At 39.3% G+C, this 72,089-nt stretch overlaps 3 protein-coding genes and 2 pseudogenes across 4 annotated transcripts; 4 read left to right on the top strand and 1 right to left on the bottom strand.

The window, feature by feature from the left end:
* Positions 1-23,199: 23,199 nt before the first annotated feature.
* On the bottom strand, positions 23,200-38,556 carry LOC148742933 (uncharacterized; annotated as a pseudogene). The gene is made up of 10 exons (XR_015996759.1): positions 38,536-38,556; positions 38,259-38,350; positions 37,641-37,687; positions 36,821-36,912; positions 29,685-29,758; positions 28,954-29,027; positions 28,424-28,627; positions 27,519-27,661; positions 24,419-24,489; positions 23,200-24,001 (listed from the first exon to the last, which is right to left on the bottom strand). The product of XR_015996759.1 is annotated as an uncharacterized LOC148742933 (transcript).
* LOC148742935 (uncharacterized) lies at positions 30,672-32,067 on the top strand. Its single transcript, XM_088738488.1, has one exon. It carries the CDS (start codon positions 31,000-31,002, stop codon positions 32,065-32,067), a length of 1,068 nt encoding a protein of 355 aa, XP_088594614.1. The 5' UTR covers positions 30,672-30,999.
* Positions 33,761-36,246, top strand: LOC148742934 (uncharacterized; annotated as a pseudogene).
* Positions 38,557-40,134: 1,578 nt separating the features above from the next.
* Positions 40,135-45,441, top strand: LOC148742932 (uncharacterized). Its single transcript, XM_088749152.1, has one exon. It carries the CDS (start codon positions 40,357-40,359, stop codon positions 45,439-45,441), a length of 5,085 nt encoding a protein of 1,694 aa, XP_088605278.1. The 5' UTR covers positions 40,135-40,356.
* A 7,637-nt stretch (positions 45,442-53,078) lies between these two features.
* On the top strand, positions 53,079-61,240 carry LOC148742931 (ATP-dependent RNA helicase DHX15 homolog). Its single transcript, XM_088760910.1, has 6 exons — positions 53,079-53,271; positions 55,000-55,195; positions 56,174-56,358; positions 57,566-57,698; positions 58,799-59,044; positions 60,488-61,240. The coding sequence occupies exons 1-6, from the start codon at positions 53,192-53,194 to the stop codon at positions 60,803-60,805; spliced, it is 1,158 nt and encodes a 385-aa protein (XP_088617036.1). The 5' UTR covers positions 53,079-53,191; the 3' UTR covers positions 60,806-61,240.
* Positions 61,241-72,089: the final 10,849 nt, after the last annotated feature.

Here is a 72,089-nt window from a genome sequence, read left to right as displayed (position 1 = left end):
ATCAAAGTTAAATAGCGCTAACTCGCTTCCGAGTAACTTAGCGCGGCTGCTGGTAGCCAGCAATTTCTTAAGCACAAAAGAAAGATAAGCTGTTGTCGTGGACTTCGCCGAGTTAATTGTTGTTTTTATATGAAAATCTATAAGCAATGCCTATTCACTTTCTCCAATTTTGTCATAGTTTTGATCAATTGGTAACAGGACTTCTTGCTTCGCGGTTGTCCTATATTGCTAATCTCTTCTATGATTACAGACCGAATTGGACTTCACTTGGTTCTTCTACTATTGTGAATAAGGAGATTGTATGGTCATATCTGGGAAAACCTATCAGATATTGACGGCTGAGTGTGTTATGTACAGGTGAGTCTACTCGGAGCTGTCATTGAAAACTCCAGGTGGTAACTCCTTGATTTGGTTTCTATACAAGTAACGAAATTGGCAAAGCTGAAAGGGTAATCATAATTCTCAGAGTATGGTTTATGTCACTGTGTTCTTTTGAGCATCATTTTTCAATTTGGTCAGAAAAAATTTAATTAGGAATGGCTGGACCTGGAGTTCTTACGAGTAGAGCTCTTAAATTATATTTTCGAATGGCCGAGTTTCTGCAGTTCAGCAATTTCACTAAAAAGCTTACAAGAACGATAGATTACGCAATTATCTCTATTGGGAAGCACTGGATAAGTTATGGTAATTGACTTCCTGTAAAGGGGGGGGAAGAATGGCATAACATTTTCTGAATAAAACTTGAGTTCAGCTCGTTATTTACATGGATAGATATGATACTTGTAGAAGTACCATTCGCGAGTTCTATGGTTGCGTTTGGCAGGGATGTCCTAGGTGCTTTCCAGATCGCGGTCAAGTCTGTGAACATCCCGATCGCACCATAGGAGAACTTTGGGAACTTTCCCAAAGAACAAAGAGCAAAGAGACGTTTTGCCAATTGTGTCAACACCTGGCCGATAATTAATCAAGAGGCTAGCCGTTGACCATCGTGGGTGACAATGCGAGAACTCAAGGCCCGGTATGTGCGAGAATATAAGGAGCGGGAGAAAATCAAGTTAGTTTCTGAGCAGATTCAGAAGAACCCAGGTCGTAACACGGTGGCTTTATTGATGTTAAACTCCTTCTGGGGCAAGTTTGGGGAACGCCTCAACAAACCACAACCCAACAAATCACAACTCCAAACGAACTGTTTCAACCAGTGAACAACCCTCTCCTGAACATACTATGTGTTCGTATTTCATCTAAACTATAAGCGATAAAGAAGGAGAAGCAACAAGAGACGGAAACCTAAGAACATTGTGCAGATCACTTGGTAAATATGACAAGGCCTGAGAGTATCAGGAGGAGGCACTCTCAAGAGGATGTGGACATGAGCAATGTAGATACGTCAATGAATTAGTAAGATAAAGAAACAATGCTTTCATTTTATGTTTTCAGTTTTTTAAAAAAAATCGCGCGTAAGAGATTGAAGTTTTACAGCTCGAACGACGTTAGAGTGTGCTAAGGGACGTGATATTCACGTTGAAATTGGTACATTTTTGAGAACGTTTAATAATGAGGTTTATTAATTATGGGTTGATTGCTCATTTCACAACCTGAGTGGTTTCTTAGCTTGAATTCTTTTCTTTGTTATTTGCTCCATCAGGGTCGTCTTGCCCGCCAAGTTGCTGTCAGCTTTGACCATCTTGTCATCAGCAACGCACTTGTTTTATAAACCCTTAGCGTTGGCTCAGTCGATGTCATGTTGTTTGGCAAATCAGTCCAGCCTGTTAATATCAGGATCTCCTTAAGTCATCTCCTGGATGCCAATTCTTTTCTGAGGGAGCGTAAGGGTGGAATTCTACGCCCAGAATTCAAGAAATATTTTTTGATCTTTTCTACGAAGAGATAGCCGAAAATCGATGTTAAGAGTAAAAACGTCTCATGGCCCAAAGGAAACGTTCCTGAAGAGCATTCTACGTAAGAGCATAAATAAATGCTGGCAATTACAAATTCTCCAGTATTTCATTTATGCTTACTGACGTGCGCTCCGCTGCTGTAGGACATCTTCTGCCCTTATAAGACCTATCAGAGATGTTTCCTGTTCTGGCTTCAAAAAAAAAACTTCCGATCGTTGTCAAAATGTGACTTTTTTCATAAAAAAACTCGGGACTGTGCACTTTGATGGTTATTTATCATCTCACATTAAATAGCATTTGAATAATTTTGATGCTGTTATTCCAAAAGATACTCACATTATCTGCGTAAAAAATCCGATACCGAAAATAGAGGCTAAACCGAACTCCGCAGAAATATGTATTTAACAAACATGCGTTACATACACAGCAGGCTTCATTTCATTGTCAATGCCGCCGATCAAATGAAATTTACCTAATTGCAAATTATATGAGTCCCCTCCACTAGAAAGAAGAGCCATCTCAACTGTATCTCGCTTCCAACATGTGGCTTTGTAGCTCACTTGGTAGTAGGGCTGAATTAGTATGTGGGAGATACGGGTTCGAGTTTCGTTCAAGCCTGAAGCATGTCCTGGCTTTAGATAATGGACAAATATCAGGGCATTTCTTTCAATCCGAATGAAAGCTATTGTTCATGTAATTATGAGAAGTGACTGATAATTGCTGTGATAGCTCCTCTATCAGGTTGCTTAACTTTGTTGATGGAGGACATATTCTGTACTTAGGTTAACTGGACTACCTTTATTAGACCTTTAAACTTCATAAGTTGTACTGACATCTACTTAATTATTATTATTATTAATCTAACTATTATTAATCTAATCTACGCGTTTTAAAAGATATCAACATTAATCGGTTGTCAAGCAAATTTTCATGTTCATAAAGACCGTTCACGCCCGCAAATAGCATGTGGAGCTAGTCGTATATTTTTGTTTTGCCATTTTCTTCTGCCCAACGTAAATTCAAATTTTGCATTAATTTTCTGTTAAATTTTTGGGACACCCGATATATTTCGAGAGCCAGTCAATGTTTTTCGATGGTTTGCTAAGCACTCGAGAATCTAAAGTTTCTCTCGGCTATCATAGTCAACTTGTGTTGAAAATACTGAGAAGGCGCTCCTGGTTAATCATGAAATAGAGACTTAGTCAATAACAATTTCTATACGTGAACGATAACTACTGACGTGATTGTTCAAATCAACATATCTCTTATGATCCTTTTGAATAAAGTAAGAGGATTGAACACGTGATGTTGTAAACCAGTTTGGAACGAGGCAAACTTTAGAGGGTTGAAGGATGATTTTTCTCTCTTCAGGCTTATTTTCGGCAATTGCTGAAATTTCGCTCACCTGATGGTAATAAAGCTTTATTTGATTCAATGACACCGATCAAATAAAATTTACCTAATTACAAAATTTCATGACTCCCCTCCCCTAGAAAGAAAAACCCTCTCAACTGTATTTCGTTTTCAACTTGTGGCTCTGTAGCCCGGTTGGTAGTATCGCTGAATTAGTATGTGGGAGGCACGGGTTCGAGTCCCGTTCAAGCATTAAGTATATCCAAGCTTCAGATAATGGACAAATATCAGGGCATTTCTTTCAAGCCGAATAAAAGCTATTCTTCATTTGATTATGGTAAGTGGCTGATAATTGCTGTGATATCTCTTCTATCAGGCTCCTTAAATCTGTTGATGGAGGACATATCCTGGATTTAGGTTAAACATTTTACATATCGTATATTTTTTCGTGTCATTTTCTTCTGGCTAACGTCAATTTCAATATTGCAATAATTTTCCGTAAATTTTTGTGGACACTTGACATATTTCGAGAGCCAGTCAATGTTTTTGGATGGTTAGCTAAACACTCCAGAATCTAAAGTTTCTCTCGGCTCTCAGAGTCAACTTGTGTTGAAATACTGACAAAGTGCTCTCGGTTACTCATGAAATAGAGACTCAATATATAGCTTTTTCTATACGCGCACGATAACCACTAACGTGATTGTTCACATCAACATACTCTTGTGATGCTTTTGAATAAAGTATGACGATTCAACATGTGATATTGTAAACCAGTTTTTTCTAAAGCTTGATTTGTATTAGCTGGAATGGTTCAAGTCATGAAATGCTGTTGCGTCGTAATCGGTTTTATGCTAAGTAAATATTTAAGGGCTACGAGACTTATTGGGCTTGGGGGAGGGAGAGTTGAGGTTATTTATTTTTGAGCGGCAAAAAGTAAGAAACCCGTCACAAAACAAGAGAACAGAGTTAGTTCCTGGTGTGGAACCGACAAAAGAGTAGTGTAATAAGTCTAAGCATCATGAAAAAAATATATTTAAGTCCTTTAGAGTAACTGAGGTCTAGATGGAGCTTAAGTTCGGAGAACTATAATTCTGACACCGTCTTTTAGAATGGCCGAGTTTCCGAATGTAAGAAGCCCAATTCGATATTTTTTTTCACATTGCTTGCGTTAGGGGACAAAGGCCCATGAAAGATGTTCCTCGGACCTGTTTTAAAACCTACAGGGATTAATTATGACTGAAATCAGACTGTCATAAAAAGAAAGAACCGTAATTTGAATATAAAGTTAAATATGTCCTTTTGATCAAGAGGATATAAACAGTTTATTGGTTATAATCTCCTGGATTGATACTGGTACCCTTGAACTGGGTGAAATAAGGGCTGAAAGTAGTGTGATTGATATGAGAGTGGGATTTCTATTAAAATTTGTAAGCAGGCTCTGCATGGTAAATGTGCGTTACATGTGTTATATAAAGGTGAGTCAACTTCGAATTCTTAGTGAAGACTCCATGTAGTAGCTCCTTGATTTGGTTTTTACTTAAATACCTAAGAATTGGACATAACTAAATTTAAGATCTCTCCTAAATAGGTAATTAAGGATCTGGGAGTGTGTCTAGGTTATTGTGTCCTTTTGACCAATTCTTTTTAGTTGATTCGTAGTAATAAAAAAAAGATAACATTTAAAAGTGTTAGGAAGTCCCTTCATAAACACAAATATTGCAATGGCAAATCAGTAAATTTATAACATTTTTTAACACGCTAAAATGTTGAAAAAAGAAAACTTCGAAATAGAAAATAACCCCATAGGCTTGTTTTTGGATTTCTTAACAAATGGTGCGTTTGGAACGAGGCAAACTTTAGAGGGTTGAAGGATGAATTTTATCTTTTCAGGCTTATTTTCGGTAATTGGTAACATTTCGCTCACCTGATGGTAATAAAGCTTTCTTTGATTCAATGTCACCCATCAAATGAAATTTGCCTTATTACAAATTATATGAGTCCGTTCCACCAGAAAGAAAAACCCTCTCAACTGTACCTCGTTTTCAACGTGAGGCTCTGTTACCCGGTTAGTAGTAGCGCTGAATTAGTATGTGGGGGGCACGGGTTCAAGTCCCGTTCAAGCCTGAAGTATATCCAGGCTTCAGATACTAGACAAATATCAGGGCATTTCTTTCAAGCCGAATAAAACCTATTCTTCATTTAATTATGGCAAATGGCTGATAATTGCTGTGATATCTCTTCTATCAGGTTCCATAACTCTGTTGATGGAGGACATATCCTGGGTTTAGGTTAAACATTTTACATACCGTATATTTCTGTCGTGTCATTTTCTTCTGGCCAACGTAAATTTAACTATTGGGATAATTTTCCGTAAAACTTTTTGGACACCTGACATATTTCGAGAGCCAGTCAATGTTTTTGGATGGTTTGCTAAGCACTCGAGAATCTAAATTTTCTCACGGCTATCAGAGGCAACTTGCGTTGAAAATACTGAGAAGGTGCTCTCGGTTTGTCATGAAATAGACATTCAGTTAATAGCTTTCTCTATACGTGGATGATAACTGCTAACGTGATTGTTCACATCAACATATCTCTTGTGATGCTTTTGAATAAAGTATGACGATTCAACATGTGATATTGTAAACCAGTTTTTTCTGAAGCTTGATTTGTATTAGCTGGAATGGTTCAAGTTATAAAATGTTGTTGCGTCGTAATTCGTTTTTATGCCAAGTAAATATTAAAGGGCTATGAGACTATATAGGCTTTGGGGAGGGAAAGTTCAGGTTATTTATATTTGCACGGCAAAAAGTGAGAAACCAGAAACATGGGGAAAAGAGTTATCCCCTGGTGTGGAACCGACAACAGAGTAAAAACCAACAAAAAAAAAAACACATTTTAAGTCCTTTAGAGCAACAAAGGTGTAGATGGAGCTTGAGTTCGGAGAACTATAATTTTGACACCATATCATCTTTTCGAAAGGCTGGGATTTTGAATATAACAAGTCCAAGTCGATTATTTTTTACATTGTTTGCGTTAGGGGAAGCCCCTTGCGAAACCATGCAGGAACTAGGGGAAACAAGTTATCCCCTGGTGCGGAGCTGACAATAGAGTAGTGTAGTAAGTCTAAAAATCATTTCAAATTTTTTTTTAATTCCTTTAAAGCAACTAAAGTCTAGACGGAGCAGGAGTTCGGAGAACTATAACTCTGACACCATCTTTTCGAATGGCTGAGTTTCTGAAGGTAAGAAGGCTAATGTGATTATTTTAGACATTGCTTCCGTTAGGGGAAAAGCTTTGGAAAGGTGTTCCTCCGACCTGTTTTAAAACTTACTGGGATTATAATGATTAAAATCAGATGAAAAAAGAACCATCTCGTTCAAGCTTATGAAATTACCTAATTACAAGTTATATGACTCCCCTCCACTAGAAAGGTGAACCCTCTCAACTGTACCTCGCTTCCAAAGTGTGGCTCTGGTGCTCACTTGGTAGTAGCGCTTAATTAGTATCTGGGAGGCACGGGTTCGATTTCCGTTCAAGCCTGAAGTATATCCAGGCTTCAGATAATGGCCAAATAGCAGAGCGTTTATTTCAAGCTGACCAAAAGCTATTCAGGTTGCTAAAGTCTGGTAATGGTGGACTCGAGAATCTAACCTTTCTCTCGGCTATCAGAGTCAACTTTGCGTTGAAAATACTGAGAAGGTGCTCACGGTTTGTCATGAGATAGACATTCAGTCAATAGCTTTCTCTATACGCGGATGATAACTACTAACGTGATTGTTCACATCAACATATTTCTTATGATGCTTTTGAATAAATTAAGACGATTGAACATGTGATGTTGTAAACAAGTCTTTTCTAAACCTTTTGGATATATCCACAAAGTTGAAATGGTAAATTGGCCACCGTAATGATTACAAAAGCTGACGTTTCGAGCGTTAGCCCTTCGTCGGAGCGAATAGAGGAATTGTGGGTTGTGTGTGCTTTTAAAGGCAGAAAATGGAGCTACGTTATTGGTGGGTGCATGGCAACGAGAAAAACATGAATAAATTAGTGGAATGAAAAGCGTTCATTGATCCCTGTGGGATTGAGACTGCTGGTTTGAAAGATGAGCTTTTGTTCAAGATTTTTACGGCTTTCCGTGCCACCTAAGTGCAAGGAAAGACCGCAGATTGCCATATGTTGCTTAGAATGATTAGGTAAATTAAAATGTCTAGCGACTGGTTTAGATGTGTCCTTGTCATTCCTTTCCACGTCTCGAAGGTGTTCTCGGAGTCGGTGACTAGGTGACCGGAAGACTAGGTGACCGATTCCGAGAACACCTTCGAGACGTGGAAAGGAATGACAAGGACACATCTAAACCAGTCGCTAGACATTTTAATTTACCTAATCATTCTAAGCAACATATGGCAATCTGCGGTCTTTCCTTGCACTTAGGTGGCACGGAAAGCCGTAAAAATCTTGAACAAAAGCTCATCTTTCAAACCAGCAGTCTCAATCCCACAGGGATCAATGAACGCTTTTCATTCCACTAATTTATTCATGTTTTTCTCGTTGCCATGCACCCACCAATAACGTAGCTCCATTTTCTGCCTTTAAAAGCACACACAACCCACAATTCCTCTATTCGCTCCGACGAAGGGCTAACGCTCGAAACGTCAGCTTTTGTAATCATTACGGTGGCCAATTTACCATTTCAACTTTGTTGATATATCCAAATTATTTCGTTACTCCCACCGACGCAGCCCCAAACAGTTTCTTTCGAAACTATCAGCCTTTTTTCTAAACCTTGATTTGTATTAGCTGGAATGGTTCAAGTCATGAAATGTTGTTGCATCGTAATCGTTTTTAAGCCAATTAAATATTAAAGGGCTATGAGACTATATAGGCTTGGGGGAGGGAAAGTTCAGGTTATTTATTTTTGCACGGCAAAAAGTGAGAAACCAGAAACATGGGGAAAAGAGTTATTCCCTGGTGTGGAACCGACAATCAAGAAGTGTAATAAGTCTAAGCATCATGAAAAAAAAACACACTTTAAGTCCTTTAGAGCAACTGAGGTCGAGATGGAGCTTGAGTTCGGAGAACTATAATTCTGACATCATCTTTTAGAATGGCTCAGTTTCCGAATGTAAGAAGTACAATTCGATAATTTTTTACGTTGCTTGCATTAGGGGAAAAAGGCCCATGAAAGGTGTTCCTCTGACCTATCTTGAAACCTACAGGGATTAATAATGACTGAAATCAGATGGTGAAAGAAAAAAAAAAAAAAGAACCGTAATTTGAAGATAAAGTTAAATATGTCCTTGTAATAACTAGGATATGAACAGTTTATTGGTTTATTGGTTATAATCTCCTGGGTTCATATTGTTACCTTAAACTGGATGAAAATATGGGCTGAAAGTAATGCAATTGATAACTAAGAGAATGAGATTTCTTTCAAAATTTGGAGCCAGGCTTTGGTAAATGTGCGGGTTGAAGAATGAATTTCCTCTTTTCAGGCTTATTTTCGGCAATTGTTAAGATTTTTTAGCTGACCTGCTAGTAATAAAGCTTTATTTGATTGTCAATACCGCCGATGAAATGAAATTTACCTAATTACGGATTATATGAGTCCCTCTACGAGAAAGAAGAACCTCCTAAACTGTGCCTCGCTTCCAACGTGTGGCTCTTTATGTCAGTTGATAGTAGCGCTGGGGGGCACGAGTTCGAATCCCGTTTAAGCCTAAAGTATATCCAGGCTTCAGATAATGGACAAATATCAGAGCAATTCTGTCAAGCAGAATAAAATCTGTTCTTCATGTAATTATGATAATGGACTGATAATTACTATAATAGCTTCTCTATCAGGTTGCTTAAGTCTGTGTATGGAGCACATATCCCGGATTTAGGTTAAACATTCCGGACAACGTAAATTTGAATTTTTCCATAATTTTCCGTAAAATGTTTTGGACACCCAACATATTTCGAGAGCAAGTCAATGTTTTCGAGTGGTTTGCAAGGCACTCAAGAAGCTAGCGTTACTCTCGGCTATCGCCTTGCGCGACTCCTACGCTTCTCAGTTTTGTGCTTAGCAACCTCCCGCGTGCATCCAAAACTCAATAGTTTGCGCTATGGTTTTCGCCATTTGTTGAAGTTGATTTTTAATCTGCGGATTAAAAGAAAATATTTCATGGCGAATTCATAGATTAATGACGTGCAGAAAAATTAACCCGCTTTTTCGACGATAACCTGTTTTAAACGATTTATTGTCTGCACTTTTAAAAATATTTGAAGGATGATGAGCACAATATACCCATTTGACTTGACAATATGCCTGGATATTTGTTTTTTTAATAACATAAGTTGTTCTTTGAAGCTCGCAGTTTCCTTCGAGCATCGCTCTCTGTTGATTTTTTTTCCTTTTTTAAACACCCAAATATCGGAAAACAGAAAAACGCCAACAGAAAAACGCCAGTTTTTCTGTTGTGTGAGTTTCTGCAGGTGCATTGATTGCAGACAGAAGGTCCATATGCACTAGCCATATCGAACTGGAGCCTTTGTAGTCTAGCTGAGAGGAACTTTGGTAGTGGATAAAAAACAATGTCACAGCAGCTTGTTTTAGAATTAATGTTTCTACAAAATGTTTCCGTAGTTTAAAATTAGTAAAGTTCCTTATTTTTCTTAAGGTTCTCGGAGTCGCATAACAAGATTGAAGAATAGAACTGATATGAAATTCCCATTTAAGATTCGAGTCAATATGTACTCCCAGGAGTTTTGTAACATTTATGCGTTCCAGTGGTTTACCGAAGATTTCTAATCCCAACTCCAGATTTCCGAGAGAATGTACATGAGCCATCTGTGGAGTTGAGATAAGAATGGCCTTGGTTTTCTTACAATTCAGGGCCAGGTTTGGATCATTTGACCAGGCGCCGAGGCCTGCCAGGGTTGCATTCATGCTTTCCGCTTGAGATGTGATCTGAAGTGTAGAACAGCTAGAGTAAAATGTTATATCGTAGGCATATTGGAAACTTTTGATTGTAGGTGGAAGAATATCATGAAGATCCGCGACGTAGAGATTGAACAACATCGGTTCCAAGGATTGAGCCTAGGGGGATTCCAAATTCGGAGAGCACGGGTGACGATTTGCGATCATCAATTTGAACGTAATGTCTCCTGCCGCACAGATAATTAACCAGCCATTCGAGGACATACTTTGAAAAACCGAGGTGATGCAACTTGGTTATCACCGTTTTTAAAACAAACGGTATCAAATGCTAACCGCTGGAGTTCCAGCGGTTAGCACTAGATCAAACACTCTTACTGGAAAAGGGCTGGAGAACTTGAGCTGAAGCGATTGGAACTCTACTCCATTTGGAAAGGAAATAGCTTTTTACTCCTGTTCGTAGTCAAAATGTGAGATTTTTATAAACAACTCTGTCCTGTGCAATTTGTTGGTTATTTAACATCTCACATTCGACTTGCTCTCGTAAAATAACTGTTAACTAGCACTTGAATAATTTTGGTTCTGTTACTGAACACCCAAAGGGTATTCCCAGTATCTGCGTAAAAAACTCCATTAATGAAAATAGAGGCTTAAGTTCAAACTCCGCAGAAATATGCATTTTACACATGTGTTACATAAAGGTGAGTCAACTTGGAGTTCTTAGTGAAGACTCCAAATGGTAGCTCCTTGATTTGGTTTCCATTTAAGTACCTAGAAAATGGGCATATTTAAATTTAAGATCTCTTCTAAATAGATAACTATTAATCCAAGAGTGTGCCTATGTTATTGTCTTTTTTTTAGCTTTTTATTTTCAGTTGGTTCACAGTAATGGAAAAAGATAACATTTAAAAGTGTTATGAAGTGCCTTAATAAACACAAATATCATAATAGCAATTTAGTAGATTCGTAACATTTTTAACACAGTGAAATGTTAAAAAGGAAAACTTTGTTCGAAACAGAAAATAACCCCAAACTTTTTTTCAGATTTCTGGTAACACATTGCACGTTGGGAACGAGGCAAACTTTAGGGGGTTGAAGGATTAATTTTCTCTTTTCAGGCTTATTTTCGGAAGTTGCTAATATTTTAGCTCAGCTGCTAGTAATAAAGCTTTATTTGACTGTCAATGCCCCCGATCAAATGGAATTAACCCAATTATAAATTATTTAAAGGATAATTACCGAGGCATATGGCATTATGAGAAATATTAGAGCCAGCTAAGGCCTACGGCCTCAGCTGGCTGCAATATTTTTCATAATGCCATGTGCCGAAATAATTCTCTATTATAATTATTGATCCCCATGAAATCCTATTGTTCTGTGTCTGTGTTGGATCTTTGATTTTTGTCGCACCTTTATGCGTAATAATTGTGATGCTCATTGCTATTGTTCTTTGTTGTGATTAATATATCTTAGATTTCAATTGTGCCGAGGATTGTTATTGTAGCTCGTTGTTATAGTTGTTCAAAACAGTTCTAATGATGGAATTAATTCGTGCAAGGCGTGTAACACTGCTAATTTGCATACTTTATAAGCCAGATAATTCAGTCATTTTACTCAGTGCGAACGTGGGTTTAGAAAGAGGATGGATTCGTCGGAAGACGAAGGATTATTTGTTACACAGAGCACTACGGGGAAAATTATACTGCACGAGAGCTTAAAGTGGTAAGTCCGGAAAAATGTGATCAAGAGGGTTGTAATCAGTCAGTAGTTTTTAGCACTAATTCCGCTAGAATTGTTATTTCCCATAAATAAACTAATGAATATAATACTTCTTAATGCAATAGATTGTGCTCCATACTATCAGTCTCCTTGATTGTATTTATTTTCAGTGTTTTGAAAATTTTAGTTGATCAAAGTGGCACTTCGAAACAAAAAATTAAGTTGTAATAAACGAGAATTAAACGCAAACGGTAATGTTGACAATGTGGTAAGCTATCAGTTTTGGTGCGCTTTATACATTAAATTTCTTAAAACAAGCTGCAATATTTTTAATAATTGTAACCTACATACTGCAATATTTTTAATATTGCAGCCTGGACACTGCAATATTTTTAACATTGCAGCTTCCTTATTTAGCGTGTTCAATTATATTACCCCTGATAATTTCCCTGCTAACAAAAAGGACGGCCTCCGTTTTCTTCATACAGTTGTTTTGTCATCTTGAAGACTACAATCGTTGATTTAATGCAGAGAGAGAACAATAGAATTTCATGGGGATCAGTAATTATATGAGTCCCCTCCACGAGAAAGAAGAACCCTCTCAGCTGTACCTCGCTTTAAACGTGTGGCTCTGTAGCTCACTGGGTAGAAGGGCTGAATTAGTATGTGGGAGGCATGGGTTCGAGTCCCGTTCAAGCCTGAGTTCATCCAGGCTTAACTACGAAAGGCGGGCTATAAAAAGAGCCTTAGCTGCCACTGGACCATTTGTCAATCAACCGTCGTGTGATGTAGAACTCTTAGAGTCAAGTCAGCTTGAGGTACAGCTACTCCAAAGCAGTGAACATCGGGCGCATTCCCCAAAATCGTTTTATGCCTTCATCACAATACAAGAATTTTTGAGATTTGTATTTCCTTTCTGTCTTTATTTGTGGCGGTAAATTTGAGATCGAAGTAGGTGGTTCGCACGTTACCTCATGCCACCATGCTGGTGGATTTAAACAATAGATATCTCATTATTTCCCTATGTTCGTCTACCAGCATTTAAATTTGACCCGCACACGTTAACGGTGAGTGACAAATGAGTCTAGGTCTTCCCAGCCTTCGTGTTGAAGATAATGAACAAATATCAGAGCGTTTCTTTCAAGCCGAAAAAAAATTATTCCTCATGTAATAATGATAAATGACTGATAATTGCTGTAATAGCTCCTCTATCAGGTTGCTTAAGTCTGTTGATGGAGGACATATCCTGGATTTAGGTTAAACATTTTATCCGTATCGTATACTTTTATTGTGTCATATTTTCTTTTGGCAAACGTAGATTTAAATTTCGCAATAACTTTCCGAAAAATGTTTGGGATCCCGACATATTCCGAGAGCCAGTCAATGTTTTTGAGTGGTTTGCAAGGCACTCAAGAAGCTAGCGTTACTCTCGGCTATCGCCTTGCGCGACTCCTACGCTTCTCAGTTTTGTGCTTAGCAACCTCCCACGTGCATCCAAAACTCAATAGTGTGCGCTATGGTGTTCACCATTTGTTAAATTTGATTTTCAATCTGGAGATCAAAAGAAAATATTTCAATAGGAATTCATAGATTAATGCCGTACAGAAAAATTAATCCGCTTTTTCGACGATGAACTGTTTTTAAATGATTTATTATCCGCACTTCTAAAAATATTTGAAGGATGATGAACACAATATTCCCATTTGACCTAACAATATGCCTGGATATTTGTTTTTCTTTTATTAACATAAGTTGTTCCTTGAAGTTCGTAGTTTCCCTCGAGCCACGCTCTCTTATGGTTTTTTTTTTTTAACAGACAAATATCGGGGCATTCTTCAGGTCAGACGGAAGCTATTGTACATATAATTATGATAAATGAACGATAATCGCTGTGTTTTGGAAGACTTCAGATGGTAGCTCCTGTATATGGTTGTCTCAAGACTGTAGATAGAGGGCATATCCTGGATTTAGGTGAAGCATTTTATCATTCATGTCTTTTTTTGTCTCATTTTCTATCTGGCCAAAGAAAATGTCCATTTTTGCGACAATTTTCCGTAAAAACGTTTTGGACACTCGATACATTTCCAGAGCCAGTCAATGTTTAGCAATTTGTGTGATGTTTACAGGACCATGACTATTTCGATTTTTTGCCATTAGTTGTGATCAGTTGTATCAGGCTACTAGTTCCAAGCCGTCTTTATAAGCAAAACACTGGCTAATGGTATTGTATAACGCTTTTGTCCGCGCGGGGGTTTTACACTCGCTCTACAGTTTCAAGTCATCAGATTTTGCGACGGTTCCATTGGATTTTGTGTGCCACGTAGATATTTAAGAGTCAAAGAGGGAAGGAAGGAGGAGGAATTTAGAAGTTATCCATTGTATTATACAAATACACTGAAATTTCCGCTTGAATGGCTGCGTTTTGAACCCTGCAACGTCCGTTTAAAGGCGTCTCTCTGAACAATAGAGTGAAATATAAACGGATAAGTGTATTACTCACAGTACAGTTAACTCGGTGTTGTTAGCGAAGACTCCAGGTGGTAGCTCTTTTATTTGGTTGTCATCCAAGTCACTACAAAGAGGACATATTCTTGATCTAAAGTTCTTACTGGGTTATTAAAACTAGACTTTTTAAACCCTGATAAAACTAAGAGACCACATCATACTTTCATTATCTAACTAGAAGGTAATTAATGCAAACTTACTTCCGGGTAACTTAGTAAGGCTTCCGGTAACCAGCAATATTTCAGGTACATAAGAACGATTAGTTTTTAAGCTTTAATTCTCAACTTTAAGGAACGCCATGGCATATTTCATGAGCTCTTGGGCACTTAAAGTTTGGAACCAAGATTTTGTAAATACGCGAGCTGAGATATTTTATACGTGTGATTAGGTTTGTAAGAGTCGATTAAATATGTCTTGGAATAAGCAATGCATGTTTTTTACTTACAGTCGAATCAACTTGATGTTGTAGCTGAAGACTCCAGGTGGTAGCTGGGCTATCTGATTCCTATATAAGTACCTATTCAAAGAATATACCAAAAGTTGTAGGTTTTACCTAAGTTTGTGAACCAATCAAAGTCAACTTGTGTTGAAAATACTTAGAAGGTGTTCTAGGTTAGTCATGCAATAGAGACTCAATCAATAGCGTGTTCTATGCGGGGATGAGATAATTACTAATGTGATTGTTCACATCAACATATTTGCTGTGATCCTTGCAGCTTGCTTGTGTTCTGTCAGTCATCCACTGCAAGTTTTATGAGTCTTGCTGATAATGAAGTAAGACGATTGAACAGGTAATACCTGTCCTTGAACATAAGTTGATTCTTGAAGCTCAAAGTTTTCCTCGTGCCTCGCTCTCTGTTCATTTTCGCAACAGGTAATGGACAAATATCGGAGAATTCCTTCCGGCCGAATGGAAGCTATTGCTGATATCATTATGATTAATGGCTAATGATCGCTGTCTGTTGAAACACTTCAGGTGTGAGCTCCTCTATCAGGTTATCTTAAGTCTGTAGATTGAAAGTTAAAAAGCTCCCCCTCTCCATTAAGCCCCCCCTCCCCCTCCCCCAAACCAAGCATGGTCCATGCCAAAGTCTGTTACCTAGATTGCAAGCGTTTCACCAAGAGGAGGAAGGGTTCGATCCTTTCGAGTACACTATTGTTTCAGAAGAAGAGATGGCTCAAGAAAACGTCGCACACCTTATTTTGGATGAGGATGATGAGGATGAAATCCTTCACATTGACATTGAATCTTGACCATAAAGTTCCTAACTTTTCGATTTCACTTTCTGCTGTTTTGGTTAGGTTATCAAATTACGAAATACCGTAGAATTATAGTATCATGAATTTCAAGGCTCTTTATATAAAATATTTAAATGTAAGAGATAAAAAATGTAAATATAAGAGGAGTTTTCCAGAGATTCTCGTTTGTAAGTTGTGTACGACAAATCTATGCAAGTAACCATTCTCATAAAAATTGCCGAAGAACATGAGACCGGAAGCACATTTTTATAGAATAAGAATTTTATATCTTCTTACTTTTAGGCTCCTACAAGTGAATTAAATACTTTTGACAGTGACTAATTGTACAACACGTAAGTCTACTCTGTCTCATACCACGGTATTTTTGCTACAGATGATGCGTTTCGCTAAATTAAGTAAGCCCCCCCTCTCTTTTAAGCCCCTCATCTCTATTATTAAGGCCGCTCGTAACGGTTTTCATCTTTTTGATGGTTTGTAACTTTGAAAGAATACAACAGAAAGACTTACCAAGGCCAGTTGAACACTTTAACGGGGTTTAATTACATAATCATTGGTTATCCAAAAATAAGTATCATTTCGTCACTAGCAGTTTCCATGGCAACGCTTTCATAGGCTTATTCAGACGCATTTTTTAGCTTGTGGCTTAAATAATTCGAAAACTAACCCGGTGACCCCCTGATATTTTTCAGTGATTGCTTTTGGCACTTGAAAAGGAAAATGCACAGAGATTTTTAAAAAATTCTACGGAGCGGAATTTCAGAAAATCTACAAAAAGGGCAATTTGCACACATCACAAATTTCCTTCCCTAGAATTTTCTAGTTTTTTTTCTGATGATTCCTTTCGACGTTATTATCATGTTGGAACAATAAAAAGAAGGGGTCACCGGACCTGTTTTCATGCAATAGCTTTCGTGAGTTTAGCAATTTCCACGCGCGCTCTCGCGCATTTATAAATCTGGATTCTGTAAGATCGACATTTGCTCATGATTTGTTTTAGCTACCGCTGACAATTGCGTGTACTCGCGCGAGCACCTACGATCTGATGTTTACAGACGTTTACTGCTAAGAAAATCGTTAAGCAGCCGTCAAAGACAGCCTCCCGAGCTCATCTTAAAAATCCTACACATGACTTCTGGCTATATCATATTATTTTCCTTGAAGTTTCAAAGTCTTCATCCACTTGAGGTAGATTATCCTTCACTTGAGTTCTTCTTCTTTTGCCGTCGCAAGATCTCATATCGGTTGAATATTTCTTTTAAATGTGAATTGAAGCAACCTTTACTTCTTCGAAAATCGTCTGTGTTATCTTAGTTTCTATCTCCTGCATTCACAGTGGCCGCTCAACACAGCAAATACAAGCTCTTAGGTAAACTTGTCAAAAAAGTAGAAAAAATTCCACGCGCCACCATCTTTGTTTTGAATTTTCATCTTTTGATCTCGCGCTTCTTTCGCACGTTTCTATCACGCGAGTCACGCAAGAGTGACCTGTTCCCCGCGCGAGGAAACTGGTACGAGCCACCTTAAGTCCCCCCCTCAAAAGTGATTGAAAAAAATAAGCCCCCCCCCCCCAGGGGCTTAATAGAGAATTTGCGGTAGTTAGGGAAAATTTTAGATTTTGCGATAAAATGTTTTGACACCAGACACTACGAGAGCTATTCAATGTTTAGCAATTAATGTGATGGTTTACAGCACCCTTACTACTTTCATTCGTGGTTGTGAGCAGTAGTGCCAGTCCTACTAGTTCCAACCCGTCATCCTAAAGCAAGACAACGGCCAAATACTATTCTAATAATAATGATAATAATAAAAGTCTTTATTAAGCACTCTAAACAGCATACGTGTTTAGTTACAATAATATGAACTCATCAAGTATAAAACTAATTAACTAACTAAATTACTAACTGACTAACTAAAAAGAGAACAAAGATCTATTAACAAAAGTTCTCTTGAAACGTTCAGTTCTGACAAGCGGGAGAATATAATTATGGCGCCTCTTACGTAGCGTAACCATTTGTCGCTCTGGTGGCAAAAGGTCATCTAAAGCTGTTGTAAAATCGCTGTCGGTGATCTTGGCCCACAACTTCTTATCTTTTAGAGTAATAATATTTTCAATCGAAAAAAGCTCTTTACATTAACCAAGCTTAAAAGCTCTCTTGAACAGCCTGTCTATGCGACTCAGATACTTATGATAATACGCGCAGCCCCATACTTTTACAGCATATGTAAATATCGGTAGATTAAAACTGATAAAAGAAGATGAAGATGATCCAGCGGCAGTCCATAGAATTTACAAACACGTAAGATGTACAGACGACTACTGACTTTCGATATAATATTATCAAAATGTAAATCCCAGTTACACGGATCAGATTGAAGGGTTACACCCAACAACTTCAGACATGGCTTACGCTCTTTAGAAACCAGAGGAGCAGGTAAAGCCTATGTGGATTTGCCTCTAAGAAGCATCTCCCGCGTTTTCTTGAAGTTTAGTTGCATACGGTTAGCAGATGTCCATGCGACGATCGATCGGACCTCCTGAGCTGCTGAATTGCCGTTGTTAGCCCGCGGTTTTACTGGAATACTTAATGTTAAATCATCAGCATATTTCATAAGCAAATTCTGATTTGGTAGAATGGCCTTGATATCGTTGACCATAATAGAAAATAGTATAGGGCCTAAAACTGTCCCCTGAGGACACCCCTATTGATATTTAGATAATCCGAAACAATGGCATCAACAACAACTCTTTGTTTTGTGTTCTGTAAAAAACCAATAATCCAATTGGTCACGTATGATTTATGTCGAGTGTTTTCAACTTAGAGCAGAGGATATCATGAGGGACCGACTCAAAAGCTTTGCTGAAATCAAAAGAGAAAATTCTAACGCAATCAAAACCCGACTCAAGCCATTTCAGCCAAGCATTTTGACACTTAATAAAGGCCATAGTCGTATTGTGGCCTTTGCGGTATGCAAACTGGTCGAAGCTAATGAAGTTATTCATATATTGAGATAATTCTTGCCTGTAGACAAGATGTTCAAAAACCCTCATTATTACATTACTCAGCGAAATAGGCCGCAACTGTGTGCAAGGAGGGGAGGAGAGGGGAGGGAGAGAGGGCAAAGCAAACAGTTATTGAGAGAAAGCCTGCAAGGACGATCAACTTTCGTTTCTTCCCTCTATTATTTTATCACAATATCCCGCACAGGGTATCTGACGCATAAAAATTAAACAAATACGAAAACAAAAGAACTAGGCAACGATAGAAAATGAAATTGTCAGAGCGAAGGCCACCAACATCCGGTGGTAGCCTTTTTTTTTAATTTTCAGATGATTTAATGAGACGAGGTTACTCCCATCTGTTCATTACTACCAATCAATTAACCATCGCACCTTGTTCCATTACTTTAGCTCATAGTTGACTACACCAACAACGCGTGAGAAACTAGATAATTCGTAACTCACTGCGCGTCAATATCAACATTCAGGTATGCATAACTAGGATAGGATAGGATAACTTTATTTATGCACGGTTTTTCCATCAGTTGATTAAGTGAATTCTATACCAGAAACCTATCTATCTAACTAAAAAAATTATTTTGATAATAACAATTCAAATAAAAGAAATAAGTAAAAAATTCTGCTTTTTATGGAGACCGCGTCTAAAATTTACTTAAAGTTAAGATCTTACTTTAAGATCTTACTTTAAACTGTGGCGATTTAATTTAGATTTGAAATCAGTCAGCGAAGACGCTTGTCTTAGGTCTACAGGTACGTTATTCCACCATTGAGCTCCGCTGTACAAAAAACTTCTCTTGAGATAGTCGGTTCGAGGTTGTGGAAGAACTAATTTGTTTTCGGTATTCCTTAAACGATAAGCACTTACACTGTCACGATATACGAATTTTGATCTCAGATAATCAGCTGTCATACCATGTAATGTTTTATACATTAGGATAGATTTCTGTTCCAATCTTTGGTGGTAGAGTCTTCGCCACCCTAGCGCCCGGAACAAATCGTCCAAATTACTATCATAGCTCGCTGACATTAGGATGCGAGCTGCCCGATTTTGCAGCCTTTGCAGTTTTTCAGAAAGGCCTTTGTTACAGTTTCCCCACACTACGTTACAATAATCAAAGTGTGGTTAAATAAGGCTATTATTAACTTTAATTAAAACATTAAATGGAGTGAGATGCCGAATTCGTTTAATCGCAAGAATGGCACAAGCTATCTTCTTAGAGATGTTTTTAATATGACACTCCAAATTTATATTTTGATCGACATAAATTCCAAGGGATTTAACGGAGGTTACTCGTTCGATTGCGTTTTCGTTTATAATAAGAGAAAGCCTTTCCGTAAATTGTGATAACTTCTGCCTTGATGCAATAAGCATGAACTCAGTTTTTGTCATATTCAAGTTTTTGTCATATTCAAGTTTTTGTCATATTCAACTATCATCCACTTAAAATAAGGTCAATTCTGAGTTGTTATCGAAGACTCCGCGTGGTAGCTCCTCTATCTGGTTGTATCTTAAGTCCCTGAATGGAGGATGTATTATTGAGTAAGGTCGAGTGTTTCACATCTTGTCCTGTTGTTGTATATTTCCTCTCTGTCCCTCCCCCCCCCTCCTTCATTGCCCCCTCGAAAAACGAAGAGTTAAAATGCTTACACTTGATATTGATATTTATTATATAGATACTGATTAAATACCAAGATTTCTCCTTTGACTAAAAAATCATTTCTTCACCGCACGCATTGAAGATACTATTTTTATCTTTCACGTGTGAGGATATTGGTGTGGCCATGGTTACCAACATAATTACCCAATTGCTGTTTGGAAAATGAATAAACAAAGTTGTCTTTTATGTGGAAATCTCATCATTATCTATATAATAAACAGAACTTTAAATGGCCGCTTGGGGATACGAATTTTAGATAAAAAAAAACGAAAAACAAATACGAACGCAAATGAACTAGGTAAAGGTAGAAAATGAAATTTTTAGAGCCAAGGCCACCAACGTCCGGTGGTAGCCTTTTTTCTACAAATGTTCAGATGATTTAATGAGACGAGGTTACTCCCATCTGTTCATTACTACCAATCAATTAACCATCGCATCTTGTTCCATTGCCTTAGCTCATAGCTGACTACACCCTCAACGCGTGAGAAATTCGTAACTCACTGCGCGTCAATATCAACATACAGGTATGCATAACTATCATCTACTTAGAATAAGTAGAGTGGGAGGGGGAAGGGGGGGGGGAAGAGAGCAAAGCAAACTGTTATAGAGAGAAAGCCTGTAAGGACGATCACCTTTCGTTTTTTCCCTCTCTTATTTTATCACAATATCCGCGCAGGGTATCTGACGCAAGAAAATAAAACAACCACGAAAACAAAAGAAATAGGTAAAGATAGAAAATGAAATTGTTAGAGCCAATGCCACCAAAGTCCGGTGGTAGCCTCTTTTTTTTACAAATGTTCAGATGATTTAACGAGGCCAGGTTACTCCCATCTGTTTATCACTACCAATCAATTAACCATCGCACATTGTTCCATTGCCTTAGCTCATAGCTGACTACACCCACAACAATTGAGAAATTAGGTAATTCGTAACTCACTGCGCGTCAATATCAACATACATGTATGCATAACTATCATGTACTTACAATATGGTCAATTCTGGGTTGTTATCGAAGACTCCAGGTGGTAGCTCCTCTATCTGGTTGTAACTCAAGTCCCTGAAAGGAGGATGTATCATTGAGTGAGGTCGAGTGTTTCACATATTGTCCTGTTGTTATATATTTCCTCTCTGTCCGCCTCCCCCCCCCCTCTCCTTCATCACCTCCTTGTAAAACGAAGAGTTGAAATGCTTACAATTTCGCTGTAGAAAAGGGCAAGTCTCTCACACGAGTTTTTGAGGACAGGCCTGAGTAACTACGAATTTCTCTATCAGCCCTTCAAACGAAAAAAGTGGAGAGGTAGTAATAAATAATTTTCATGTTTGAATTCCAAGGACGCAAAATATGTTTCTTTTTTCCTGTGGAATTGAAATATCATCCTTCACTCGGTTTTTTAGATATCATAATTCACTGTCATTTGATCTTATCTTTCTTCGTACATTTCAAATATCAAAAAGAAATAAATACCTGAAATATATTTTCGCTCCTCCGTCACTTTGATTCAGATCGAGTGCCTTAAAACAGCAATGACGTCATACACAAAAAGCAGGCTGCATACGGCTTTTCCAGATCATTATCTTAAAAATACATTCTTATGAGTGAGTTTTCCATTCATTTGAAGTCACTATGGACGACATCCTCAAACATCTGTCATAACGTCAGCAATTGTGCCTCTAGCTAGTTTTGCATTTCTATCATATAAAAGGTTTCGTCAATTTTACATGGCGTGAGTCACCAGCTTATTACACTTTGACAACGAAAAAAAAACCATTAACATTTTATCCAAGAGAGGCTTCTTAAGGGTTTTTACAGTAATTTAGAAAACATATCAATAGAGACGATACAGTAAAACCAGCAAACTTAGGAAAATTGAATTGATCATTTTGAGGTATGATGTCGCCATGGAGATAGATTTTAAGTCTTTTATTCTAAATTATACTCAAGAAGTTAGCCGAGTTTATGAACTAGACCCAGTTTTCTTGCCTTACGTCCAAACATATTCAACACAGATTTTGAAATCCCATGTATGATTTGGGACCAATTTGCAATCCGCTTCCATTAACATTATTAGGCAAGATGCGACACAGTGATCACGAAAGAGAAAATGACAACACAGTTTACATCTCATTGCTAACAACTACAATAACAAAAACATGGTTTACACTTAAAAGTCTTTGAAATCACACTTGGACAACAGATGTTATGCCTCGATCAATTCAAAACTTCAACATCGCCTCTTGTGGGCCAAAATATGTACTAATGCCCGACCCAACTGCCGGATATCATAGTCATTTTTTTTTCGGGAGGGGGGGAGGGAGATAAAAGGTAAGATCAGCGACAGCAACCCAATCCTCCCTTGTTTTTGTACTCCCCTACTACTGTCGCACAGTTTAATATCACGTTTCCTTTTACCAACTGAACACCTTCAACTGGCCATATTTTTTACGTGAGGCTTTCTAACATAAATGAACACAGTACGCATCTTCTGATTGGTCAGTTCAGTTTCCAAGCGGATGCTTTATTAAAGGGGCCCGCATTTGATCGGTGACAACTACTTATGTCATAAGAGCAATGAAAAACTTTTTACCGGGCTCTAAAACACGATCAAATAACTGGGAATGCGAGAAGAGACGAAGGCGAGTGATTTTCAAACTTCTTTTTTAAAGTTTTTTAATTAGGTTCTTACAGCTTCTTTTGAAAGCCTCTCTTTTTCAAAACTTTCTTTTCCGTTAAAACCAGCTGATCACATATTTGAGAACACAGATATCTCAGCGCTAAAACGTTTACCACTCATTTATGTAGTTAGAAAACACTTCTCGAAACTGACTTTGAATTCAGGGCTGTACAGGACAACATCGAATTGAACTTAACAAATAATTTACACTATCTTTGAGGCTTTTCCTGGTAAAGAGAGTTATCACATTAAAAAAAAAAGTGTGCTAAACTAGTAGGTTAAATTTGAGTAAAGCCGTACTTTCGGCCTCCTCCGCAGCCATGGACAACTCTAAATCACCAAGAGATTCTTCATCCAACCACTCAGAAACTTCCCCTTTTGATAAAATTTTTCCCTTGCATTATGATCGCAATAATCCTCAAGTAATACCCCACCACACATATACTTTTCACTCATCCTGGCTTCTGTTTCATCCTGCCAAATCGCATAATTTGGTGAGAGGTCAATTCTAGCCGTTTTATTTATTTTGGTTTTGTTGCTTCTCTCGTCTGATAACTTCCATATTTCGTTCGTGTAATTCTCATTATCGTGACAAGATTGTCACGAATGCTTCTTGTGATCCCTAAGGCTTCTTGTATGTGAAACTGCACCCTCGCTATCACAACTGTGATGTGGAATCTGAAGCTCAAGCAGTAATGCATCGTCCAAGTCATTACCGAAGTCACAATCAACCAACTTTAGGTTGCGTAACACAACCACTATTGTCAAATTGCGTTACATCTTGTTTATTTCTTGGGACACAATCTTCGTTCGTGTTGTTCTCGTTTGTATTCAGCATTTTTTCCATTTCATCATTCTTAGAATCATTTAGCCTCTGCTCGCATTCAGATAACAACTTACAAAGCTCTTGGTCATCAAAATCATTACTTGAAAACTCGTCAAACTGAAAAATGAAAATAAACGGTTTTGAAAGATTTTTAAATGAATTAACAAAAGAGCTATGGGATTAATCAGTGTAAACTACACTTCATGAATCGTATTCAAATTTTTTACACAGGAGAGTGATTATTCAATTACCTCACAACTGGACAACCGATTGATTTCCTGTGGTATAGGCTTTTCTGAAAGTAACCACACGATAAATGGTTTGCAAATTGCTTTTTTTGAACATACGACAATAGGCTATGACTAGTTTATATGGTAAAAAGTCTTTTATCCCCTCAATGCTTCCACAAATAACGTAACCGAAAAAGCTTTCCCGATGTTTGAGTAATTAATGGATGAATGTGAAATTTAGTTAGGCCCTTCTCGCCGTTAGGAATAGACTCCAGACTTCTTCCGAGTTATTTTTTAAGGCTCCATCTTTATTTCCATACTTTTGCAAAGTCTGGAAAATTTTTCGCAAAAATACACACCTTTCTTCTAATTTTAAGAGTGAGCGTCTCTTGACTATCTTTTTGAAGGACTGTAAAAAGCTAGAATGATGCTGGTAAAGATTTGAATATAGATAGATAGATAGATAGATTAGATAGATTAGATAGATTAGATAGGTAGGTAGATAGAAACTGAAGGTTACATCTCCAGTTCCTGGAAAAAACCCTGCGATACTTTGCATTTCAATTGGAATCTGCGCGAGAACTCTCCATGGATCGTTCTTCCGCATTCTCGATTTTTAAGTCTGCTCCCCGACAAATCCTAAAAAATGATGTGTTTTCGGCAGCCAGAACATACCAGGGGAACGATAGTCAATCCCTCTACAGTCGGGGTCGTGGCATTTCTGGTAGTAAACACCAACTCTCAAGTCTGCCACAATCCTAGTATAAAAAATTTAACTGCGTGTTGGTGTATTTTCCATAAACATTGTTTCACCTTTCTTTTAATTCATGGACGAAATTTTGTTTATTAACCTCATTTTCTTTCAAGGGAGTTTGGATAGAACAACATAAGTACCATGCAGTAGAATCGTCGTGATCCAAACCAGAACTAAACACATGGTAAGGCAAAGAAAATACATGCACTTTATATGATAAGCTGAATAACACGTGCTTTCTGATTGGTTCTTTCTTATGATCCATTAGAGGAGAGACGCATAGATCACTTAACCATTTACATTATTTGCTCTCTAACAATATAAAACAAATATATTTCGTGTTGCAGAAGGTCTGTACAGTTATAGATCACAGAAGAAGTTTAAATGTGGAAAGACTATGTTCTTACCACATTTTGACGTTACCTGTAATCTATTACTAAACAGACGCACGGAAACAGAATCTGCCTGTTAATCATTACTGAAAGAGTGGCTTAATGGCTTAGTGAAAGTGAAAGTGAAAGTGAATGATTCGATACCTTAATAGCAGCATAGGCTGAATTGCTAAGGTCTACAGTGTTACTAAGGTTGAGATCGGACGTCAGCATTATCAGGCGCCTCTGGCAGCCGCTTTAGTCCATGTAACGACCTCACCTTTTCCCACCCATCCCACCCCAGGGGAGGACATCCATCACACAGTAATCTCGTGCGTGGGAAATTAACGTCTTCTACCCCTAACCCTGCAGGAGACGGGACCTCCATTTATTCGTCCCTATCCGAGAAGACTAGAATATCTAACCATTTCTTGATGTTGAGAAAGGAAGCATACACTTCTCAGTTAATTTTAAGACCCTGAGTGTTGGTCCGGCCGGTATTGAACTCTCGACCTCCCGCACAGCAGTCCGGCGCTCTCCCAATTGAGCTAACCAGGCGGCGGTCACGTTATTACTGTTGTGCGCTCTTCCGATGTTTTCACACCAACGGTTATTAATAACATCATAAGTGATTAACTTTCCTGTTGAATAAAAAGAAATTTGTTTGCTTAGACCTTATCTCTAGAAATTCTCTGCACTCATCACAGCCTGATTCACTGAATTTCAAGGAACATCTGATCTCCTGTTCCTTACATTCCTTGTCCAAAGGCACGCCTCAGACTGAACTGAATGTATGCACAACATAAATATTGATATAATGTTCCTATATGTTCTAATGCTTTAGAGATCAGTGATCCAGTAGCATCATCCCATATCAAGCTAAAAATAAACAGTACCAGTCAATACTTAAAGACAAAAAGAAAAATAATGAAAGAGAGGAACTGTCTCAGAGACTTAGAGGCTTTTTTGAAGGCTCGGTTTAGCCAAAATGTAGTTTCGAGATTGTTGTTCAACCAATCGCGCATGTTTGCCTCTAATCGTCTTTGTAATAACCTACTTTTTTGCTTGGCTCACAAACAAGTGATCTGTGACTCACTTGGAAGAGCATTCAATGGAAAAAGTAGAACTGATTGCGACTTCAATTCCTAAAAATGACTCTTTTATTGACAAACGTATAATCCATATTAACGAAGATTTAGTAATACATAGGAAGGTAAAAACGAGCGATATAATATACGGACGTTAAGGCGACTTCATGACGCCATTATCAAGTACGCTTGATAATGGCGTCATGAAGTCGCCGAAACGTCGGAATATTATATCGCTCGTTTTTACCTGTAAACGTATCATCATTAATATACATAATTATTTTTTATATGTAAAAACTTCAGTCTAAGACGGTACCTTGTGGAAAATAAACCCATCTCCTGATTTGACCCTGTACTCCACCCTTGGTGAGAACACTTGAGATAAAGTTGTCAATTTCAGGATAAGGGGAGTGTTCGTATCCATGCTGAGAAAGCGAACCTAGCAACAAGGAGAAGAGTTTAAGTAAAGACAAGCTTCCTTCTTGTGATCAACTTTCTTTAACATCACTGAAAAAAGAGACCACAGAACAGGTATAGAATCTGCTCCAACTAACACATCGGTCAACAATGGGCTAACAGTCCGTCAACTTTCAGCTAACTGTTGTTTGATTGTCGGCTAACTTTCTGATCACTTTCGGCTAAATGTCCTTTGATCGTCACCTAACTGTCAGTCCAAATGGGCTAAATGACCAGCAAGAAAGTCCTTGTCAAACGCTTCAGTGCTAGGGTTTCTTTGCCTGCAGCAAAATAAGGACTTAAGCAACGCGAGATGGCGATCGGTCTGCAAGGGGGTTAAGCACCAATACTGAGAGCCAGAACCCTGGCAAATCTCTCCCTGACTTGTATAAAATCTTCCCACGGCCAGAAAAAGTTACACCGCGTGAAGACTCAAATTTGTCATCACACTTGTCAAACAAGTTCTGTGCTCACCTGACATTGGATACTAGTGAATCAAGAAATAGCAAGTACTCAGAATCTTTGGAGAAACTTCCTTTCACATTTTTGAAGCTAGGCTGTTACATGACAAACAAGACACGAAAAAATAAAGTGGTCAAACTCTCTCCATCTGACATGTGTTAATAATAACGGCACAACAGAAAATTCCTTAATTACATACCTTATAGGTGTTCTGACTGGAGAGAACCAGATGAGAATCTTTTCCTATCTTTGTTGACTTGAAAATTCGAAAGTTTCTATTTCTTGTATAAACCCGTGAGAGTTAAAACTAGTGAGGTCAGCAAGTGACAATTTTCTCGTCTGCAACATTTATATGACTTGTATTGGCTTCTGATTTTACTTTCTTATTATTAAACACACCTTGGTCACAGAAAATCCCCAATTCACCTTTTCCATCCTTCACAATAAGTTCTCTTAGTTCTTGCAGGTTAACTACAATGGCAAATGAAAGTGCTACGATTACTTTGTGAATTTAGCTTCACAAAAAAATTGATTTCTTTTGTGCATGTGCTCCAGACGAGAACAGCGACTCTCTTCACTTTGGGATAGAAGAGGTCATCAGGAAACTCAGCCAAGTGATGAAGGTTACCTGCCAACACATCAGTCAAATATCTATGCCAACATTGTAATGACCAGGTGACATACTTTAAGGCTGTCAGAGCCAAGTTATCTCATGGCACTAATTACAAAAAACCTCAAAAGCCAATAAGTCACTGTATTTTACAAAATTTAATGAATAATTTTTTTGTTTGGTAAACCTCAAAATAAGATAGTAAATGTAAAGGAAACCCTCACCTAACTAATCTTTGTGTTTGAAAAAGTCTCTTGAAAGTGTTTTCTTTTCCTTACTTTTGTTTCCTTTTAAAAATTTCTGGAAATGCTTCAAATTCCATTTGCTTATTTTGGGAGACACTGGTTGTTTCTTATATTTTCCTTTGAAATTTGGGCAGAAAATTGGTGAACAAGCAGCCAAATATTAATCCCAGTGCACACACTTGCCATTTGACAGCAGTGCTTTACCTTCCAAGGACTAGCTACAGAAACCTGGAAAAGCTCTGGTAACGAGGGGCCATAATGATCACAATGCAAATTCTCTGTTTCAGTGTGATGAGTTTAAACCATACATTATACCGAAAATCAATAATATAATAAAACTGACTTTGCAAACACTACACAATCAGTCCAAAACTGCACCTGAGGTAAAGGTTTCATGTTGTGTGTCTTCTTGTATTTTTGCATTAATTTCAGATGTGTGGACAAAGCCATTTCCAGTCAAGACCTCACTCTTTGGCCATGTTGGTTGATAAGAGTCAGAACCCACATCTTTGTTTGCAGAAAACTCAGAACCAACTCTGAGCTTCCTTTCCAGTAGTGTGCAAATGTGTTGGACAAAGTTTCCTGAAAATCAGAGTTCTTGATCAAAATCAAAAATTGTCTCAATAGAGTAATACAGTATTAAACACAACAACTTCATGTCTAGATTAAACATAGCTTAAAGGCCACAAAGACTAAGCAGGAGAATTAGGCAGTCAGAGCAAATCCATTTTCTGAAGGCTAATGAAGACCTTAAAATTGTTCCACTACAAAACAAAACAACAGCAAGAAATGCTTAATCCTGCAAATCAATGGCTTCACAAAATTATCTGCAGAATTGCAGACTCTGAGTTACTTAAAGTAGCATAATAGAGTAAATATTTTCTGTGCCACAAACAACAGCATTTTACTAGCATGAATGTTATCTTTAAATACAGCACCAGGTAAGTGGAAGATCAGATGTCTCGAAAACTTAGAGGAAGTACTGAAAACAAATCAACAACAATTTACTTGTTAATGACTCAGGGGATTACAGAGTAATTATATAGATCAACGGATCAAAATTATTATTTAGAAATGAAGTTCTATTGCGATTTTGGCAATGTGAATAAATTATAGGTAAAGAGATACCATGTTAAGGTCAGGGTTTGGTTGAGTCATTGTGACCTAAATTTCCTCTGACAATGTTACTTTATCATCTTAGCTCAACAACAGCAGTGGCCAAAGTCAAAGAGGAAAATGAGAGAAGCTATTGAAACAACAAAAGGAAGCCAAAACCTTAAAACAAAGAGGAAAAAACTGTTGATACATGAACAACATGGTTTTTCATTCAGTATGACGCACTGAATGAAAGAGGAGCATTTCTCTTTGAAACATCTGAAAAGACCAAACCAGGCTCTGGAATAAAGTATCTCTGTATTTTTAAAGTGATAATTATCATTGAAATTGTTGGAATCCCAAGTATGTTAGACCTCAGGAATACTTTCACTTGCACTGAAGAGAGCAACTAAGTTGATCAATTACCATTTTTTAATCACCAGTATATCATAGAAAATAGTAATAGTACTTCACAAGGATAATAAAACTTCTTATCTGAATCATGCATTTGCATGGAAAGAACCATTCATTACTAGACACTAACCTTGAATCCAAATCTATAATATATTTCCTGTTACAATCAACACCATAAATGTTTTTCAGGTGGTGACAAACATACTGAAGAAGAAAAAAATATTCATATTCATTCCATAATATGTCCTCCTTTTAATGCTCCCTAAGAATGAAAAGATCAGGCTAGGGTTTAATGCTCCCCAGGAATGACAGATCAGGCTAGAGTTTAATACTCCCCAGGAATGACAGATCAGGCTAGGGTTTAATGCTCCCCAGGACAGACAGATCATGCTAGGGTTTAATGCTCCCCAGAAATGACAGATCAGGCTAGGGTTTAATGCTCCCCAAGAATGACAGATCAGGCTAGTGTTTAATACTCCCCAGGAATGACAGATCAGGCTAGGGTTTAATGCTCCCCAGGACAGACAGATCATGCTAGGGTTTAATGCTCCCCAGAAATGACAGATCAGGCTAGGGTTTAATGCTCCCCAGGAATGACAGATCAGGCTAGGGTTTAATACTCCCCAGGACAGATAGATCAGGCTAGGGTTTAATGCTCCCCAGGAATGAAAGATTAGGGTAGGGTTTAATGCTCCCCAGGAATGAAAGATCAGGGTAGAGTTTAATGCTCCCCAGGAATGACAGATCAGGCTAGGGTTTAATGCTCCCCAGGAATGACAGATCAGGCTAGGGTTTAATGCTCCCCAGGAATGACAGATCAGGCTAGGGTTTAATGCTCCCCAGGAATGACAGATCAGACTAGGGTTTAATGCTCCCCAGGACAGAAAGATCAGGCTAGGGTTTAATGCTCCACAGGAATGACAGATCAGGCTAGGGTTTAATGCTCCCCAGGAATTACAGATCAAGCTATGGTTTAATGCTCCCCAGGAATGACAGATCAGGCTTGGGGGTTTTCACTGAGCAAACAACTCATAGAATTCTCCAGTACAGCTTTTTACAATACAGACAACAGTCCAGTATTTGTTCTGTTATCTAATTTGCTCTATATGGGGCTAAATGAAATTTAGGCAAGGTTAAAATCTAGGCACGATGGTCAGCGGAGGACATGCTGCGGGGCGCCCCCTTTGCAATTGCAGGGTCACAAGGTTTTCAGTACGTTGTGAGATCGTCGCGGATCCTAACGTGAGCCGCCTCTTGTGCTGAAATATTTTACCGTATTCTCCGCTTTCGCCCCGTTTGGAATAATGGAAGGGCGTCAGACTAGAAATAGTCTGTCCGCTGCCTGATTTAGCGTCAACGAAGGCCATCCAACATCGACTGTTGCCTCCACGGTAGTTCCGTCTTCATCAGCATCTAACACGCCACCTCTCGTAAACTCGCCAAGCATGCCGTCGGATATGCTTGAAATGGTTAGGCTGGTGGCTTCTCAAGCAGCTTTAGCGGCAGTAAATTCATTACAGGGCTGGTCATTACCATCCAGCACCACGTCAACTACGACGAACGGGAATTCGCTCGCTACGGGAATTCCACCCTCGTCAGTGTTGAATCCATCGGTGGCCAACCACGTGGAAAGTTTCCTGGCAGCAGGTTCTAGCTTGGGATTCTCTGAAACGACTTCGCCCATCTTGGCTACAGGTACGTCTGTTTCTTATTCTGTACCGGAATTTTTGAGCACGTTCTCTATGCTTACGACGAATTCTACTCCGGTTAGAATGGCGACGCCAATGACGGTCAGTAGTTTCCCCTCGCTTTCATCGAGTTTGTTCGATCAGCACTTCGTTGTTTGCCCGGGGTTTTCTCCGATCCCTCCAAAGATCGTCAATCAAATTCTGGCGGGCAAATTTACCGACCTGAGCGAGCTGCTCACGCCAAAGCTCCTCCAGGCGCAAACCGAGCCACAGTTGTTGTTTGACGGCAGAGTAGTTCTAGCGTCGAGCGGCAAAAAGCCTCGCCATCGGATCGAAGACGTCGTAAGTTGGGTCGAAGCGTTTACAATTTTCATGCTGGTCATTGCATCGTCATTGCCGCATCGGTGGCGTGACCTAACGGCATATAAGCTCTTAATCCTACGCACGTACCGCCAATTTGGTGACCAAGTTTGGCTCAACTATGACCTAGCGTTTAGGCAGCATGCCGCCGCGACAAAACTGACTGACTGGTCAGCGATGAACGTGCAGTTCTTTAATTTCCATGCGGCAGGGACAACTAACCACTCTTACCCTGGCCGTGTGATCGCCCAGGGGGAAGCAACTGGATCACATTCCTCTGACATCATTTGCAGATCCTGGAATCGTGGCCAGTGTTCATCTCCTTATAAGTCCTGCAAATTCGCTTATAAGTGTAGCTCCTACAATGGAGATCATCGCACTACAGACTGCCAGAGCTCAGCCTCCAGACGAAGGTCACGCTCCCCAAGCTATTCTAGGGATAATGAGAGAAGCAAGAAACGCTAAGCACTGGCCTTGAAGGGCCCAATCGCCCATAGACATTGTTCTTGTTGTTAGTTCTAATTTGTAGCATTAGTTGATATTGTTCTTTAGACTACCTCCTGTCACCAGGCTCTGTTACTCAAGAATAAGGCGAATAAATAGCATATATTTTTGGCTATCCTGCGACTAGCCCTACTTAATTTTTGTTCTTTCACCCACAGTCAGCCTCCCCCTGGTCTCTGCAGTGTCTCCTCTGAAACCAGATCGGTTTGAACATGAGCTCAGGGGTCATCCAGATAGAGGGCAAGTCCGGTATGTCCTCGAAGGACTGCGTACTGGCTTCAGACTCGGCTTTACTCCCTCGGGCAATCTTAAATCGGCAAAACGAAATAAGCCTACAGCATGTAAACACGGAGGAGTAATCGATTCCTACCTAGCTGACGAGGTCAGATTAGGGAGAGTAGCGGGCCCATTCCTATACCCCCCGTTACCCAAGTTGCATATCAGCAGCTTCAGCGTGATTCCAAAAAAGGGTCAAACAGGCAAATGGCGCCTTATAGTAGACTTATCCTCCCCCAAGGGGTTCAGTGTTAATGATGGCATAGACCCAGAAGAATTCTCGATGCACTACATACGGCTGGATGAAATTATCAGGATGGTAGCCGCACACGGGATAGGGGCCCTGATGGCAGAGTTTGATGTGGAATCAGCCCATCGTAACGTCCCTGTGCATCCAGAGGACCGTTACCTGCTTGGACTTAAGTGGAGAGGCCAGTACTACGTTGACTTAGCACTCCCCTTTGGGTTGCGGTCCGCTCCCTATATTTTTAACTCACTTGCGAATATGGTTCAATGGATCCTTGTACACAACTATAAAATCTCAGACCTGGTTCATTACCTCGATGATTTCATATTAGTGGCCACCCCTGGCTCCCAGGTGTGTCATCATAACTTAGCTACAGCCCTCACAGTCTGCCAACAATTAGGCCTTCCGTTGCATCCTAAGAAGTGTGTGGGCCCATCAACTGCTCTTACTATTCTCGGCATTCACCTAGATTCGGTTCAACAATCAGCAGAACTTCCGCAGGATAAGTTGGCAGCGCTTAGGAAGTTAATCGCAGCATGGACTGCGAAGCGCTGGTGCACCAAGAAAGAGCTGGAATCCCTGATAGGTCATCTTCACAATGCAGCCAAAGTCGTCTGGCCAGGTCGGGCCTTCATTTGGAGGATGATCGATCTTCTGAACTGCTTCCGCAGGCAGGATCACCCTATTCGGTTGAGCCAGGAATTTAGACTTGACCTCAAGTGGTGGCACCAGTTCCTGTCACATTGGCACGGTGTTGGTTTCTGGCTATTCCCGGGGTTGTCCCCTCCCCCAGACTTGGAAATTATGACTGACGCATCAGGGGCTATAGGATTCGGGGCCATCTGGGGCTCAGCGTGGTTTAACGGTTCGTGGCTACATCAGCAAGTTGATAAGTCCATTGCCTATAAAGAGCTATTTCCCATTGCAATTGCCGCCACAGTCTGGGGCCATAGGTGGCCAAGGCTGCACATAAGGTTTCGATCCGACAATGAGGCAGTAGTCGCCATCCTCAATTGGAGAACGTGAAAGGTGCCAGCCATCATGCACCTAGTGCGCCATCTTTTGCACTCAGCCGCAAAGTTCCAGTTTTCCTTCTCAGCACTGCATATCCCCGGACTCTGTAATTCAGTGGCTGACGCCCTTTCCCGTTTTCATTGGCAGGACTTCAGACGCCTGGCCCCAACGGCACTGGCAGCCCCCACCTCAATCCCCCCAGAAGTGATATGCGACTTGACGTCAGCTCTCTAGAATCCAAGTGCATGCATTTCTTCCAAGAAGGCCTAGCTCCATCCACACGACGTTCCTACGCTTCTGGTCAAAAAAGGTTCATAGAGCTCTGCCAGCAACTGGGTAAGCTCTAACCCTCTGGGTCTCCCTGCCCAGTTGACGAGTGGACCTTGTGTCTGTCTGTGTCCCACCTGGCCGGATCCATTCAGTACTCTTCAATCACCGTTTTTTTGTCTGCTGTGCATGCCATTCAGATTGAGCAGGGCTTCAATGACCCTTTGTTAAATTGCCTGCGCCTACAGCGAGTTCTTCGGGGGATCAAGCGATCTCAGGGCGTAGTCAAACGTGAACGTCTGCCAATCACAGACCAGCTCATGATGGTGATTTTCAAATCGTTGGACCTACACAATTTTGACCATTGCATGTTCTGGGCGGCCTGTTCCTTGGCATACTTCGGTTTCCTAAGAGCTTCGGAATTCACAGTTCCCTCCTCATCCAAGTTTTCCCCCTCGGTGCACCTACAGGTGAAGGATTTGGCCGTAGACGCATCCTTAGACCCAACATGCTTACAAGTCTTCATTAAAGCCTCAGAAACAGACCCTTTCAGAATTGGGGCAACCCGTCACATTGGCAAGGGATCTCCGCCCTTGTGCGCGTTACAGGCAGTGTTATCGTACTTGTCACGTAGGGGAAACGCACCTGGCCCTCTGTTTAGGCTCCAATCGGGAGAACCATTGTCTCGACCCAAACTTGATGGTGTATATTCGACCCAAACTTGATGGTGTATATTCTTCGTGGAGAACCGTTAAAACTGGTGTACCACAGGGGTCCCTGTTGGGTCCACTCTTATTTAATTTGTATGTCAATGATCTTAATTATTTTATTACTAATACGTCCTTGAGGCTATACGCTGACGACACTACTCATTACGCCTCTGATGTCTCACCAACAGTATTGCAGTATATAATTAACTCTGATCTGAGCGTTCTATCGAGATGGTTCTCAATGAATTTTTTACAGATTAATGCCGCCAAAACGCAAGCTATCGCTATTGGCCCGTCTTCATACCAGTATGATTTCCATCTTAATGATTCTAATGTCCATACAAAGGACACACTCAAAATCCTTGGGGTGGTCCTAGATAGCAAATTAACATTTAAAGCGAACATAAAGCAACAGCTGAATAAGGGATGCGCAAAGGCTTCGGCTTTGCGGAGAATACGTAAGTTCATTTCAAAGGACGTGTTAGTTCGTTTATATAAGGCCTATGTTCTCCCTCATCTTGAGTACTGCAGTCCCCTTTTACTGGGAGTAGGTAACGCGGAGACTACTAAAATAGAGACAACTAATTACTTTATATTAAGAACTATATTAGGCTTCTCGAAGTCTGTCATACGACTTCCTCCTCAAGTTGGCCGACATGAAGTCTTTGGAGAATCGTAGGTAATTCCAATCGCTAGTTATGTTATATAAGTGCTTATACGATAAGGGGGCTCCTTATATAAGTGATTTTTTTCATTTTAGAAATGTACCGTATAGTTTACGCGGGCTTAGTACAAGGCTAGATTTACTTCCTTTTAATCTTGAGTTTTTACATCTGTCTTTTTCATTTTTAGCTAGTAAACTTTGGAATGCGCTACCCCCTAGACTCAGAGAATCTCAAGATATTGTTTCATTCAAGCGTTCTCTTAAAGCCCACATGGCTTAGTGGTAGTGATTGTAAATATCGTTATTGTTAATATTGTTAATATTGTAACTTTTAATTGATAGCTCTTGTCCATGATCTTCGATCCTGTTTTTAGTTATTTAATAGATCTACTTATTATTTGTATTCTTACAGAAATTATGTTTTATTTCTAATTGTACATACACGTACACGTTTTAACGAGAACTTCTGTACTCCTAGGTGTCACGTGTTTAAATAAAGGATTTGATTGATTTGATTGATTTGATTGATTGACCCCTACTCAACAAGTGGTTCAGCACCATTATGGAGACGGCGGGCATCCCCGGGAAGTTTTCGAGCCACAGCTTCAGGATTGGGGCAGCCACGGTTGCAGCTCGCAATGGGATTCCAGACCATCTGATTCAGACACTTGGTAGATGGTCGAGTAATGCATATCAGACGTACATACGACACCGGCAGATGTCTTGGCTAGCTTGTCACAGCAGTTGTCGTGACTACCGGTATGTGCCATATCAGTGTATAAGCAAAGGTAGGGAGAATGGTGCTTGGTGGGGCCTTGGGTTGTAGGTACCATGGCTCAAGACCGGTCCCTCTTGTTTCAAGCACCATTGTGGGGGTGGACCGAGGTTGTGTCGCCATGGTAACCTCCCTGCTGTGGGTAGTCAGCGCGACTGCCACAGTGCTACGGCACCTTCCTCCAAGCTCATCAATGCCGATGAGTTTAAATGAGGCTAAATGAAATTTAGGCAAGGATAAAATTAAGGCACGATGGTCAGCAGAGGACATGCTGCGGGAAGCCCCCTTTGCAATTGCAGGGTCACGAGGTTTTCAGTACGTTGTGAGATCGTCGCGGATCCTAACGTGAGCCGCCTCTTCTGCTGACTTGTCAGTGTGACGGGTGCCAGGGGGGTGGACCGAGGTTGTGTCGCCATGGTAACCTCCCTGCTGTGCGTAGTCAGCGCGACTGCCACAGTGCTACGGCACCTTCCTCCAAGCTCATCAGTGCCGATGAGTTTAAAGCAGAAAAAATCAAGCCAGCAGAAAAAATAGATATCAACTTATTTACTGGCGTAGATCAGTCCATACAAGAAAAACTGTACCATAAGTCTTGAGTATGAGCTGAGGCCTGTAGCCTTGGGTGGTGCTCTAGACCTCCAACACAGTTTTTCCCTTTATTATGCAGACCTCCTCCCACACACATTTACTCAGCAATGGAAAATATTCTCTCGTTTGTCTGCACTTATTCTCTTGTCTTTAATGAAATGTCTTTTATTCACCTTGATGAAAATGTCTACCATACTGGCTCCATCCTTTTGTGGATTAAATTTGGTTTTGAATTCCAGGTCAAAATACAGTCGACAAGCAGCCCCTATGATTATTCAAAGGTCGATGATATTGCGACAGAATCTTAAGTGTAAGACATCAAACCAACTCCACAATATAGTTGCTACCAGACTTCCTCATTTTAAAGACAACAATCATTCACTCCATCAGGGCCAGGTTGTTCAAAACTGGGCTAAGATAACCCAGGGTTAGAGTGAATCAAATCAGATTTAAGATCTGAAAGCTTTTAAAAAAAACTTCAGTACAACTCTTTTTGTCTACAATTTGATGACTGAACATCCTTCAAAGAATAGAGAAAATTATTTGTTGTGAGAAAGGCTTTTGAACCAAGGAACAAAGAATTTTGATTAAAATTTAACCCTGGGTTAGTGCTAATCAGCCTTTGAACAACTTGGCCCAGACCTCTATTTTATTACAACTAAAATGGCCACCTCCTTCATCTCAACACTATTTTACCAATCTAGAATAATTTGCCGTCTCAGTTTTCAACAGTTTCACTCCCAATTAACTCCTTAACTCCCAACTGAGTGACCATAACAGAATACCTCTCTAAACATCAATTCAATATCAAGCAGACAACTGATGAGAATAGTCAATCCACACCAAATTCTCCAAACTAACATCACAAGAATTGTAGAGATTACAGTTAGGAGGCTTACTAATAAGATCTTGGGAGTGAAAGCACAAAGTCTATGAATGACTATTTTAAAAATATGTATTAAACAATTAAATTATACACAGATTTAAGAGTACCTTCTGGTATAACTTCATAATAATTTCTGTCCTCTGGTGAACATATCCTACCAAGTTCAAAAAAGAAATATCAGGAATGACAAGGAAAGAATAAGGTATTTGTTTGTCTGTTCATTTGTGTGTTTGTTTTTTTGCACTTGCATCAACTTTCTTCATTTCGAGCTATTTGGTCATTTTGAATTTAGGATCTGTGTAAAGGTCAGTTGAACTCTTCTTTGGTCAGCTTCACCTACCCTTCCCACCAAGCTTTTGCACTGCCAGAAGTTTTAAATATACCATGCCTTGTAGGGGAGAGATCCAGGGCAGGGATGCAGGAGATGTGCACCCCATCCCTCTGAGATGACCTGCAGTTTTCTTACACCTGTATAAGAAAACTCAGCAGTTTGTTTGTGTTGGAGAAAAACACGAGACAGGATTGAAAAATGTATGTCTGATGCCTTGAGAATGGTAGTTTAGCATGGCTGTTTCAAGCAGTAGCCCTACTTTTTGTCAGTCCAGACATCAGCTGGATCATTTGTTAATGGTCCCACTGTGTCTTGAGAAAAACCCTGGATCCACCCATTTGTGCATTTTTTGAAGATTGCTAAGAACTGCAGTAAAATAAATGTGATACCTGACCTTGTGTATTTGTGCCAAAAATATGGCAAAGTTGCAACAATATAGCCACGTTTTCCGTCACAGTCTTTCTCTTTGGCAAACACATGAATATCCTATCCACTAAAAAAATTAAATTTCACTATAAAATGTGCTATTAGGTACAGTATCTCATTACTTCCTATCCTTGAACTAGTTTTGCTTTATGGTGAGAATGAACCCAAAAGTACAGTGACTGTAAAAAGAGAAAAACAAATCCAAAAAACTGCTATTCGTAATTAAAAGGTAAAAACCCAGTTACTTCACTTGCATTGCAAGACATTCTTCCAGAAACAAATAAGAATTTAGGTGAAGTAACTCTGCTGAATAAATTATGGAATGGTTGAGGCACAGAAAGAAATTAATGTTCTAAGATGAGAGGTAAACTGTAAACCTTCACTAATGATTGTCTGCCTTGGTGTGTGTTAGGAACAGCTACGTCAAATTTGTCAAAGGAGAATTCTTATTCTAAAATCTTGAGAAGCTGATGTTTTGTTAACCATTGAGATTCCATAAACTGCAGGTATGTTTTTCTTTGAGGATTAAAATTGCCTTTCTGAGTGATACTAGGCCTAGACCTGCCAATCACAGTGAATTAAATAGTTGAAGGAAGCTTTAAGAAAATGATAATTTTGAAGTGACAAAAAAAATAAAGATATATTACGTTTGCTAAAAAGTATGTCTCAACTCCCAGAAATGAGAAGTGTAGCCACGAGAGTTATTATTATTATTATTATTTTTTTTCTTATCAGTTCTGTCGTTCGTCTTTGTTAATTGTAATTAGTGTAAATAGTTCTCGTCTCGATAGTTCAGTTCTGTATTTATTAGTTTGTATTTTTTCGTGCTGTCAAAATGTAAATTAAGTTTGTCAGCGTTGTTTCATGCAATCGCCTTTGAGTATTGTGTAGCCTTGTTTAGTCTATTGTTTTAGCCTTTTTATCTGCTATATAACATCGTAGTTGTGATTTTCATTCAGTCGTTGTTATTCCGGAGTGCCGTACAGATCTTGTAAGTAGTTACGCTTTCGTTTGTATTTTCCTGTAGTTTCTCGTATTCCTTTCGTTGTATTTTAGTTTCGTTGGGTTTAAGTTCGCATTGTTAATTCTGTATTTTTTCTGTGTGTTATGTACAAGTGAATCGTCGAGATTAAAAGGTACGTATTTCAAACTGTAACGGAGTGTCAGTTACATGCATTCAAAGATCTGAAGTGGATGACATGTTGTCCGGAATTGAAGGTCGGAGAAGACGCCGAGCTCACTCAGAAGAAGCCCTCGAAAGCGTGCGAAAGAAGAATTCGAGGTCAGGGTGTTTATCCAGAGTAACGATGTTGTACCGTGCTACGGAAGTTCTGCTGAGTGATCCAAAAAATGTCGATGAAGTTAAACAGAAGTTACTGGAGATTGATGAAGCTTTTTCTCGCTTCGAACAGGTGCACTACGAATACATCTCAACTTTGGATGGAGATATGGAAGTGTGGGGAAGCGAAGCACGTTATTTCAAGGAACATTTCCGTCGAAAAATGGATTTTGTTTCGGGAATAGAGCGATGGATCCAGGAGGTGGGATTAAACGCTGGAGCACGCGAGGAAAATGAGATGCCAGTTGAAGACTGTGTAAGTACCGCTAATTCTTCGCAAAGTTCGCATTCATCTAGACTATCTATCAGACAGCTTAAAGCGAATCAGGCAATAGCGCAACTGAAGTTGTACCAGCTGAAGAAAAGGCAAGAATTACTACGTCAGGAAGAAGAAACGAAGCTAGAGTTAGAGCTTTTGGATGTGCAGTTTGAAATTAGGAAAACTGAACTTCAAATAAAGTTACTTCAGGATGACGAGCTAGTCGATTTAGCCAAGTTGCCGAACGTTTTTGAAAATCTGAAGCCGTCTAGGGAAGGAGTTGATGTAGGAGCTGCACATGCGCCTGATCAGGAATATTCTAATTCTCGTGTTGAACGCAACGTTGGTTCTCAAGACCTTCCGTTGCGGCTGAAATCTAATGCGCAGGAGTATAAGAGTTGGTCAGCCGGACCTACTGCCGCCTTTGCACATCCAGAGGCGATAGGTTCTGTTTTGCGTGGAGGAGTTATGGATAGTGTGGCTTTAGCTATGAAGCAAGGATTTGCGTTGCCTAAAAAGAAATTGACAGTGTTTGATGGTGATCCTCTCGAATACTGGAACTTTATCAAATCATTTGAAACCAGTATCGTGAACAATGCAGCCAGTGAAAGCGAGAAACTCATGTACCTTCTTCAGTACACTTCTGGAGCAGCAAACGATACCATCAAATGTTGCTTAGTAATGGATCCATCCCTTGGATATCAAAGAGCAAGAGAACTGCTTCAAGAACGTTTTGGTCACCCCTTCACAATTGCCTCAAAGTACGTAACCAGGTTAACAGAAGGACCCCCTCTGAAACCAGGGGATCGCGCGGGATTGCTTGCCTTTGCAGACAAATTGAAGGACTGTGAAAATACGTTAGAATCCATTGGATATCTAGATGAAATAAACAGTGCAGACAACCTAAGAAGAATTGTTCAGAGATTACCATATCATCTCCGCACCAAGTTTGTTGAAGTTGCAGACCAAATCCAGCAAACGGGCCAAAGAACGAACATCAGTCACATCGCTGAATTTGTTAAAGTCAAAGCCAGAGTAGCAAATAACCCCGTGTTCGGTTGTGTGGTGGACATCGCGCGCGACAGATCGGAAAATGAAAGGCGAAAACCTAAGTCGAGGAGTGCTACATTAACTGGAGAACGCGTCAGCACATTTAACACTCAAGAGACCAAATCCGGTGGCAGACAGAGTCTACCCCCTTTTTGCAAGCCAGCTTCTTTCATGAAGTGTCCATCGTGCAATGGTGATCATTCGTTAGCGAGGTGCAGGTGTTTCAAGGACAAGAGCTTCGAAGAGCGCCTGGAGATAATGAAGAAAGCTCAGCTCTGTTTCAATTGCTTTAAATATGGCCACATAGGAGTTGGATGTTTAGCAAAGGGTGCTTGTGAAGTCCCAGGATGTAAGAGGAGACATCACACCTTACTTCATCCACCATCTCCACCACCAGCAGTGCAAGGTAGCGACAGAGTGGCTGATAAAGGAACTCAAGCTGAAGGCGGTGCCCCGTTTCAAAGTGGACAGACTAATAGTACCTCAGCTGGAGAAGGAAAGGTGTGCCTGAGAGTAGTTCCTGTAAAGGTGCGAAGTCATGATGACGCCAACAAGACCATAGAAACCTATGCCCTTCTAGACGGTGGATCAGACATCTCCTTGTGTGACAAGAAGTTAGCCATGGATCTTGGAGTGCATGGACGCCAGAAAACGTTTTATTTGACAACTCAAGAGAAAGAGGATAGCCCAAGAGTTGGTCACGAATTAAGCCTAGTTGTTGAGCCACTTGATGGAAGTGACAGAGTTGACGTTGTTAGACTTTGGACAGTTGATAAATTGAATGCTTCAGGCCGCAGTATTCCATCAGAACAAGATCTAAAGCAGTGGCCTCACCTTAGAGACATCAAGCTCCCAAGTACTAGTGAGAAGGAAGTTCGATTGATTATAGGCACCAACGTCCCTGATGCCTTTTGGGTGTTGGAGGAGAGACGTGGTAACAAGGGAGAGCCATACGCCATACGCACGCCACTTGGCTGGACACTCATGGGCCCTGTGCATAAGAACGTTGGCGGAGAATGCCATCTTAACGTTAATTTTGTTGGATCAGCGGAGACTGTGGGAGAAAAGAATGATTGTCTTATGCACCAGCTAGAAAGGTTCTGGGAAGTGGAGAATTATGGAGTTGTTCCCCAATCCAAGCTTGGCATGTCAGTGGAAGACAAGAGAGCCCTTGAAGTTATGGAACAATCTGTGAAACTTGAGCGTGGTCATTACCAAATTGCGCTTCCTTGGAGAAACTATCCACCAGTCTTGCCCTATAATCGCTGCATGGCAGAAAAGAGGCTTCTGGCGCTAAAAGGCAGGTTCATGCAAGATGGTGAGCTTCTGAAAAATTACAAGACCACCATGGAACAGTATCTTACCAAAGGTCACGCTTCACGAGTGCCACTTAATGAAATTCATGTAAAGAACAAGCCGATTTGGTATCTACCCCACCACCCAGTGCTGAACAAACCTGGAAAGACTCGAGTGGTTTTTGATTGCGCTGCAAAACATAAAGGAACGTCTCTAAACGATCAGCTCCTTACTGGACCAGATTTGACAAATTCTATCGTTGGTGTGCTAATGAGATTTCGGGAAGAACAAGTCGCGTTGTCTGCTGATATTGAATGTATGTTCCATCAGGTCAGAGTAGTGCCAGGTGACCGAGATGCATTCAGATTCCTCTGGTGGCCAGATGGAGATCTGACCCAAGAGCCAGTTGATCATCGTATGGAGGTCCATTTGTTTGGCGCGACCTCGTCTCCAAGTTGTTCTAGCTTCGCGCTAAGAAAGACAGCAGAAGACAACAAAGGTGAATTCTCAGAAGAGATAGTTAAGACTGTCAGAAGGAATTTCTATGTTGATGACTGCCTAAAATCGGTAAAGTCAGCTGAAAATGCTATCGAAGTGGTGTATCAGCTCCGAGAAATGCTATCCAAAGGCGGACTTCGACTCACAAAGTGGTCGTGCAACAGTTTGGAAGTTCTGAGTACAGTCCCTCAATCTGAGAGAGATCAACCGGTACTAGACCTTGACCTAGACAAAGAGAAGCTACCGATGCAACGCACGTTGGGGCTCCACTGGGACATGGAGAGCGAAAAGTTCCTATTTAAGGTTGCTCTTAAAGACAGACCGAACACCCGTCGCGGTATACTTTCCCTGTCAAGTTCCGTTTATGATCCACTTGGTTTCGTTGCGCCAATCATCCTCCCGGCTAAGAAATTGTTACAAGAGCTCTGTAAGCAGAAACTTGGATGGGATGATCCAATCAGCACTAATGATGGTGAAAGGTGGGAGAAGTGGAAGGCTCAGTTGGTCGGTCTCTCTCGGATAACAGTAGACAGATGCGTTAAGCCAACCTGCTTTGGAGAATTAAAGATGGCTGAGTTACACAACTTTGCTGACGCGTCGCAAATCGCATATGGAGCAGTCTCCTATCTCAGATTGGAGGATGTCGAGGAAAGAATCCATTGTGCGTTTCTCATGGGGAAGTCTCGCCTTGCTCACTTGAGACCTATGACTGTGCCAAGGTTGGAACTGTCAGCTGCAGTCTTAGCCATTCAGTTAGATCAGACCGTTAGAGAAGAGCTGGATATTCCGATCAGCCAATCGACATTTTGGTCGGACTCCACCTGCGTGTTGCAGTACATCAGAAATCAGTCAAAGCGTTTCCATACGTTTGTTGCAAATCGGCTGTCAGTTATACATGAAAATTCAGCACCTCATCAGTGGAGATATGTTAGCTCCGAAGACAACCCATCAGACGAAGTATCCAGAGGTCTTACGATGGAAGAAATGAGTACAAGCAGTAAATGGCTGAGTGGTCCCGAGTTTCTGAAGAAAAAAGAAGAGTTCTGGCCGTGTGATCCTACAATTCATCGATCAGGACCTTCAGATGATGATCCAGAAATCAAGCGTGAAACTCATTCTCACAGCCAGTCGTTGACACGTCATCGAAGCGAAGTTCTCTCCAGGTTGATAGAGTATTACTCATCTTGGGACAGATTACGAAGAGCTGTGGCCTGGCTATTGAGGTTCAGAACGTGGCTCATCGAAAGACACAGTAGCAGATCCATTAACTCCACACCTGAAAGCAGTTTGAAAGAGGGATCCCAGTTCCTGTCCGTGGAAGAATTACAGAACGCAGAACGGGAAGTTATCAAGCATGTACAAAGGCTTTCATTTCCGGAAGTCATTAAAGCCATACAGACAATCAGTTCATCGAAACCTTCACGTGGAGTTACCTCCGAGTTAAAGAATCTTAAGATACCAGCTCACATGCGCAAACTTCATCCATTGTTGGACGACACTGGAATTCTAAGAGTTGGAGGAAGACTGGAAAATGCCTTAATCAACTATGACGCAAAACATCCAATTATTCTGCCGTATCGTCATCAGGTAACGGATATGATCATTTCTCAGCACCACAAAAAGGTTGGCCACCTCGGTCAAGAATACGTACTGTCCAGCTTACGACAATTCTATTGGATAATCAAGGGGCGTTCAGCTGTGCGTCGAGTGATTAGTGGCTGTTTCCAGTGTAAGAAACTTGGTGCAGTTCGTGGAGAGCAGTTGATGGCCGACCTACCAAGGGAAAGACTAATGTCAGGAGATCCACCGTTCACATACGTAGGCGTGGATTACTTTGGTCCCTTTTATGTACGCCAAGGTCGCTCGAACGTGAAACGTTTCGGGTGTTTGTTTACTTGCCTGGTCGTCAGAGCCGTTCATATAGAGGTCGTGAACTCGCTTGACACTGATTCATTCGTTAATGCGTTACGAAGATTCATTAACTTACGAGGATGTCCAGTTACCGTATACAGTGACAATGGGACGAACTTCCAAGCAGGGGAAAGAGAGTTACGCGAGTCATTGAATGATTTAAATCAAGAATCAATCCACAGTTTTCTTCGTCAGAAGAATATTAGATGGAAATTCAATCCCCCTACAGCCTCACACATGGGTGGGGCCTGGGAGCGTACGATCAGATCTGTGCGCAAGATCCTGAGAGCACTGCTAGGACAACAACTCGTCTCTGAAGAAATGCTCCGAACCTTGATGAGTGAAGTTGAAGGGATCTTAAATGGCAGACCTTTGACTCCAGTCAGTAGTGACCCGAAGGACCTGGAGCCTCTTACGCCAAACCATCTGCTCTTGTTAAGAGCCAACCCAAATTTGCCTCCTGGAGTCTTCAACAAAGAAGAAATGTACAGCAAGCGACGCTGGCGTCAAGTCCAGTACATGGCCAATTTGTTTTGGAAGCGCTGGTTGAAGGAGTATTTGCCAACCCTCCAAGAGAGAGCAAAATGGACCAAACCTCGCCGTTGCTTAGCGAACGGAGACCTAGTACTAATTGCAGATGACAACATTCATCGAGGAAGATGGCCGTTAGGCCGAGTAACCGAAGTTTTCACGGGAAAAGACGGGAAAGTCCGATCAGCCAAGGTGCAAACAGCTACCACAATTCTTACAAGACCAGTGACTAAACTGTGTTTCTTAGAGGGAGAAAACGAAGCTTAAAAAGAGAAACTGAACCTGTTGTTAAGAAGAATGCAATGGAATTGAAAATCCATACTGTAAAAGGATAAACTTACTCTCGCGTCGTACAATAGTTACGTTAAGTAATGAACTGTGGACTTTAGTGGTTCATTAGGGGGGCTATGTAGCCACGAGAGTTATTATTATTATTATTATTTTTTTTTCTTATCAGTTCTGTCGTTCGTCTTTGTTAATTGTAATTAGTGTAAATAGTTCTCGTCTCGATAGTTCAGTTCTGTATTTATTAGTTTGTATTTTTTCGTGCTGTCAAAATGTAAATTAAGTTTGTCAGCGTTGTTTCATGCAATCGCCTTTGAGTATTGTGTAGCCTTGTTTAGTCTATTGTTTTAGCCTTTTTATCTGCTATATAACATCGTAGTTGTGATTTTCATTCAGTCGTTGTTATTCCGGAGTGCCGTACAGATCTTGTAAGTAGTTACGCTTTCGTTTGTATTTTCCTGTAGTTTCTCGTATTCCTTTCGTTGTATTTTAGTTTCGTTGGGTTTAAGTTCGCATTGTTAATTCTGTATTTTTTCTGTGTGTTATGTACAAGTGAATCGTCGAGATTAAAAGGTACGTATTTCAAACTGTAACGGAGTGTCAGTTACAAGAAGAAATTAAAAGAAACTTTTAAACCTTCAGCTCACCTACCTCTTGACAAGTCTCGAGGTAATCAAAGGCCATCTGTTGTCGTGGGAAAGTTTCAAAGATAGGTGGAGGGTCGTCTATCCTAAAAAACACCATCAATGTTAGGGACGTAACTTCACAACTGAGTTGTAATTTTAATTACCAGCAAAGATAAGAGTAAAGCTGAACATGCAGCGTAGTGGAAGTGACAGAGTAAGTCTTTTCTAAAGCACCCATTACACCTACTAGAAACACATTAGACATTCAGTCTTTTCTAAAGCACCCATTACACCCACTAGAAACACATTAAACATTCAGCAGCTATAAAACCTCAGAGGACAGGCCTAACTTCAACAGCAACTAAGAGATGTAAAAAGTTCAGATCACAATGAGGAGGGGCATTGGGATTTCTGGTCTTGCAATTTTAGCTATTTTTTAGACTGGTTTTCAGCTTTTAGCCGAAAAAAAATCTGCTTTTCAGTTTTGGTGCTCATTCCAGTTTGCAGATTTTCCATTTCTTTTAACATGGTTTTGGGTTTTTATCAAAAAATTCCAATGGGTTTCGCATTTGGTATCAGATATGGTTTTCGGTTTTTCCTATTAGGTTTCCATTTCTCTTGTCTCACTGCATTAGGGTTTTGATAACAGGGATGTGGAAATTTAAATCATTTTGATGGTTTTTACACATGGTTTTCAGCTTTGATCTGCTTTTTTTTCTTTCTTTTTTTTTGCGGTCTCTAATAAACCCAAATACCCCGATGCAACATTGATTCTACCTGCACACAACCTCATGGTCTTGGAGTGATGTATTTTGAGGAGAAGGAAGTAAATAGGAAGGAAAATATAGAAGTCCATGCTGGCATTTTAGTGAGATTCAGAGCATGCTAGGTTGTTTTCTAATCATTATTATTCCTTTCCTAATGAATTAAGTTAATAAAAAAATTTCCCATTAAACTCCTGGTTGATATGATCATTTTTATCTTTATCTTTGTCTACATTGTTTGTTTCACTGATTAATTATAGCATAATCGTACATCTTAATTTGGTGACATATTAAATTTTTTTAAGCCACAGGTGTAAACTGGAATTTTGTAGGGACCATTTGTAACTAAAGATGACACAAGGGTAGGATTTCCGCACTGCACAGCCCCATACTTATGTATTATGTATTATGTACACAGTTCATGGATAAAAAAAACAATGACGAAAAAGCAAATTGCCTTCAGGAAAACGTCTTTAAACTAATAGAAAATTGCAATAAAATATTTTTTTTATTAAAACATTAGAATAAGTTTGACATGCTAGACAGGGACATTTTGGACATGGCAGTAACGTCATTAACCAGTCAAAATTATTCAGCTATTAGATACTAAAAGTGGTTGAAACATTTGCCAAAAAATAAATAAGTAAAACTAAACAAAAGTACACTGATTCTGGAACTGAAACTATGCACTTAGATACAAAGAATATATGAAAGTTCATATTTGAATATATGAAAGTTCATATTTGAATATGTGAAAGTTCATATTTGTATCTGATTTATCATCACGGGTTTATTAAGAATAAACTTAATGGCCTGCTCCCACTTGGCTTGTTAGCTCAACTGGTAGAGTGCTGCACTAGTATCGCAGAGGTCAGTGGTTCGAATCCCATGCAGGCCTGATTTTTTTCAGGTCTGATTTTTGCTTTTGCATAAAATAGATCTCTGCATCATATGTCACTTTGCACTTAGTTGGTTATAATATTCTAGTTTTGAAATGTGTAAAAATCTCTGCGGGCTGGCCTCTACTTTTCATAGTAGCATTTGGCAAACGAAGCTCAAAATCAGATATTGCCTAAATTGGCAATGTTTACATCTAATGTTGTCAACAATAAACATTTCATACAAATGAAAAGTGCAAAACTTTGAAAGAATGTTATCTTCTGAGCAATATCCCGAAGAGAAATCTCACCTCTAGCTGTAATATTTTAAAAAAATATTACATGGAGGACTAACCAACGTAACTACAATCATGTAACTTAAATCATGTACATATCATCCAGATTCTGAGTACTGTACCTTCTTTCATGTGAGTTTTAGCAATCCGAAATCCTTTGACGATACACCAATATACTTGTCTGTCATTTGAAACAAAGTCATGTTGAAGCTGGCTGATCTACACGAAACTATCGTAACACTCGTCATTTGTCATAAACATGTACATTATCACAATGGCGTGACAATGACTCTCTCCATGAAGTTTATATCAGGTCGCTCCAAAGAAGAGGAAAAATTGACATTTTTCAATATTTCAGCAGATTGCCATGCATTCTGAAGTAATACAACCAAAAAAAGAAAAGGGAGGAAAACCTTGATTGAACTTTCATAAACACTGAGAGTGAGAGTATACATGTAAATTGCAACTTGTCAGTGGTAGTACTACACATAAAACCCAGTTGCCACAATATCAATTTGTACAACATATTGCTTCCTTTTACAAAGAGCAGGTTCAAGCAGTTGTCATTTCCGGGTGACAGGAACTGAGATGTTTCGAATCTGAGACATTTCGAATCATCTGAAAACAGTTTACTGTTAGAAAACTGTCAGAAAATTTGCACAAGATATGATAACGAGAGACTTGTCACCGCCGCAGTGCAATTGAGTCAGTCAATGTTTCCTTCCATGTCTTGATCAATAAAAAATCAAAACAAAGTTCAAAATGAAAGATTCCATGAAATCATGTCGTAATTCCACCTTTCAAACTACTCACTATCCATACGCAAAGCTAAATTTGTAGAAAATTATTGTGATAAAATTCCTGTTCCATTTGTTGTAATAAGGCAATACTGAGTTGTTCAAGGCTCACGTGGACTATGTGTGTAAAAAGGTGGCATCAAGAGTTAGTATTTTGGGCCGTATTAGAAGTTTTGTCACAAAGGAGGCAGCAACACTTGTTCATAATGCTTTGATTCTTCCCTTATTTGATTACTGTGACATTGCCTGGAGTAACCTTCTACAGCAAGATATAGATCGACTACAGCGCTTACAAAATAGATCTGCATGGATTATTATACATTGCTCTCGCTTATCGTAAGCAATAGAGCAGCTGCAATGGCTGAATCTTTCCAGTAGACGCTATTACCACAAGGCTAAACTCGTTTTTCTCTGTCTTCAGTCATTAGTTCCTAGTTACTCTTCATCATATTTCACCAGATTTTCAAATATTCACAACTATTCCACAAGGCAAAGTATGAGGCTCTACCTACTAAGAGTAAAACAAAATTTTGGGAAAAGGACCTTTCTTTTTACTGCCACAGAAATTTTGAATAAACTTCCTTTAAACATTGTGAAGAGTGAAAACATTCAAACATTCTGCTGCGAGCAAGACATTTCTTTTTATCTTAACTTGATCTTTTATCTACTATTTTAGGTCCTAACTGAGTTTTGGCTTTGTGGTCTTAGGCTGTTAATGTAGTTTTAAAATCCTAGTCATATATATAAATAATTGAGAATTTTGATGTGATTTATTTTTAAGAAACAGGGCCCCTATGAAAACCAGCCTTGTGCTGAATGGGTTACCCTGTGTAAATAAAGTTTTACTTACTTACTTCAAAATCTCCACTTTGTGATAGTTTTTGCATGAGTGGTTGATTTTGATTTTACATGCATTACTACCACTGACAAGTTGTGATTTATACTCTCACTCTCAGTGTTTATGAACGTTAAATAAGGTTTTCTTCTCTTTTTTTTGGTTGTTTTTACTTCAGAATGCGCGGAAATCTGCTCAAATATCGAAACAATTAATGTGCATTTCTCGTCTTTCTTGGAGCGAACTGATGGAAACTGGAAACTTCATGGAGAAATCCAGCGTCACGCCATCATGATAATGTACATGTTTATGTTAAATGATTGGTCTCAAGATAGTTTCGTGTAGATCAGCCAACTTTAACATGTTTCAAATGACAGGCATGTATATCGGTGTATCATCAGAGGATTTCAGATTGCACAAATTCCCATGAAAGAAGATACAGTACTCGGAATCTGGATGATACGCACATGATTGTCATTACGTCGGGTAGTCCTCCATGAGGGTTGATCAATTGTTTTTAAATATTAAAACTAGAGGCAAGATCTCTCTTCAGGATATTGCTCAGAAGATAACATTCTTTCAAAGTCTTGCACTTTTCATTTGTGTGAAACATTTGTTGTTGAGAATATTAGATGTAAACATTGCCAATTTATGCAATATCTGATTTTTGAGCTTCGTTCGTGAATTGCCACTATGAAAAGTAGAGGCTAGCCCGCAGAGATTTTTACACATTTTAAAACTAGAACATTATAACCATGAACTACCTGCATAGTTTCAGTTCCAGGATTGGTGTACTTTTGGAGAAATTTAGACAAACGTTTTCCCTGTTTTACCCTACAGCAGAAGTGACCAAAACTGTACCAAAATAAATAATCTATTGGCGTGTTCACATCCACTCCAAGGGAAAATAGAATGCATCAAAGTAAAGATGAATGATGTCACTATGTATGGTAGAAGTACCAATCTGTAATGTTGCATGTAGCTTGAGATAGACAAATAAACATTTTACACTTCTTTTGCGATATTTTTTATATGAAAATGAGGCTCCAGGCCTCGAACAAGCAGCCAATGTTACCATGGCAACGGGAGTGCTGCAACCTTTAACAAGTGCATTTTTGTGCATCCCCACTGAGTGCCTAACCACATGCAAAATGTGAAGGGGTTTGAAAATTTTCATTCCCCAAGATGTTTGATTCTTACCGATGAATAACATTTGCATTATTTCAAACGTGGTAATAATTTCTGTCAAATATACTAAAAAGTTGGGCGTATCTTTGACGTTTAAGTAAAATCGGGTGATCTCCGGATTCCCTGGCAGATCTCTCCAATTTACTCATCTTTTGTTGCCAAGCTTCATTCGTTCTACAGCCAGAAAATTAAACAAACTAGTAGTAGTTGTAAATGAAAATCAACACAACAGCTAGCAGCTGATTAAGTGACGTGCAGGTAACCTCTTTGAATTGTCCCCATAAAATGCCCTCGTAGTGACTGTACTTTCTGCCATCTTATAATTATGTATCCATCACGATCGTGTTTCTACTCATAGATGCTAAAACTATCAATCTACCACACGAAAACGCGAACCAAACTTGAATTGTCGTCTGCCTCTCGTCTGCCATGTTTTTCAATATTTCGCGCGGTATACCGCTCGCCAGAGTTTATGGGAAATTTTACCATATTTAGTCTCTTTTATGATCGCGGAGACTTGTGGGATAAAGAGATCAAAACGCGCGTCTTTTTCATTTCCTTAGCGGCAAGTAATTCATGGCAGTCTCCATATAGACTCCCTGTTACCCAATCTCCATATAGACTCCCTGTTACCCATTCTCCCTGTGTACCCTGTGTACCCTGTGTACCCTGTGTACCCTGTGTACCCCTGTGTACCCCTGTGTACCCCTGTGTACCCTGTGTACCCTGTGTACCCTGTGTACCCTGTGTACCCGTGTGTACCTTGTGTACCCTGTGTACCCTGTGTACCCTGTGTACGCTACATACATTCGTCTCCTTTAGGAGTTTATTTCAAAATTCCAGACGAGCATCCCAGTCCATTTTATATGGGATTTCCCCCCCCCCCGGGCTGATAAAATCATAATAAGTTATTCATAATTCATTTGTGAACATAGAAAACGAGATTGTGCACGGCCAGAGAGCTTCCATTCATGCCAACTGATGTTTGCCAGGTTTTCTGTATACACGATGTACAGGGTATACTTAGGTATACATGAATATACAGGGTGTAGAGGGTACACAAGGTAGACAGGGTATACGAGGTATACAAGGGTATACGAGGTATACAAGGGTATACATGATATGCATGGGTACACAGGGTACACAGGGTACACATGGGTACACAGGGTACACAGGGTACACAGGGTACACATGGGTACACAGGGTACACAGGGTACACAGGGTACACGGGGTACACACGGGTACACAGGGTACACGGGGTATACGGGGTACACGGGGTACACGGGGTACACATGGGTACACAGGGTACACAGGGTACACAGGGTACACATGGGTACACAGGGTACACATGGGTACACAGGGTACACTGGGTACACAGGGTACACAGGGTACACAGGGTACACAGGGTAAACATGGGTACACAGGGTACACAGGGTACACAGGGTACACAGGGTACACATGGGTACACAGGGTACACAGGGCACACATGGGTACACAGGGTACACAGGGTACACGGGGTACACAGGGTACACAGGGTAAACATGGGTACACAGGGTACACAGGGTACACAGGGTACACAGGGTACACATGGGTACACAGGGTACACAAGGTACACAGGGTACACAGGGTACACAGGGTACACATGGGTACACAGGGTACACAGGGTACACAGGGTACACATGGGTACACAGGGTACACAGGGTACGCAAGGTACACAGGGTACACAGGGTACACAGGGTACACATGGGTACACAGGGTACACAGGGTACACATGGGTACACAGGGTACACAGGGTACACAGGGTACACAGGGTACACATGGGTACACAGGGTACACATGGGTACACAGGGTACACAGGGTACACAGGGTACACATGGGTACACAGGGTACACAGGGTACACAGGGTACACAGGGTACACAGGGTACACAGGAGTACACAGGATACGCAGGGTACACAGGGTACACAGGGTACACAGGGTACACATGGGTACACAGGGTACACAGGGTACACAGGGTACACAGGGTACACATGGGTACACAGGGTACACAGGGTACACAGGGTACACAGGGTACACACGGGTACACAGGGTACACAGGGTACACACGGGTACACAGGGTACACAGGCTACACAGGGTACACAGGGTACACAGGGTACACAGGGTACACAGGGAGAATAGGTAACAGGGAGTCTATATGGAGACTGGGTAAAAGGGAGTCTATATGGAGACTGCCATGAATTACTTGCCTCCTTAGCCGGCAAAGTTCGATGGAAATCTTAGTGGCGCTTGTGTTAATATAACAGTTAGAGAACGTTTATAGGAATATTTGACTTTGATGTCCCTGCAAGATGTCGAAAAGGAGGTTAGATGTCGATGGGAACTCATCCAACTCGTTAACTACCGCGAAAAGGATTAAGGAGGAGTTGAGGTAGGCTGTGATACATATGTAAAGGACAGCTTTTCAGTTTTGAATATCGCCGAGCTTAAATTAATCTGCAGCTGGATTTGGTACAGAGACTTAAATAAATCTATCTCTTCGATCACAGTCTTCCTCAGGAAGGCAGTGCTCTGGAAATATTTGAATCACAGCTTATCTGGTTTAATTGTGGCCGTTTCTCGAATCTGCACAGCTGTGAAATTATTATGCAAGACGGTATTTTCCAAACCTCGAAATCATAATTGATTTCGCAGGAGGCTCCCTTGTGTTATATATACTTAAGGCTAGGAAATATTGGAAACGAGTTTCTTGAATTGCTGTCTAAATTTGTTTCCGAATTGATTACTATTCGCGCGATAGAGAACACCTAAGACATCGAATTCCCCTCTCGTGGTTTTATTAACTCTAGTCTGAAAACTCACGTTAGGTCGATTAAATTCATACGTCTTGCACTGGATTAACAGCATAAAATTCTTTGCTTTAAGACAAACAAATAATGGAAAGGACAAAAACAAAAATTAAAAAAAAAAAAATCATCACATGTAGATAAGGAATTATTTTACAGTCAGAATGTCACAAGAAACTTCCAGTAATTCAGGCGATAGTTAGGTGAGACACGGAGAAATTACATGCCTATGTATGGGCTGTTGGAGCTTTTTACTTGCCTTGGATGGATAACTGTTTCTGTGGCTTTGTGTAACACATACTTGTGAGTGGCTGCTACCCTTCCCTTTCTTCCTGAGGCAAGTGTTTTGTGTCAATTTACTTGGTCTTCAGCTGTTTTATTGGTAGGATGTTGTAGAGGTGGATGTCACTCATTTGGTTCTCACAGTCACGTGCTGCATCTGGTAGCCTGGAATTACGTTTGCTTAAATTTACTTTTCTATTGCCTTATAAGTAGTGTTCATCACTGTGAACTTCCTTCTCTTATCCTTAAATTATTCCTTAGTTCATATGTATGATTTTCATTTATTCATAGTCATTTACAAACCAAAGTGTTAGGCAACCAGCATACTGCTTTAAACATAGGAACACTTGGATGCTGAGATCCACATCCCTGAACAATTGCTTCGATTCTCAGGCTTAATATATAAAATACACAAGAATTTGTAATATATAAAAAAATCAAAAAGTTTTCTTACTAAAGAAATCCACATTGCTGTCTTGTAATACATGTATGTAATTGTCAAGAAGGTGTTGTAAACTGTTCATAGCATCTTAATAATTCTGTGTTATTGTATTGCAATGGGGTAAGGGTAACAAAAAATTGTAGAATCTTCAATAATGTCATTGTCATTCCATAAAACATCAAACCTAAACTTAAAAATGAGCTTATTGAAGTGAATTTATAAGTGCAAAGGTTGGTGCAGGCGAGTTGGTACCAGGACAGGGCTTGATACTAATGGTAGCCCACTAGCCACAGACTACAGTAGAAATTCAGTTTTGAAAAGTGGTTTTTGATTTCCACATGCCAGTTTGGCAGTAAACAAACTGAAATTATCAAAACATCTAAGATGTCACTAGTCACTTGGCTAGTAGGTTGAAAAGTTAGTGTCAAAAATGCAAGCCCTGCCAAGGAGAAATGTTTGGATACCATAAACCTTCCAACCCCTTAAATCTAGAATGATTCAAAAGAAAATTCTCTCTGACCTATTGTCAGAAGTATAATTTATGTACACTATACCTCCTGATGCATTTTGGTCTCTTTTCTGTTGGTAGTAATCCAAGCAATCTTCGTGGAAAGATCAATCCTTTCAATGGGAAGCTATTCTCGGACAAATATTTTGACATTCTCAAGAAGAGAATCGAGCTACCAGTATGGGAGTACAGAGAAAAATTCATGGAAACCATGAAGGAAAAACAAGCTTTTGTTCTTGTTGGCGAGACTGGATCTGGTAAAACAACCCAGATAATAGTTACATGTAGTATTTATTTGCTTTGACAAAGGGCAAACACTTGAAACCCTTTTCGGTGAGCATTTTGCATTATCAACCAATGTAATAACACTAAATTATCTTAGTAGTTTATTAGAAGTTGGGTTAAATTGTACTCCTTATCAGATGAGCTGTGGTTGGGGAAATTTGAGGAATTAGAGACTGTAAATATTTGGAAGAATTCAGGCTTCAGTTGGGCGTAACGGATGCCTACTACATGTAGATACTAGTTACCGTTGGTACAAATTCCAGCTGAGCTGCTGTGTGAAGCTAATTAAGGGAAGTGAGGTACATTTTAACAGATATTTTTTCCTCGTTCCTTGTAAATATAGTAGGGTCTCAACTGTTGTTTGTGGTAAACTAGGTGTTTACCATGCATGCAAACAAAGTACATGTAAGTCTGTTCAGGTTTTTGGATTGAAGAGCACTCAATCACCATTTCCTCTCAGGCAAATTTTTTTTTTTTTTTTTTATTCTATACAGTTCCATTATCTCTTTGCAGGGCTCAACACTAACTTTTCAACTTACTAGCCAAGTGGCTGGTGACATCTTAGATGTTACGACAATGTCAGTTCGTTTACTAGCCAAACTGGCTAGTGGAAACCGAAAACCACCACCCAAGAATTAGGAAAATTCCACTTACTCCTAGGAAATTCCTAAGAAATTCCTAGGAATCCTAGAAAGTTAGGAAACCATTTCGCAAGGGTTAAGTGGGCTACCATTAGTGTCCAGCTCTGCCTTGGCAGTGTAACAGACACTTTATTTTAATACTATGAAATGGTAATCATTAGGACATTAGGATCAACTTGTTTCTCACGATTACAGGCAGATAATACACCCAAGACTAAGTATACCTAGTCTGTGTATTGTCTTGTATGTTGCATTGTTTTGCATTACTGTAAGTGCAGTTTGTAGTGAAAAATGAAAAACAATTTTGACAAACTCTTTTACTTTTGTAGATTCCACAGTGGTGTCTTGAAACTCGCATTGACAAACGCAAGTGTGTGGCTTGTACGCAGCCTAGGAGGGTTGCTGCCATGAGTGTTGCTCAGCGTGTAGCTGATGAATTGGATGTCACCATAGGTCAGGAGGTTGGGTACACAATCCGATTTGAAGATTGCACTAGTCCTCGCACTATATTGAATTAAGGAAGAAAAAGTCAATTTTATCCTTAACTCTGTAACTTCCAAGATCTGATTGTTGATTCTTACCTCTAGCTGCTTAATATTTCCTTGTTACCATATTTATTCACTTATAAGGCACAACATTTTTGACAAGAAAATATGCTTGTTTGATCAAAATCTGCTCAAAACTTGGGGTGCGTCTTATAACCAAGTATTTTCGCGCAACAAAATCTTAAGATCACAATTTTTAGCAGAACTTCTGGTTACAAAAATGTGAGAAGAACACTAATTGTTGGTAATTAAATTTTTTAGATCTGGTGGTTTTAAAAAGAACTACATGTAGGGTGGCTCTGAAAAGAGCTGTTGTGGTGGTTGTGAAAGAACTGTTTCTTATACGGCCTCCGTCAGATGACCACGAAACTAATCGCACCCAAGGAGGGCTTTTTGTTTTAATATGTAGCAAAGATTGCATGTAATCCAATCCTTTATTCCTATGAATTAAAAAGGAATACTTCTTTTAGAATAACTTCAAAAGATTAACAATAAATGCAAACTTTTACTGCAAAAGCAAACAAATGGAAATTTGCATACGTTCTTAACAGCACATGCTCAGTAACATGATATCCATGAGTACAAAAGAATCGTTTGAACAACGTTTCAAATTCCTCAAATCGTGTTTGTGTCACTCGCTTGAAAAGTTCCTTCTCTGAATAAACAATGAAGAGATAACACTTACCCTTTTCGTCTGTCCAGCCTTTTTTGTGCACTGAAACTTGCATCCTCTGTGGCGTGTTGATATTCAGTTGTCAGACTGGGAGTTTTTCGCCATTGGCTTTCACTGCCAAAGCAACCGTGAAACTTTTTCAGATCCATCACACCTTTTGTTAACTCTCAACCTTTTGGTGCATCTTGTAACCAAGTATTTTCACAAAACTTTCCATTTGGGAACTTGGCTTGACTAAGTGGCCAAGTTTGGGGTGCGTCTTATAACCGAGTGCATCTTATAACTGAGTAAATACAGCAATTAAGTATTTAGGAGAATTTGGTTAGGTCAAAATGAAAATCACTAGTGGGAGATAGAGCATTAAAAAACAGGAAGGAAGGAAGAGGGTGTGAGAAAATGCAATTTAAGGATTAAGTTTGGCCTTTAGCTCTGTCTCAGATGTCTGAACAAATGAGATAATCATTCCTGACTGTAATTTAAAGCTCATTTTAATTTGTTTCCAGGTACATGACAGATGGTATGTTGTTGCGTGAGGCTATGACTGATCCTCTACTGGACCGTTATGCAGTCATTCTTCTGGATGAGGCTCACGAGAGAACTCTTGCTACTGATATTCTCATGGGTCTACTGAAAGGGGTACAGTGTGTGCATGCATCTGGAGATTTCATATTCTTCTTACAAGAACTATAGGCAACAAAACTGTTGACACATTGACCTATTGAACCTGCCCATTACTTCACTGTCAATCTCTTTTGTCCTAACTGTAAGTTACGTGGTAATCGCTTTCCGCCAAATAATTTTTCATCATCAGGGCTCAACACTAATGGTAGCCCACTAGCCACAGACTAGTAGAAATTCAGTTTTGGCTAGTGGTTTTTTATTTCAACCTGCCAGTTTAACTGGTAAGCAAGCTGAAGTTGTCGTAAAATCAAAGATGTCACTAGCAACTTGGCTAGTAAGTTGACAAGTTGGTGTCAAGCCCTGATCTTACTATTGTCAGTGATATTTTTGCTACAAGTAGGCAACTTTGAATTAGGGAAGGGGTGCTTTCAGTGATTTGCAGTGTGGTACAGATAGTGGTGTTACTTTACACATAAGAGAACTGTTTAAACACAAGGGGTCGGTTATTTCTACGAGGTCCAACCAAAAACTTGGTATTAGTCAATCAAGTGGGCCTTAGGTTTCCCTTCAAATGGATCAAGTTAACTAAATACATGTAAGTGTTATTTCCACTGTAAGCTTTTGACCCTCTTGACACTGTTCACAAAAATACATGTTCAGACAAATAGGTAATTAATTTTGGTAATATAAACTAAGTTGAAATGTAAATTGGCCACCGTAAAGAGTTAGAAAACTGATGTTTCAAGGGTTAGCTCTTCGTCATTCACTCTGACGAAGGGCTAACACTTGAAATGTCAGCTTTTTAACTCTTTGCGGCGGCCAATTTACATTTCAACTTAGTTGATATTACTAAATTACATTATTACCCCCACCAATGCGGCACCACAGTTTCTTTAGAAACTTACCCCCTTTGTTCAGATAAATGGTTTGGTGCTAAATTGAAGATAATGTAGAATGCAGTTTTGTTCAACAACGGCTAAAAATTTGTTTAAATAATCAGACCGTTGTGCCGTCTAATAGTGATGCTGATTGTACACGTGCAGGTGACAGTGCATTGGTCCGCTGTTACACCTGTAACTTACAGGAGTGGTATAAAATGCATCTGTTTTCCACAGGTTGTGCGACAGAGACATGACCTTAAGATCATAATCATGAGTGCCACCTTAGATGCTGGGAAATTTCAGGAATATTTTGATGAATGTCCACTCATGACAATCCCTGGACGAACACATCCTGTGGAGATCTTTTACACTCCTGAACCTGAACGAGACTACTTGGAGGCAGCCATTAGAACAGTGGTACAGATTCACATGTGTGAGGAAGTGGAGGGTGACATTTTGTTGTTTCTTACTGGGCAGGAGGTGTGTGTTCAAAGTTCTTGATGCACTGTTGAGTTTAAATTGGCATGTTTTGTTTAATCTTTAAAAACCCTTTGACTCCCAAGATATCATTGGTAACTCTCTCTACTGACTGTCATACAATTTTTATGATGTCACTTAGGAGAATTTGGTATTTGATAAATTACCGTAATTTCCAGCCATTTACCTGCATGGCCAATTATTGCATACAATGAAAAAAAAAAAAAACATTACCCGCACTGGTGGATAACCTACACCTTAAAAGCTAAGGAAATTTGTACAAAACTACTTGACAGAATGCAAATTCATGGCCACATTTTGTGTGAACGATCATTCGGCACCGTGTTGATTTGTTGATTTCTCAAAAAAATCGATATCTCCGGTTCTACTGGGCTTAACAAGTCCCTAAAGCAGGAAAATTCTCTTCAGCTCCAGCTAGTGTTGACTGGAAATTTGTCACTGATGTGCCGCTTATCCTTGGTTTATTTTGGTCACCATCAAGGTTTTGTTTACACGCATGCAGAGAGTAACTCTTTCGTCTCACAACTAATTGTGCGTGAAATAAACTTGATTGGGCATCATATTTTCATGCTGCTTTGTGGCACTTTTAATACAATAAAATTCACCTGAGAGGTGGAAATGCAGGTAGGTGAGAATTTTTTTCAATTCAACCACCAGTAGATTTCAAAATTGTCACATAACCCGCACCTCCCTATTACCCGCAGTGGCGTGTGTTAAAGGAAAAATCAACAGATTACCTGCGGGTAAACGTCAGGAAATTATGGTAATAATCCCCTGATTGATATTTTTTCTTTATTCTCATCATTTGTCTTCTTGATATTGTATTGTCATTGTAAGGAGAAATTCTGTCTTGGTCACTAGTGGGAGTTAAAGAGTTAATTAAACTCCTAAGAGTGATAAGCATCTAATTCTCCCAACAATGTCACCCCTGAATCAAACAATTAAGGTCACGAGAATATTTAAAATGACCACAACTTAGAAAGCTCTTGATTGTTCAGAAAACATTCTCCATGTCAGCACCTTAGGAAATGTATAAGAGAAGAAGAATGCCGATGTAAGGATGTAGTGGGTTAAAGATGCTCAAATTTCAACTTCTAAATTGCATTTACTTTCAAAAATTCTTTGATTAGAATGACTGCAGAGCTGATGAACATGAGGCCTGAAATTAACAAAAAAATCCTTTATCAGCTTTTGGCGTGTAATAGGCAAAAGTGGTGCAAGTAGATGACTTTTAGTTGCCACTTTTTTAAACTAGAACTTAAAGTGCTATTTAACCCTAGCTTTGAAGGACCATTCATTCCTGAATGACATTTTGCAACAAATGCGAGTATTGTATTAATTTTTTGCAGTTTGTATATATTTTTAACAAAGTTAAACTAAGTTAAAAGTTGCCTTTCAACATTCTAATTTATTCTCTCCATTCAGGAAATTGAAGAAGCATGTAAGAGACTGAAGAAGGAAATTGATAACCTGGGACATGAAGTAGGCAAGCTCCGCTGCATCCCTCTATATGCAACTCTTCCTCCACAGCAGCGCATCTTTGACGCTCCTCCAGCAAAACGCCCTAATGGTGCTATTGGGCGCAAGTGTGTGGTGTCCACCAACATTGCTGAAACATCTCCTACCATTGATGGTGTGGTGTTTGTGATAGATCCTGGATTTTCCAAGCAGGTCTGTCTTACTTCAGTATTTGGTCACTGTCTACTTTTCGCAAAGTATTTTACCGTTTTTCTTGTCTCTTAACAAGCATGGGACAAAGAAAACGTTCTGAGTTCCCTTAAGGAATCCAACCCCAGACCATTGAATTCAGTGTGTAGATTTAACTCCTCATGGGGTCTAAGAACTTTTTCTCTGTCCCATGTTTGTGACAAGATCAAAAAATATCAATCGCTTTTTCTTACAAAGCTCAAAAATATACATCTTTCTAATTCTGCATATAATTATTTTATTGTTCCTTATCAATGTTGACTGAGTATAAAGTCATTTTGTCTTTGGTTTGTCTATAATAGGTGTACAATCCCCGTATCCGTGTGGAGTCACTGTTAGTTTCTGCTATATCAAAAGCCAGTTCACAGCAGAGAGCTGGCCGTGCTGGTCGTACACGTCCTGGCAAGTGTTTCAGATTGTACACAGAGAAAGCTTATCAAACTGAAATGCAAGACAATACCTACCCTGAAATCCTTGGTATTGTGGTGCTACAGCTGAAAAAGTTGGGCATTGACGATTTGGTGCATTTTGACTTCATGGATCCTCCTGGTAGGTTCAGTGCTTGTGAGCGAGCTGGTAAATGTATATTAGCCCTTGATTTGTGGTGATTCCCAGAAGTGTCATTTCCGAAGGAATAGCTCAAAGTCTTGCAAGTAAAAGGTTGTGTACAAACCAAACAAAGAAAGCTAAGATTTCATTATTTATTTATTTTTTTAATTTGATAGCACCAGAAACTTTGATGAGAGCACTTGAATTGCTGAACTGTCTTGGTGCCCTTGATGACAATGGAGACCTCACATCGCTGGGCTCCATGATGGCAGAGTTTCCACTCGACCCTCAACTTGCCAAGATGGTGATTGCCAGTTGTGAGTCCATAACTGTTCTAATGAAATTCTCTCCGTTACTGCCATGTTCTCAGGTATACAGATATCAAGTCAACCTGTTGATTTAGGGTAATTCCACAGTATTTTGGACATAAACCTTTAAGAAATAAAATTGACTAAAAGGACTATTAAGCTCTATTTCTGTACTGGTTAAATGCCAAATTTGTATAAAATGATACTTTTGAGATGTCAGCACTGTAATTTTGTGTCATAAATTATCATAAATCAACCTTGATACCAAAAAAGCTGTCACGGAGGGGACATACACTAAATAAATATTGTAGATCTGTCTTGAGAAGAAATCTAATAATAACTGTCAGGACATTAAGTTGTTTACCCAGACTTCCTATGTTATTAAATTTGTTTCTTGGCTTTGTGCGGAAGAGATGTAATGCTTTGTCCAACATTGAATTGTCCCTTCCGTGACAAAAATACCCACAAAAATTATGATCTTTCTAAAATAAATGGGGATAACTGCAGAAACTTCTGTTAATTATTGAAGTATGGGCTGACAAACTCAAAAGTGGTAAAGAGTTTCTTCCACTTCTTTTTCCTTTTAATTACTTTAAAAAGATAAAAATGTCACGGAGGGGAACTTTTGTCACAGAGGGGACTATTCTGTCACATAGGGGACATTACTGTCACAGAGGGGACATCACTGTAATGAAGAAAAATTATCTGTCACTGAAGATAAATGCGATGCAACAAACTATACTCTCCCCACTTAAAAGAGAAATTAATGTAACTATTGAGTTTAAACTTCAAGTTAATTTATGTCAAAAGTGGATGTGAGAAGAACACTTTTACTGTCAAAGAAAGAGTTGCACATTTCATGACTAATGCATGAACAAAAAGTAAAGGATTCTGGGATTGTAGGCTCTGAGCATGATCACCACAGCACTGGCAGTTGCTTTAGAGCTGAAATGAGTTCTAAAGAGAGGACAAAGAAACACAGAGAAAGATTGAAAGAAAATTATGAAAATTATGAGATGGTTAAAAAGAAAGATTGAGACCGAAATTTCATGTTGATCATTTATTATCTTTTTACCCCTCAATTCATCAAGAACAAAAAACACTTTTTCTATATGAGTGCAGCTGGCAGTTTTTTCAAGCCCACCCACCAAAGAGCTGTCTGTAAGATGTGGAGTGCATTGCGTGTGGCAGATAATCAGCCTAGTCCAGGGGACTGGTCCTTTCATGTAAACAGTTCTAAGGATATACAGCAACAAGAAACAGATTATGATTGTGGTGTGTTTGTTTGCATGTTTGCAAGAGCCCTTGCTCTTTCCTGTCCTCTTGTTCTTAACAAGGACATGGTGGATATAAGGAAATACATTATTCATGATCTCCATGTTCAACATCTCAGCCCAGTACCATCTAAGGGGGTTGAGGTGGGGATGTACTTTGCTGTAGACTATGTCACAACTTTTTACTTTGGCCGGGTGATTTCTGTGGAAGATGGCTTTGTAGAATTCAAGTTCTAACACAGCATAAGCTCTGCCACCTATGACTGGCCAAGATGAGATGACGTGGACAGGGTACTTTGCAGTTGTATTTTTATGGTCCTGTAATGCTGGAAGGCAATCACCCATTGACATTTTCAGTGCAAGGTGAAGTTGAGAAAGTGCACCTGTTTTTCAAAAAGCAGGACTGATTCTGAGCACAAGAAAGCGTATGATAACTGTCTGTCTTTTACAGCATTTATGAAAATGAGATTTGAGCTTTTGGGAGGTTTATTCACTTAGAGTGTACAGGATTTTAGACTACTTTAGTATGAACTGGATATTGTCAACAGTTAGCTGTACAACTGTACATGTCAAGTATTAAAACTTGTAAGTCGTTATCACCTCTGAGTCTGTGGCACTTTTGTTCAATATTCAGCTTATATAATTATTATATTTACATCTTGCATATCATGCATGCATGCATATTTGCAATCTACAATGCAGTTTTAAGCCTTTTTATTAAGAGAGAGAGACAAACACACAAAACCTTGAAATATCTGAGTTGCTTACATTTTTAGTTATACATGTAAGTTTTAAAAATGTTGTTTATGTTTTTGTATGCACCAGGTCTTATTGAACCATTGGTGTTATCTTGAGTACTTTAAATGAACCTAAAGTTTCCAAATAAAAACTAAAAAAAAGAAAAAAACATGAAGGTTTTTTTAAGAAATGTGTTGTATCATATGAACAAACAGCATGACACAACTTTCCAGAATACTTTCCAGCCATAAATTAAATGTCTTTAAAGGCTTGACGACACGTACGACAGCCAACCTTTTTGATGTGGTCAAGCTTTGAAGAATATCTTGAAAAGAACTGAATTAACCTGGGGCTGTAATCTCATATTAAGGCTGGAAAATTGGTTCAAATTGGTTCAAATTGATCACTGCTGCCTATTGGACAAAAGGTCCCCTCCGTGACAGTCCCCTCCGTGACAATAACCATGAGCACTTACTGTTCCTGTGCAATGTAAGAGAGGAGGAAGGCCTTTTCCATTTAAGGCAGTTTTATTGTTGATTAACATCTAAATAAACTATGTACTCAATTATTGTTGCTGCAGTTATACATTCAAAGAAATCCGAGATTAAATTTTAACTCTCAGTTTTCATAGTTTCTCTGGTCCCCTCCGTGACAATCTAAATAAATGACTAATTCCCCCCAAATGTGGAAGAAGTCGTTTGGAAATAGTTTGATTTAAAACAATCATTAGCTGTTCTATCCATTAGAAGTCCTCAGTGAACTGAATTAATAATAATAATAATAATAATAACGGTTTATTCACAGTATATCCACATAAAAAGGTGTGGCTCTTCATCTGTGAAGGCCTACGATACTAAAATTGAAGATTAAAACTAATTTATAATGACTAACTAAATTGTAATAGAAACTATACATGAAAGTAAATATGCAGAATATATTGGTTGGTGGTGGTGGTTGTTTCTATATCTTTACAAGGAAGACAAAGCGTGCGCCTTCAAAAACGCCTTGCAGAGCCTGCAGTATTCCTTAAAATCTGTGCAATTCCTTATATTTGCTGGCAATTCGTTAAAAATCATGGCTGCTGAATGCTGAAAGGTGCCCTGTACAAATGGAACATAAAGCCTTGGAGCAACACTGGAACGGAGATGCCTAACGGGTTTAACGACTTGCAAATTTAAATGGGAAGGCCAGTTATCAGAATACAGTGCTTTAAAAATAGTCTTTAGTGGTGAGTAGTCCCTTGGCTCCAGGATAGGTAGCCAGCCAAGATCCAAAATGGTAGATATACTGTTTACATATTTACAAGTGATGAAACTAGCCATAGCGAACTGGGGCCTTTGTAGTCTAGCTGAGAGGAACTTTGGTAGTGGATAAAAAACAATGTCACAGTAGCTTATTTTAGACAGAATTAATGTTTCTACCAAATGTTTCCGTAGTTTAAAATTAGTAAAGTTCCTTATTTTTCTTAAGGTTCTCAGAGTCGCATAACAGGATTTAAGAATAAAATTGGTATGAAATTCCCATTTAAGGTTTGAGTTGATGTGTACTCCCAGGAGTTTTGTAACATTTATACGTTCCAGTGGTTTACCGAAGATTTCTAATCCCAACTCCCCAGCTTAATATAATTATGGAATTATATTAAGCTGGGGAGCTATCCAAGATATTCTCCTCTGAATTGTCCCCTCCGTGACATGCAAAATACTGTGGAATGACCCTTTACTTAAAGATACTTTTTGATAAATTGTTATCATTATAATTTATGAATGATCCTTGCTCTGTCTGTTAGTTCCTCAGGTGTTAATGAGACCAAATAAAGCTAAGAAGGCAGCTGATGAAGCTAAGATGAAGTTTGCTCACATTGATGGAGATCACCTGACCTTACTCAATGTTTACGATGCATACAAACAAAGTGAGTTTGACTTGTAACCTGTACTTACATTGTATGCCAAGCTTTCTGATGTTCTTGTGTGTACATTGTTAACTAAAAAAACCACCTACTAATCTTGTCCCTTTAGTCCTTTCTGTACATTATGGAACCTTGTTTTTTTTTCTCCTTGGGGAAGATTTCAATTTAAACCTTTCATTACCAAGATCTCATTTATAATTCTTCTCACTGTCTGCCACACAATTCTTGTAATGTTAGTTTGGAGAATTTGGTATTGGATCAACTCATTGGATTCTCTATTCTCATCACTTGTCTGCTTGTTATTGTATTGAAGTTGTAAGCCGAGAAATTCTGTCTTGGTCACTCGTGGGAGTCAAAGGATTAAACTTATTTGCAGATAATCTAACAATTCAGGTTCATGAGTAACATTGCATTTACCAGTATAATGTAACTCTTTGTTTGAGTTCTAGTGCAGAAGTTGGAGCAGTTTTCTTTCTGCAGTCTCCAGGGATTTTGTGGTAGTTTTAGACAAGATTAGCCAAAATGTCTTCTTATCTTTCTGCTGATCTAATCAGGGTTTACAAGGACCAAGAAAGGGAACTCACTTTTGGTTGTGAGATTTGCTAGCCTTGGAAAGGGTACTTTGCTATTTGTAGGCTGGCTTGACACAGTCAAAGCCCAAAGATGTCCCAGGCTATTTCAAACAAAACTTTTTTATCCTTAGTTTAGACCATGAAGATACACAGTGGTGTTATGATAATTTTATCCAACGTCGTTCTCTCAAATCGGCTGATAATGTGAGACAGCAACTTACCAGGATCATGGACAGGTTCAACTTTGCATGGCGTAGCACTGACTTCAACAGATTCATGTGTGTTTGAAAATTACATCAGCAATTTGGACAGTGTAAAATTATGTTTGGCCACAAACAGGTTCTCTTTTGATGCTGCCAACTCGTGTACAAGTACTTTGAGTACAGAATGTCCTACCAAAATGAAGAGTGGTGAGAAATGGCATTTGTTCCCCAAACTAATGCAGTGATCTAATTTAAGGTATTGCAGACACTGACCATTAAATCTGTAAATCCTACCTACCCACCCACCCATCCCTCCCACTTTACTGTTCTGATGAGTAGGTGGCTCATTTGGAGAAGTCTGGACACTACCTGACTGTCAAAGACAACCTTGTGAGACATTACCTACCTATTTCTTTTACTTACAGCACAAAATTTTTGTATCTATAGGTTATATAGCAATAGCACAACGTTGATTAAGCCCTGTTTTCATATTATGCTGGGAAAATCCAAGCCAATCAGCAATTTCACTGTTTCCCAACTGTCCCAGATTTTGCTAATAATTTATACTAGGAGATTGACGGATGTCTTTGCCAGATTCTTGGGTAGGCCATTTTTCTTTGTGATGAGGGGGTACTGAAGCTAAGCAACTAGAGGACTGGTAACAAGCTAAACTACTGACATCACTGACAGCAAAAAAAGAACTTGTCATTGTGTAGGATCACCGAAGCATCATACTGAGAGCAGATAACTCCATGGGAAGGAACCCTCCAAATGTGTGGCTTCATAGCTCAGTTGTCAGTAGGGCCAAATAGCACATGGGAGCCATGGGATTAAATCCCATCAGTCTGAGGTTTTTCCAGGCTTTTTTTCAGCAATTCTTAAAACTCCAATACAACTGCCAGGATTATACCCTTGCTTGATTTTTATCCGCAGGTCAATTGAAATTTACTTCACTATAATTATTATATTATCAGCCATTAGGTTGTACAACTGCATCTATCAACTTGTTTGGATCACAAGCTTGAGTGAGTGTAGTACAATGACTTTGTTTTGACCACCAAGAGCTACATTCGGACCTATACAGACAGAAAGGTTGACCAGCAAGGTTAGTGGTACTCAAGGGTTTCTTGAGTGTATTGTTTTGGGGTGTTTACACAATAACCCTTTGTGACTGATCTGTGAAATGTTGTCACGAGTGCAACAAAAACAAATTCAACTAAATCTTGGTCAACTGTGATCTCCGGCAATTGATGATGTTACCTTTGTTTTCATCAAGACCTACTAGGAGGATCTAGTTTCTTTTTTGCCCATTTTTTAGGTCAGGTGTCATTTTTGTATAAGGTACAAGACCTGTTACATGAGTATCAAGCAAGATGACTTTATTAATCACCCATCAAGCTTTTGTTTTGGTGGCTCACTTATTGCACCATGAAGAAGACCTTCTGCTGTGGTGTCAGTCTGTTTAACAATTAGATTCTATGTCGCCATGCATCTGTTCTGTTATAGGTGACAGATGAAGTCAAAATAGTGGTACGAACAAAGAGAGGAGCACTTGGCACTGCTGAGTGTAACTGAATGTTCTTACCACAATTTCACATCTTCTGTAATCTATGATTGAAAAGTCACACTGCAACATGAATTCTGTCTGTTTTGTATAATAATGAAGTAAAAAACTTTCAATAATGCTGTCGTGAATGTGTGTGCCCTCCAATAGACCAATCATAGTTCAGCTTACTACATGAACAACAAGATGTAGCATTATTGCAGTAGGCTTGACACAGGAGTGCATTAGAACAGTGGATGGAATCAATTAAGCCTAGAATGCATAAGAGACTTTTGCAAACCTCAGGAAACCTATGAACCTCTTGAATGACTATTGTAAGACATTTTAAGAAAGCTTCCTGCTTGATTGTTGTATAGGTTGGTGAAGATTGCACCCCAGTACTATGACCCTGTGTGAAGCCAAGCGTGTCATGGAAAGGATTGTAGAGAGGTTACAGAAGAACAGATAAAACTTCAAATGAATTGTGGACAACCTCATTAAAAAAATGATAATAATAAAACATGTGAAAGATAGAACTTGTAGAAAGCCTTATTGCTAAGAAAATCTTGCCATCATCTGCATTTGGTTCTTTCTAACTTAAAAGTAAAACTAGATATGCCTCTGTTTTCCCTCTGTTTGCTTCCTGAGATCTTTCCTCAGAAGATTTTTCAGCTAACGACATAGAAACAGTAACATTCAGGCAAAGACTCAGGCCATCCAAGCATGTTAAACAGTTTGCAGCTCCAAATAAAAGCTGCCCCTTGAATCCTTTAGTTGCTGATTTGTAACTTGTTGCTGTAGATAGCTTTCAATCGCTTTCAATGTCTTTGTAGTGTTAACTTTGAAACTCTAGAAACTGATTTAACTTCTCCCCTTCAGCTGCTTTAAATATTCTTGTACATCAGTAAAGTGATTTCACCCATTAGTTAAGTTGTTCCCTTTACCTGTTTTCTGATAGTAGTGGAGATAATGTGGCAAGAAGAAGTTGCATGTTCATTACTTCTTGGCATTCACGGGTGAAGTAATCAGCATGCATCTGAGTTCTACAAACTGGCTTGACTTGCAGGTCAGGGATCTTTAACCGAACGTTTTCCCACTCCTTGGTACATGAAACAATTGAAAAATTGCTTAATAAAATCCGAGGAACACACTTTCATTGTGTTGTTATTTTCAACTGTTTAAATGGAAGACCTTTGGGAAAACTTCAGATATCTTCAAGTAATTTAAGCAGCTGGTACTGATCTTCACCAATGCTTTGCGTCACACATTTTGCCAGACATTGAACATTGAATGTGGCAAATCGCAGACACGTTTATTTAGCACTTTGGGGCCCGGAAACGGAGGAACACATTAAATAAGTGAAAAACATTCGCCGGAAGTACAAAGTGGCGCCTTTGGGGCCCCGACAGGGAATACAATTTTTCACACTAAGCCTGTTATGGACATGGTTTTATTTTACATTTACTTCTCTTTTCGTTAACGATACGAATAAACGACGCTCAGAGCAACCTGCAACCTGTAAACTGCGCAGTAATTCAACGCAAATTTATTAAATTATTGTAGCAAGTAATTCTTTTTTTTCGAGATATGAAACTTTGCTGCAATTAAAATTGATTTACTTAATGAATATCATTAGATTACCCTTACATGGAATCATAGACAATTTCCCTCAAAAACAAAATTAGACCAAAAATAATCGCAAGACAAATCGTAAGGTTACCATAAGCATAAACAACAGCTGAGCTCCCCTCACACTAGTGCTGTTTTGTACAACAGTACCATTCATTCTCCAGACAAAACGAGGAGCCGGTCCACCTTCCGCCGGGCACCGTAAAGATGAAGAATGGTTGAGCAGGACAAACTGAGTCTTTGCGACTTCTTTTAGGCTTGTAGGAACTAAGCACAAACACAAAACTAATGAGACATCGAAATCTGTACACCTAAAACTATATATCTTCATCTTCCTACACCGACAATCGAGTGTAAGACTCGGTGTCTAAAGTTAAGTACATCTACGCAAAATCGTTACCAGGGTAACATATCTTAATCTGTACGAAGGAAAGTAAGCACCCAAACATCATTCTTTATCTGGAAGCTGGATTAAAGTTTTCAAATTTGCGGAGTTAAGGACCTGCGCATAAAAAATCCTCGCAGAATTTAATCGCGCGAAATTTATTACCACACAGAAAATCTAAAACACAGAAAAAAGTGATTTACATGTAATAACAACAACATTTATACAGGATATGTATCAACAAATATACAAATTATAAACTACTCTTCCTGTAATTAATTAAACAAATAAGAAAATGAAAAAAATTAAACTTGAAAATTCTGAGTGACCTGTTTCATTCCTTACTTTTCCCTCATATCTTGAATCCCATTGAAACCAGTATCTATGCTGAGGTGAAAATCTTAACCACATGTTATGTCCACTGGATCACCGAGTAAAATAAGGAGTGTACCTTCCACAAACTACGCCCAGTAGATTGGCAGACTGATTATAACCATCACGGATCTCAACATACTCCTCATCGCCACAAGGTGCTCCAGGCGGAAAAAAGGACTTATAGATGCCAATTCTTATTTTCACATATTGTCCGTACTCCCCTTGAAGGAGCTGAGTTCTATCAAAGTCTCGAATCGTATATTGGCTGGTGTAGACCTCTCTGATTATTGCAACTATTTAAAAGAACATAGTTTCATGGAGTAAAAGTGATCACACTTTGTACATTAAATAATTAACTAATGACTGTTTATCTCGTTTTCAAGCCTCTGTTATCGTGTACGTAAACGATAATGTAAACTCTTCATAAACTCTGAGATTAGCCTCATAGAGAAATTTTCCCTGTACTTTTCTAATGCACCTGTAATATGACAGGAATTTATTCTTCATAAATCAATGAGCAAGTCAAACTCCTACGTCAGTAATTAACAACTGTGTCTTCTGTAAGAAGCAAAGAACTGGAACGTTTAAGAGCTTGGTTTGAATCAGTTTTACAGACAATTCTCCTTTCGATGGACATATAGAGGCATGTTACCCTTACACGAGCCGTGTGAGCTGTTTTTAAGGTATCCACAACAGCTTGCATCCATTCTACGAGCATTGAGTCCAACTGTAGGGGATAAGAAAGATACACTGTAAGGTACTGTGTTTTCAGTTTCAAATGAAATAAACTGCGTAATCAGGTTATCGTAAATAATTGTAGCACTGCATTACACTAACCTCAGTTGCCGCGAATAGTTTTCACTCGTGAGTAGCGAGTGTACCATGATTGGCAAAGTGGCGGTTCGCCTTTAAGGCCATGTTACATAATTTCTTGTCAACGAACACGAGCAATAACTTGAAAAAAGGACACGAGCGCTTTTTTGGACAAAAAACAATAACAAGAGCGCTTTTTTTGACAAAAAAAAACAACAAACAAACAAACAAGACAAACAAAACAAAACAAAAAGGCAAGTTAAATAAATAATATAACCTTACCAGTATGAAAACAAACAGAACTGATGTCATGAAACCCGTTTTACAAAAATCGATAAATAATTAAGTTCACATGACCTCGATGCGAAATTAAAAGAAACAAAACAAACTGTTGTCACTTACAAAACCATAAACTTTACAAGTGACCTCAGGGCTCTGGGTGAATCTGAAGTGACTATTCAAGAAGCTCATAGTTAGTAGAGGGGACTGGTTAGGAGACCCAGCGAACTTCAAAGGGACATGCCTTTGTTAAAGTTTATTCGAGTCACGCTCTGATGAACGTGCACAGAATCGAAACATCTGCAGAGCGTTCACTGACAAATTCGAAGCATTGCAGAATACTTTCCAAGTTTCTATAGTTTTTAAGGCGTAAAAGTCATTTTTTGAGGACAGCTTACTTCATGTGATGCCAGGGGATAACTGCGCGGTGTTTGGATGCGGTTTATCCAGACGATCGAGAAGAATCAGCATATGGAAGTTGCCTACAGCAAAGGACGAAGAGTCCAGAAAATGGCGGGAAGCCTGGCTTCACGAAATAACCAAAACGCGAGAAATGGATCAGAGCTTCAGAGCACAATCAAAGTACGACAGGGTTTATACATGCGAGAAGCATTTCAAACCCAAGGATGTGCAAATATGTAAGTATAAGCGTTATCTACCTTAGTAACAGCTGAAGTAATGTTTGTTTAAAATCGAAAAGTTCAGCTCTATCGCGTCCTACGTCTTATTCGTTCATGTTCGAGTCT

Source organism: Stylophora pistillata, chromosome 1, assembly GCF_964205215.1.
Source record: "Stylophora pistillata chromosome 1, jaStyPist1.2, whole genome shotgun sequence".
Lineage (NCBI taxonomy): Eukaryota > Metazoa > Cnidaria > Anthozoa > Scleractinia > Pocilloporidae > Stylophora > Stylophora pistillata.
Note: the sequence above shows the minus strand (reverse complement) of the source record. Positions and strands in the feature narration are given on the sequence as shown.

What these genes read in the sequence shown, in the direction of transcription:
- LOC148742931 (XM_088760910.1), top strand. Translation starts at nt 53,192, where the DNA reads ATGTCGAAAAGGAGGTTAGATGTCGATGGGAACTCATCCAACTCGTTA. An exon ending in GTAAAACAACCCAGATAATA is followed by an intron (nt 55,196 to 56,173) that starts GTTACATGTAGT and finishes TTACTTTTGTAG; the next exon opens with ATTCCACAGTGGTGTCTTGA. An exon ending in TCATGGGTCTACTGAAAGGG is followed by an intron (nt 57,699 to 58,798) that starts GTACAGTGTGTG and finishes TGTTTTCCACAG; the next exon opens with GTTGTGCGACAGAGACATGA.
- LOC148742935 (XM_088738488.1), top strand. Translation starts at nt 31,000, where the DNA reads ATGCCGTCGGATATGCTTGAAATGGTTAGGCTGGTGGCTTCTCAAGCA.
- LOC148742932 (XM_088749152.1), top strand. Translation starts at nt 40,357, where the DNA reads ATGGATAGTGTGGCTTTAGCTATGAAGCAAGGATTTGCGTTGCCTAAA.